Source organism: Bidens hawaiensis, unplaced genomic scaffold, assembly GCF_021521415.1.
Source record: "Bidens hawaiensis isolate Kalapana, Puna unplaced genomic scaffold, B.hawaiensis_p1.1 tig00013302_1, whole genome shotgun sequence".
NCBI classification, from domain to species: Eukaryota; Viridiplantae; Streptophyta; class Magnoliopsida; order Asterales; family Asteraceae; genus Bidens; species Bidens hawaiensis.
The window spans coordinates 83,929-144,876 of NW_027492128.1; the positions used below are offsets into that span (position 1 = coordinate 83,929).

The 60,948-nt window shown below is 35.6% G+C and overlaps 6 protein-coding genes and 2 pseudogenes across 7 annotated transcripts; 4 read left to right on the top strand and 4 right to left on the bottom strand.

Moving 5' to 3' along the window:
* Positions 1 to 1,058: 1,058 nt before the first annotated feature.
* On the bottom strand, positions 1,059 to 3,521 carry LOC143543806 (protein STAY-GREEN homolog, chloroplastic-like). The gene is made up of 4 exons (XM_077036044.1): positions 3,339 to 3,521; positions 3,070 to 3,243; positions 1,625 to 1,792; positions 1,059 to 1,533 (listed from the first exon to the last, which is right to left on the bottom strand). Exons 1-4 carry the CDS (start codon positions 3,438 to 3,440, stop codon positions 1,183 to 1,185), a joined length of 795 nt encoding a protein of 264 aa, XP_076892159.1. The 5' UTR covers positions 3,441 to 3,521; the 3' UTR covers positions 1,059 to 1,182.
* Positions 3,522 to 11,836: 8,315 nt separating this feature from the next.
* LOC143543823 (uncharacterized) lies at positions 11,837 to 12,532 on the bottom strand. The gene has a single exon (XM_077036059.1). It carries the CDS (start codon positions 12,530 to 12,532, stop codon positions 11,837 to 11,839), a length of 696 nt encoding a protein of 231 aa, XP_076892174.1.
* A 19,201-nt stretch (positions 12,533 to 31,733) lies between these two features.
* Positions 31,734 to 34,466, top strand: LOC143543825 (UDP-glycosyltransferase 92A1-like). Its single transcript, XM_077036060.1, has 2 exons — positions 31,734 to 31,759; positions 32,593 to 34,466. The coding sequence occupies exons 1-2, from the start codon at positions 31,734 to 31,736 to the stop codon at positions 34,337 to 34,339; spliced, it is 1,773 nt and encodes a 590-aa protein (XP_076892175.1). The 3' UTR covers positions 34,340 to 34,466.
* Positions 34,467 to 40,603: 6,137 nt separating this feature from the next.
* On the top strand, positions 40,604 to 42,516 carry LOC143543807 (uncharacterized). The gene is made up of 2 exons (XM_077036045.1): positions 40,604 to 41,000; positions 41,972 to 42,516. Exons 1-2 carry the CDS (start codon positions 40,654 to 40,656, stop codon positions 42,465 to 42,467), a joined length of 843 nt encoding a protein of 280 aa, XP_076892160.1. The 5' UTR covers positions 40,604 to 40,653; the 3' UTR covers positions 42,468 to 42,516.
* A 2,128-nt stretch (positions 42,517 to 44,644) lies between these two features.
* Positions 44,645 to 45,644, bottom strand: LOC143543809 (MOB kinase activator-like 1A; annotated as a pseudogene). Its single transcript, XR_013137147.1, has 5 exons — positions 45,542 to 45,644; positions 45,379 to 45,472; positions 45,169 to 45,302; positions 44,909 to 45,070; positions 44,645 to 44,831 (listed from the first exon to the last, which is right to left on the bottom strand). The product of XR_013137147.1 is annotated as an MOB kinase activator-like 1A (transcript).
* Positions 45,645 to 49,404: 3,760 nt separating this feature from the next.
* Positions 49,405 to 50,867, bottom strand: LOC143543826 (uncharacterized). Its single transcript, XM_077036061.1, has one exon. The coding sequence runs from the start codon at positions 50,818 to 50,820 to the stop codon at positions 49,405 to 49,407; it is 1,416 nt and encodes a 471-aa protein (XP_076892176.1). The 5' UTR covers positions 50,821 to 50,867.
* A 2,644-nt stretch (positions 50,868 to 53,511) lies between these two features.
* LOC143543827 (beta-amylase 8-like) lies at positions 53,512 to 56,788 on the top strand. Its single transcript, XM_077036062.1, has 10 exons — positions 53,512 to 53,844; positions 54,634 to 54,720; positions 54,798 to 54,875; positions 54,990 to 55,193; positions 55,267 to 55,461; positions 55,523 to 55,687; positions 55,786 to 56,046; positions 56,113 to 56,322; positions 56,406 to 56,616; positions 56,697 to 56,788. Exons 1-10 carry the CDS (start codon positions 53,512 to 53,514, stop codon positions 56,786 to 56,788), a joined length of 1,836 nt encoding a protein of 611 aa, XP_076892177.1.
* Positions 56,789 to 57,046: 258 nt separating this feature from the next.
* On the top strand, positions 57,047 to 58,009 carry LOC143543810 (PRA1 family protein E pseudogene; annotated as a pseudogene).
* Positions 58,010 to 60,948: the final 2,939 nt, after the last annotated feature.

Here is a 60,948-nt window from a genome sequence, read left to right on the forward strand (position 1 = left end):
ACCTTTCCCTATTGGCAAGAAACGTAGAAATCCCTTCGACTCTTCGTCATTGTTGCAGTGTGGTTGATGAGTCAGCCGAAGGTCTATTCGTCTTGTCAACTTGCTCAAATGTTATGGAAAATTATAGCTCAATGGTGCAAGGTTCCCGCTTTCTAGGATATAATCTACGAAAGCTTTCAGATTGCGCTTTCGAGCTTACGGAAATCTTTATTAAATGTCAATTCCAAATTCATTTCCATAAAAGCTCAATAGTTACTAAACGGATGCATAAATCAAAAGCCGCTTGCATTTTTTGAATCTAAGAAATCATAGAATCAAGACATTAAGGTTATGTTTGTTTTTGTTTAAAACATATGCAGGAGGCTTATGTCTGTGGGCGCGCAGACATAAGCTTCTGAAGACTGTTTGTTTTTTTTTTAAATAAGATCTACAAACTGCTTTTATGGTCTTAAAAAAGAAGCTATTGTTTAACTTCTTCACACATCTTCACACTTCTTAACATCTTACCAACACCCAATGTCCACCACCACCACCACCCACCACCACCCACCGTCCGCCACCACCATCGTCCGTCACCACCACCACCCACCACCACCGTCCACCACCACCACCCACCGTCCGCCACCACCACCGTCCGCCACGACCACCGTCTATCACCGCCACCACCCACCATCCATCACCGCCACCCACCACCCACTACCACCGTCCATCACCACCACCACCCACCCACCCATCGTCCACTACCACCACTCACCGTCCGCCACCACCACCGTCCACCGCCCATCACCAACTGTTTTACTAGTCTACAGACGTTAACTGACTTCTATCTACTGTGATATGTATGATAGGTAACTAATTTTCAGCTTATACAGACGATACCCAGTTTATAAAACAAACAGTATTATATTTTCAGATTGCAGACCTTCAGACCACATCTTCAGTTGCAAACATGAAATCAAATGAAATCAGATTGCAGACAGTTTTTGTCTTTAAAAACAAACAGCACCTTAGTAAACGAGTTTAAACAAATCCCTATATATCTCGAAGTATGTCATGTGTTTTAAGGTACGGATTTTGGACCTTGTATCAATAAAAATATACTATATACAAAGGTAAAAGTTTTTAATCTTTAATGATTATATCTATACACAGAAACCCCACCAAAAGAATATATATATATGATCAAGTTTCTTGTTGCAACCCTTGGAGAGTGGCACCACCATCAATATCATCTGGATTCTTCAAGAGATCATGAGACCAAGGGATTGAACTCATGGGTGGGAAACAACATGAACATTCTTCTACACAAGGCCTTGGTATCTCCCACTTGCTTGATTCCTCTTCACCAGTGGTGGGTCCTGGTAAAGATAACGACGTGGACAAGGGTCCCACCGCCTCCTTAAGTGGGCCCCAGCATTCCACCCTATTGAATTCTTGAATGTTCGAGTGAAAGTAAACCCAAACGGAAGCCTCTTGTAACTCTGGATAGTTCTTTAACAAATCCACGTCTCCATGAGCAAATGCCTTCAATACCTAATGAGTAAAAGAGTTTACTTTCAAGATTTGTTACTCTATATATGCTTTAATATTATTGTAAAGATTATAAGTCAAGTTAATTAGTTACCAGAGGGAGTTCTTTGGTGAAGATGAAGAACCTAAGGCGAGCACACAAGTCAAGAAGAAAATGGCCACCACTTATGTGACAATGAACATGAAGAGTCATGTTCCCTTTTACTTTCCTCCATTCGGCAACCACTTCATCTCTATATAACTTATTATACCAACCTTGTAACTGTAACACAAATATGCTACAAATTCTAAGAATACGTGTATATAGTATTTATTTCAGAACCAGATAAGTTGTTTTAACATTTTTAGAGTTTTACTATATAGCATTTAAATTGATTAGAATGCATGTGGATTTAAATAATTAGATTTGTTTTAAAACATAATATAGTATTTATTAGGTATGAAAGTGTATGATAGCATGGATAGCATGTACATCAATTACTGTCATTTTCTTATAGAAGACAATTCTACTTACCTAATTGGTTCCAAAAAAAATATCCAATAGCACATTTTTCACATTTAAAAATTTAGTAGCAAAATAATGATTTCATATCGATTCAAAAACAAATTTACCAGATTAATATCTGTCATTTACATGCTTATTTATCTGCTGAGATGAAATTGAAAATCTTGAATCTTGATGTTTAGTCCTATACATAGAAATCTAAAAGGTCTTTTGTATTTTTTTTTTAAGACCGGAGACTTTTTGTATTTATGCTACAGTAATCTTCAAATTTGGAGAGTCTCAATGTCCCACTCTGGCCAGACTATGTTGTTTTAACCGGACCCACGCTGGCGTTAGAGTTTAGCTTGGGCGTTCCTCCGAGAAACCATACCGCCAAATGCCACCACTTGACAGTTGTTATGCCACCACAATAGGAGGAAAACCCAGGTGGGCTTAGGGTTTGGATTAACAACATTTGCATAAGGCCTAGCTCAAATCATTCATTGTCAATATTCACCCAAAAGTAATGCAAGTGGGATTCGAACTTGAGTTTCAGTCTAGAACCCAAGCCTTCTACAACTAGGCCACATGTGGGATAAAAGGTCTTTGTGTAATAATAATAATTATTATTATTGCTATTATTAATTAATTTAATAATAATTAAAACTTATCACACTTATAGAGTATGTATAGATCATTCCCAAAAAAATTATATATCAAATTACATATACAGCCAATTAATACTTTACTCAAATAATAAAAGACTCTTTAGACAATCGGATCTGGAGGAACTCAAAAATTAGAGCAAGTGAAAAAGATATATAGAATTAAACAAAAAATCATAATAAAATAAAAACTTGAATAATAATAAAATTCTATGACCACAAACAGCAACATGATTGTGATGCAAGTGGTCTAACGATACAATAATCCTAATATACAAATTTTTGTGGTTAAGATTTAGTGAAGAAGATCACAATAATCCTCTGTTTCTAAATTCTAATACAGGTACTTATTAATAATAAATACAAAACAATAACCCAACAACAAATTACCTGAGAATTATTGATGGTTTGAGATATAGCAAGAGTTAACTTAGAAGTTATATCACTATGTGTAAGTGTATATGTTCTTGGAAGCTTTCCAGGATGCTTCTTCTCATCAACTCCTAGAAACAAAACCTTCAACTTCGAAGCTTCAAAGATCGACGGTCCAAATAATCTTGCAACCTTAAATTAAACAAAAACCCATAAAAAATAATTAACACCCACAAACAAATACTGCAAAAGAAATAATATTTAAAAGTTAAATATTAATTAATTACAGGAACTAGAGCTTGATTCTTCTTCAACTTTCTTCTTTTGTTGGTTAAAAAAAGATTGTTTTGATAAGGAGTTGAAGTGGGTGGTAGGATCAAAGAAGCCATGACTTTATGAATATGAATACTAATATATTGGGCCTTTGGAGATTAGTTTAATAGGATAGTGAGCACAAACAACACCAAGACCACGCAGTGGAAGGTTGAAGATTGACATAACTAATTAAGGAAGGAAGATGGCGTGTAGCGGATTGAAGCGTGGCGTTTAAAATAAGGTTGGCTAGATGTTCGGTGAAGTGACGTGTTTCATGGACCAGGATTCACCACGTTACTAAATGTGATCATGTACTAATATTTTCAGAAATTTGTGTTTTCAGTCGGCCAAGTTTATGGGATTATCACAAATGACCGCCAAATTTATATATATCTACCTATCATTGTTTAATTGTTAACACTTTTCACAATTCATCTTTTGATTAATTCTCGTAATTCTTTTTCCTTCAAAATTAAGATTTTAATTGACCATATATATAATATATGTAATAGATCAATAATTATTCACTTTTCTTTTATACTTTATTTATATTACATCTATACATTTTTATAAAAATAAATATTAACATATTATTTTACTATGTATCCCGAAATACTTGGTGAAATCCAAAAATCAACAATAAATTATGTTTGCCAAATATTGAAAAAAATATAGCTTTAAATGTTATCATTAACATATTGTACTATTTATATTGTAGAATAGTGTAAAGAAAAATAAAACTCGAATATGTTTTCTTTTTACAAAGTAATTTTTTTAATCATTAAATTATAAATACATGCTTAAAAACTGATCCATTTTTTTAAAATCAATCAATTTATCTATCATTATTACCATTATTAGTATTATTATTGTAAATTGTCATAATTTTATAAATTATAAATATATGCTTTAAATCTATCCATTATTTTTCGGTTAATTTAGTAAACTACATATACGTTAAAATGTAATGATAGTACATACCAGTCACTTTCAGACATAAACAAATTTTTATCATATTTAATTTCTTAGTTTTTTTATCAAGGATTGTTTCGGGTTTTTTGTGGAACTTAAATTTGATTTTAATAGGTCAAAAGTTGGTAAAGAGATTGTTTGGTACAAGTTAATTACTTTTAGATCAAATTTGTTACGGGTCAAAAATGAGAAATCTGAGTATTTTTAAAAGTTTGAGAATGCAAATAGATTTATCATCAAATTTGTTATGGGTTCAAAGTGTTGGCTTGAAAATGTCAAACTGGTGAAAGTTAGAATTGTAAACATGATTCGGGTTTCAAAATTATTTTCAAGGGCATTTTTGAAAATATTCAAAAGGTTTGAGACTTGGCAAATTGACTATTTTTCCTTCGACTATTAAAATTTAAGAAAAGATTTTGAACACTTTCGACATGCCACCCTCACACCTATCAATGCTTCTATTTTTTTTATCAAATTTGAAATATTTGTGTAAGCATTAACTTTTTCATCAATGGTGATTAGAACGTTGTATGAGAAGCATGTCATGCAAAACTATGCTCAAATGAAGCAAAATATTTACAAAATTGAATGGGTTAACAAGTTATTTTATATGTTGTCATTATGACAAAGTCGAGAAGCCTCCTGAAACCTAACAAAATATTTAGCTCAAAAAAACATATTTCTCGAAGAACATCCGTCGTTACAATTTAATGTTCTGTTTTCCTTCAATGGGTGGCAAATTGATAAATATATCAATAAAGGCAACACTTATTCTGTATTTAGGCTGAGTAGTTACGACTACTATTGTATGAGAAGTCTTATTCTCGAAATTGGTTAATAACCAAAATTCTTTCAATTATACATATATGACACTAAGAATGACATTTTCAATAGAAATAGCGTCCTCAGATACGTTTCTACACGTGCATTTTTTTATTAAGTTCGTTTAAACAAAATCATTTTTTGATGTAAATAAAATTAATTTATATACATATAGTATAGATAAAAACATAAATATAATACATTTTTTCATATACGTTATGTAATTATTTCCTTTATTTGTAATTTTATAATTTGGATCATCCCGTTTGTGACACGGGCTCTAAAGCTAATATATATATATATATATATATTGAGAACGGCGGCTTTGTTGTGTGTTAGGCCACCGTACTTTTTAATTTGAAGAGTCTTGTTGTCTGACTCTTATCAGACTATGTTGTATTTAATTACAAGGGCCACGTTGGCTTCAGAGTTTGGCTTGGGCGTTTCCCCGGGAAACTACACTGCCAGCTGCCACTTGACAGTCGTTGTGCCACCACAAGAGCAGAGCTCTCTGGCATAACATAAAGTGGGACGAAAACCCGGGTGGGTTCAGGATTCGAACTGACTACTTCGGAAGGCCTAGCTCAAACCTTTCATTGCTAATATCCACCCAAAATGTACAAGTGGGAATCAAATTTGAATCTCCATTAAAGAACACAAACATCCCACCACTATTATATAATATATGTTATTTTGTTTATAAAAATTATAGATACATGTGCAAACCTTTATTACAATGGAAACCCACGTGAGCCTAGAGGTGTAAATACCGGTTGATTAGATTTGGAGTATCGGTTATTAACCCTAACCAATTATTGATAAAACGTTAAAATCGGTTATTGTTAATAACTGATCACGATTCATAACCGGTTAGTGAGTGGAAAACTCCTTACTTATGTAAGTGTGTAACTAGCTCGGTTCGATTTGGTTGATAATTGGTTAACTTTATTAACCTATTGAAATTAACCTTATTAACCTATTACCCATTATTCTCTTAATTGGTTTTGGTTAACCGGTTACCATGTGAAAATCCATGATCGGTCTCTAACCTATGGTTACTATCGATTACAAACCGGTTTGTACTATAACTGTTATAAATTGGCTTTAGTTTTTATTCGGTTAACCAGATAGAATTTGCGATCCTGCAATTTTTTTTAATAATTACTTTAGTCGGGTTGATAACAATGTTGCTAGGTTTAGTTACTACCAATTTTCATGGTTCTAAATATGATGTATTACTCGCACGTTACGGCGGGAAGTCGGCCGGTATTGATTCAGTTTGTTATGATACCGTCATTCGCTAAAGTAAACGATGTATGTAACATGTCTAGTTTAGCATTTTTTAAGAATACTATAACTAAAATTTTGCATTTTGAAAAAATTAATAATTTTACTCGCACATCGAAAATTTACAAAAGCTAAAAAGTTTTGGTTCCTTCGTTGCGTATGGATCTCAATAGTAATCAAATTTCAACTAACTAGTTAAATATGTTATTACATTCATGAGAATGAAAATATAGTCTTGAGGATGAAAACCAGAACGTAGTTATATTTGAGGGACCTTTTGGCAATTACCCTTTACTCTTTGAGTCTTTTCAATAGAGTCGTGGACGCAAAGTAAGGAAACATTTATCGGTTATTGACGTTTGCACTATCCAACAGTTGGCATAATGTATGCTTCAAAGTTCAAAGGGGTCCCGTTGTTAAGGCAAAAGTAGAAGAAAAGTATCTATTCCTTTGAAGCTAACCGTTAAACTACTCAATTGGTAACAATTTCATAAATCAAACTATATAAGTATTAAGTAACTAGCTTTTATCCCTCGCATTACGAGGTTGTTTTACAATATTCGTTTCTTATATTTATATATATTTTTTTGGATTTTAATTTTATTTATTGTAAGAAAGTTACTTAGATAGGTTTAGTAGTTTGGTTTTTCTATAAAGTAAACAAGTTAAGCCCGTGTTATATTTTTGTTTCACTACATTATAAGCAAATTAAGCTCAATATAATTAGCTTCTTAATTTTTCATTTGGTTATGCAATTTATTTATGAGGATAAGATAGGAAAAGATAAATAAGCCATGTTAGTCTTAGATGCAATAATAAGTAGGCCATTTGTGCCTCCTCGAGATATTCGACTAGAGAACATATACTTTTAATCATTTGTTGGTTGTATAGGATATTCGGTGGGATGAAGGTTTTGTTGGGGAAGTTGGGAAAATGCGTACGGGATCCTTGAATTGGTATGCATTGACCATCTTCGAACCAAAATCGTGTTAAAAGGATATGATACAGTAGACGTGCATGTTATTGGATGTTGTTGCCATGCTAGTCGAGTTCAGTGCGACATACCCTAGTGGTGGTGGAGGATCCGAGTGGCACAGCATATATGCCACCTAAATTATGGCTCGGTCGGTAGTGGGGTTGTCGTCTGTGTGCAATGACCATGTGAAAGAAGGTGTAGTTTAGAGGTGCACAAATCGGGTTTTTCAAATACCGGGGTTCAGGTATGGAACCGGGTTCGAGTATGACCAGGTATTGGAGAATCGGGTATTGGCAATACCTGGGTCGGGTTCGGGTCCGGGTATTCTCTCTAAAAACCATACCCTATGCATCGGGTTCAGGTCGGGTATCGAACCAGGTATTCTAAACCGAGTATTTGAATACTCTATTTTCGGGTATTGAAAAAACCCTATTTTTGGGACTTTTTTCGGGTATAGATTGGGTTTTTTTTAAGGGGTTACAATTTTCAGGAGTATTTTTTTTTGGGTACTTTCCAGGTATTTTTCAGTATAGATCGGGTATTTGAAAAACCCGGTTTCGGGTATTAGAAAAACCCGGTTCCGGGTATGGAACCGATTCCGGTTTTTGGGTATTACCGAGTATAAATCGGGTCTGGTTCCAGGTACGGGTTTTGGTACTGAAATGCATACTCTATCCGTACCCTACGGGTAGGGTCGGGTACGAGTTCTGGTATTAAAAACGCGGGTATAAAAAAAACCGGTTCCGGGTATTTTTTCGGCTCCGGTTCCAGATTCGGGTTTTTTGTGCACCTCTAGTGTAGTTGGGTATGAGCTTGGCCAAACCAACCTAGTGTGAGTACAAACACATTGGAAGAGCCCATCAAGCCCAATGAGGGTTGGTCGTGCACTCGTGCATTATGAGGCTGAACCAGGGTTGCGCTAGTGTCCTAAGTTTAGAGTTGCGACCCCACCTCCTCGGTTGAACATGTTTGAGCCATTACGGCTACGCCCACTTGCGCATGGTAAGCACGAGCCTGTGCTTCTGGTTGAAGCAATCAAACTAGTGGTGTTGCTCTGGTTGTAGTATGATCTGGGATCCATCATACAGGGCCGTCTCTTGGGTAACCCAAATAAGGCAACGACTTTAGGCCTCCAGTTTTATAGGGCCCCAATTTAAAAGAGCGGATATATATTTTGGGATTTTGAAAGTAGATTTTTTTTTTAGAATTAGTAACTAAGTGATGAGTCATAAGTTAAGAAGGAATGCCTCATATCCATTATCCCTATATATAATCTATAATTCTTGGATATTCTCTAATGCTATACGCATAAAAAAGCCTCAAAATTTTAGATAGTTCAGACCTCCAACTAAGTTGAGCCGGCCCTGCCATCATAAGTTGGTGAACTTTGATTGATGAAAGAAGAGACGGTATCAAATTCAAATTCAGTAGGGAGGCCATGTAGTCGTTCAAGAACCAAACAAAAGGAGCTAACCGAATTGTCAACACAAGCCAATTTACCAGTGAGGTTTTTTTTTTTTTTTTTTTGGTAAATATTCATCTAAAGATGACCGGGTTGGTGAATTCCATGTTCCAATGCAGCCACTCAAGATCCTTTTTTCTTTTGTTCAACAAGTCTTGAATCTAGGATTTCATAGCGGTAGTGACAGTTTTAAAGGACATGAAACATCATCAGAAAGAGTATCGTATATCTATTATAGGACAATAGAATCCATTTCAACCCAAGTTTGTATATCTATTATAGGACAATAGAATCCATTTCAACCCAAGTTTGGTGGGTAGCTGTAGCGGAGTGCCATCAATATAAGACTCATTATAGGACTATAGAACTAATTTGAACCCAAGAGTCATAAGTCTCGTGGGTAGCTTATAGGAATTGATTTTTTTTCTCTTGTGATTGATAGAATTTTAGGAAAGAGAATAAGAACAAAAAGATAAAAAGTAACAAGATAATTTAGGGCTATGCCCTCTCTCCATACGTCACGTGAAAGCATTAACAAACTAACAAACTCAATCCTAACCGTAACAAGTCTTAGCCTCCATTACTTATATTACACCCGTACTATACTTTAGCAACTTATATTAATTTCCCATTGACCCCCTTAAGAATACCTGCATATCACTTTACCCCATAGCTCGTTCCCATCAGTAGCCGCCAATGGTGGAGTGACTGATGAAGAAACGTGGATCGGCTCACTGGTAGACGATCAACTTTCCTCGGGTATGAGTATGCTATTTCACCGATGGTTCTCCGGAGTATGAATTCTTCCACCTACAAAACGAGCAGCACCGTGAACTTACCCCTCAGAAAGGGACAGAGGGGTCCTCTTTGGGGTAACCCTCCGGTGTGAGAATAAGAGATTGTAGGAGAAGATAATAATAATCTGAGAGTGAGTAAGGAATTGGAATGTATTTTCTTGCTTACCTCCCCTTGTGGAGGTGGTGTGGTATTTATAGTGTTAGAGTTTCCAATGATTGGGCTCGGATCCCATTAGGGCCTTTTTGGCCTTCTCCTATTGCTTTGCGCCACGTGTCCTTAGGACACCTGGTGCTTTTTCATTGATTATTCTCTGACCCAGGTATTTCACCTGACCCATGTGCAATCACGTGGTAGCACATGGGTTTTGCTGAGTTGTCCACATTTCATTGGCAGCTGTCAACATCAGCATATTCTTATTCCTTAAAGGATACCTTCTAGAAGGTTGTCTGACGAGCACAATCAAGGTTGTCCTTATCCTGATTTGGATAAGGACGAGGTTGATTTTGTGCACGTGTGATATGCGCCTATCCTGAGGATGCGCGAGGTCTTCTCTTTATTCTCGCGCGCAGATGTTTCATGCGCAGATGTGATATGCGCCAGCATATGTAATATGCGCCACGCGCAGATGTGATATGCGTGAGCATATATGATGCGTGAGCATGTGATATGCGCCACGCGCAGATGCGCCACGCGTAGATGTGATATGCGTGAGCATATATGGTGCGTGAGCATGTGATACGCGTGAGCATATGTGATGCGTGAGCATATGCGATATGCGTGAGCATATGCGATATGCGCCATGCGCATAGGTTTTGGCTTTGTGCCTTCATGATATCTTGATTTCAAGCCTCTTGTCTATATCTTGTGGGTTGACCCGCCCCGCTCGATGTTAAGGCGGGTACATACCTCTTCAACTGACACCAATATGATCAAGTATCTTGTAGCCTTAATCATACAATCATTGCAGATATGCCCTGATATGGTATAGAACTTTAGTAGTTTCAAAGCAACCAGAAGAAATAGTGAATCTTCCACGGTTTAGGCAAAGAAGTATATTATAATTTTGTGAAGGTATTTTTATTTTGGCAAGTTTTAAATTACAACAAAAGGCTCACTCTAATAAGTGAAATACAACAAAAAGGGTGTGAACATGGCGTTGCAAGTAACTTGCTAGTAATGGTTTGTTTGCAATTTTGCATATAGTAATAAATTTTTTTTTTTTAAGTAGAATTTTGAAAGTATTAGATATAATTTTATTAAGAGTTAAATAGCTTATTGGATTACATCGAAACAGAAGGCAAGCGGGCAACAAGCTGCGCCGCTACTCCTTTTTGAATCGCAATCCGGACCCGGTACACAGGGTATGGTTTTTCAAGCCAATACCCGACCCGAACCCTATCCGGGTATTACAAATACCCGATTTTCCAATACCCGATCATACCCGAATCTGGTTCGATACCCGAACCCGGGTTTTTTTTAAACCCGATTTGTGCACCTCTAACAGGTCAGCCCCAACCCTTTTAAACTGGCCCAAAAGAAGCTACCAAATGCTTGGGTTTTAGTATATTGTGTCCCATCAATACAAAACTAAATTCCAATGTAGAAAGGCGACTTGCATATTTATAGTTATTTATAAATTGAATTTTTCTTTTCGTGGAAATAAATTTTCATTACATCCAATGTTGAGTATGGAGGTCAATAGAGTGGGTTGGCGGACTAGATTGTCTAAACCGGACACGTTTTATATGTGTTAGTTAAAAAATCAAGTATAAAAACGCAAACTTATAAAATCAGTTTAGCTGAATACGACCCATTTAACCCATTTGTCCAAAGTGTTAGGCTGATTGATGGGTTGCAAACTTGTAATTAAGTTGTAAACATATTTATCAGATTGGTGGTGGTAAAAGAAATTGTTTAAACAGGTTACTGGGGGTCAATCTATTTAACATGTTTAATGATTGATAAACTTCTCAACAAATTCTCTATCCTATCTTTTTCCTTTGTTTTCGTTATAATGCTCCACTCAACTTAAAGGCTACTAGTGTTTTTTTTTGAACGGCCAACAAAAATTAATATAACCGCTAGCAAGCCGCTAGGCACCAAAATACAAACACCAAATAAAATGAAAACAAATTAGCCCACCCAGTTACAAATCAAACCCGAAATTTACACCAATCTTCCCATGTAAGTCCGTACTTCTTTGCTCTATTTTTAATCCAAAGATAACCCAACACTTTTATTTCTTCCAACAAAGTTGACAATTTAATCGGTATCCCGGAGTGAACCAACTCGTTTCTTTTCTTCCACAAACACCAAATCGCAGTTAAACAAATAGCATGAAGAATCTTTGCTTTCTCCATCGGGAGAGAAGAGAAGTTGTGAAGATCCATCACATCTCTAAAACTTAATATAAGTAAAGAAGGTAAATTACACCATTGAGCAATTATACTCCACATAATTTGGGCGAGCCCACACGAGACAAATACATGTTCTACCGACTCCTCAATCTCACCACATATCGGGCAACTATCCGATAACACCGGAATGTTCCTCTTCTTTAACGCATCAAACGTAGGCAACCGACTTAGGCTTGCACGCCAAGACACAAAATTAACCTTCTTTGGGACCAATCTGTTCCATTTAAATACTTCACCCGGATCCGATAGTGAATTTTCCAATATACACCTCTTCAATCCCTTAACCGTAAAGCTACCAGTGGTGTCAAGAGACCAACAAATCATGTCCTCGCCAGCCTTTAACTTCACATTTTCACATAACTTTAGTAGACCACGAAGTTCCTCAAGTTCCTCATAACTTGTTAGATCTCCATACCCCACATATCCAACCATCTAACATGAATAATGTATCTGCCACTAAGCAATCCTTAGCCTTTTCAAGTGCAAATAATTTTGGAAAACTGGTTACCAAAGGAATTTCACCGAGCCAACAATCAAGCCAGAACCATGTCTTTCTTCCATTTCTCACCACATTTTTAAAACTCATCCTTAGGTCCACACCATAATTCTTTAGCACCGGATCAATTTTTATAATTCGACTCCATGGGCATGGGCACGACAATCTGGCCGGGATTGCTGTCCATGACCGAGATGAGTGGTGAAGAGCCCAAATAACCTTTCACCAAAGTCTACCCTTTTCATTTTTAAACCGCCACCACCACTTGGCAAGCAAAGACACATTAACATCTCGTAATCGGCAAATGCCAATGCCCCCGGACTCAACAGGTAAGACAACCTTATCCCACGCAACCCAATTTACCTTCGCCTTCTCCTCCGAGCCTCCCCAAAAAAATACCCGTCTCAATCTCTCAAGCTTATCTAAGGCACCTTCCGGAGCTTTATACATTGAAAAATAGTAAGTTGGCAAAGAGTTAAGAACCGATTTCAACACCGTAATTCACCCCCCAACCGAAAGAGTTTGAGCTTTCCAAACCGACAATCGCTTCCTAAATACTTCCACCACCGGATCCCACGCCATAATACTACCCATGTTTTTTCCTACTTGAAGACCCAAATAATTGAAAGGAATCTCACCACCTTTACATTTTAAAACCCCTGCCAACATATTCTTTTCCAACTCATTCACGTTCGTACCAAATAACCAACATTTAGATAAGTTAACCCGCAAACCCGAAACAAGATAAAAGCACCTCAGTATACGACATAAATTCCGGGCATTGAGATTGTTCCACTCTCCAAGAAACACCACATCATCAGCGTAAAGAAAGTGCGAAAGAACAGGCCCTTGTAAGCCACACTTTAACCCATGAAAAAGCCCCCTATCAATAGCTCTTTTCATCAAAGCCGTAAGTCCTTCCATAGCAATCACGAATAAAAACGGGGAAAGCGGATCCCCTTGACGTAGACCACGATAACACTGAAATTCACGGCTAGGCGACCCGTTCACTAAAACCGAAGCACGACTTGCCAACAAAATAGCCCTTGCCCAGTTCTGCCACCTTTCCGGAAAATTCATTTGAGCCAAAACTGAGTCCAGAAAGCCCCAGTTTAACGAGTCAAAAGCCTTCTCAAGATCTACTTTAAAAATCATTCCCTGTTTCTTCGACCTATTAAGCCAGGCAAGAACTTCATTAATAATTAACGGACCGTCTAAAATGCTCCGATTCGCTATAAATGCCGACTGCTCCTCGGAGATTAAACCACCTATAACCTTCTTGAGTCTGCTTACCAACACCTTTGATATCACCTTATTGACGCAGCCGATCAGACTAATTGGACGGAAATCGTGTAAAGAGCTAGGATCTTTAACCTTTGGGATTAGCATAATCAACGACGAAAGGCATCCAAAACTAAACGAATCTGAACAAAAAAACTCCTCGAATAGCTTGACAAAATCACTCTGGAGCGAGTTCCAGAATCGCTTTAAGAACTTAAAATTGAAACCATCAAGCCCCGGGGACCGCTCCCCATCGCAATCCCAAACGGCCTCCTTTATTTCAAGCAACGTAAACGGACCTATTAGCATGTTTGCCTCCTCCTCATTTAGCCCATTAAGATATGTGAAAATCACCCCCGGCCTCGAGCTAACTAGCTCAATAAATCTTTTCTCAAAAAATTCAAACGCCATTTCTTTCACCAAAAGCGGACTAGACACCCATTCCCCAACGACCAGCAACCCGTGTAACCGAATATTTAAAAATATATATAGTGAGAGTAAATTAAAATGGTGCCCATTCGCATTCTAAACATAACCACCTTGGAAATTTGTTCAAGTTCCCATCCAAATTCGCATGATTAAAATCAAAATCCAAAATTGGGGCTTTAAACTGGAATCCAAAATCGCATGTGTAAAATTGAGAAGAAAAAAAAGAGAATTTTGCTTTCGAGTTTTCCTTTCAACTGTGGTGGTAGCTTCCGTTATCGTTTCCTTGAAAATCCCAAAAAATGATGTGGATTTGACTAAATTTAGGTTATCTATTTTGTTACTCAAAGTCGTGTTATATCGTATAGTTCGCTACAAATGAATGTAATTTTTTTACCGATCGGTTTTGGCTCGATATGTTCTAACTTCACCCTTCTAACATGGCCCATTTTTCCCCCACAAACAAAATTATCTGGATCCGTAACAGATCAACCTAAAAACCGCATCACCACATGTTTATTAAAGGAGTTATTTTCACAATATATATCACGTGATATAGAAATCATCTATTTACATCGTATGTGTGAAGTCAAATCATCCAAATGGACAAACTACGTTATGTATAATACTCACTACTCAGGTCCTGTTGTTCACTGTCCTTGTCGTTCTTTTTAATTTTCGATATAAATCGCCACGCATGTCACCAATCAATGCCACGTTAACGTGTAAAATTATTAATAAAAAAGGTCATGAAATATAAAGAAATGGTGGTGGTTGCGTCTGCGTGGAAGTGTCCATGGCTTCGGTACTAGAAACGGAAAATTAATTGACGCACCGACCACGACACGAACCATTAATTCTTTCAAGGCCCATATTGATGTCAACACCTACCTCACGTTAATTTTTACTTATTTCATCGTTTTATATTATTATATCTTTAATTGTTTCTAGAAAGAATTACAATTCTTACCATTTTTATCATTTTGAATTAGCTAAATTATGAAGTAGGTTATTTTTGAAAATGAGTTTCAACTCTGTATTTTTATTTGCATTTTTACTCGGCTTTAATCCTTTACGCTATTGAATGTCAAGTTTTTTCAGTTACATATCTCATAGGGCATTTTAGTACTTTTACCCGTTAAAGGACTATTTGTATAATTAACCTAAAGTTTTGGTTTTGAACCACCTTGGGTGTGGCGTCGGGCGGTTACCGCTACTGGAGAAGTTGCAGGTCGATGATGTTACTCGAAAAGTTACAAATCGATTTGTTAGGGTTAAACGAGTGTGGGTTGTGGTGATCGATGGAGACAAATTTAGCTTTGGTGATGGTGGTTCGTTGTCTTCATCTTCATGCTAAAAGCTATGATAGTGGTGGTAATTGTATTATTTGTGGTGGCTACAATATTATATTGTAATTTTTTTTAAATTATTTAATATTTCTTTAGTTTCTTTTAATACCATTCAATTGATTTTTATAAAGAAGACCAAATAGTTATATACAATAAACATAAATAGTCCTTCAATGGGTAAAGGACTAAAACGCTCTCATGTGCAATGTCCATTAGATCGCTTAACTAAAAAACTTAACATTCATTAATGTAAAGGACTGAAACCGAGCCACAAATGCAAATAAGGGATAAAGAGTGAAACTCTTTTTCGAAAAGAACCCACTTCATAATTTAGCTAATTCAAAAGGACAAAAATTATAATTCTCTTTTATTTTTATTTTTATTTTCTCTCTATTTTATTTTTAGTGCGAGACAACAAGGAGCTATACATCAAAAAATTAATTACAGTTTAAACACTTTTAGAAATATTTCAAAACTAAAATTACATCAATGAGAAGAATTTAAGGACGGCTTTTTTACTCGGCTTAGTCCAAAGGAAAACATAGTGATTGAGAAAAGATATAAATATCAATTGAGCCGGTAGATTATACAAACTTGCATCGAAATAATTTGAAAGGTTCTATGCTAACTAGAGGTGGCAAATGGGTTGGGTTGGGTCGGGTCGAACGGGTCATGAGTCAAAACGAGTCATGGGTTAAAACGGGTTCGGATTAAAATGGGTTAGGATCAGAACGGATCAATTAAAAAAGATTTGTTTGTAAACTTTTTTGTTTCTTTTAAAGTCCAATAATGACAACATAATAAAGGCCAATAATAGTGATAGTAAAGCTGTTTAAATAACTACCAAATGTGTATAACAAACTAGGGCCCTTTTTTTTTAGGATATTGGTTTTTAGTACTCTCAAGTTTTACCTGTTGGATGATAGCATTTTCAACTTTTACTTTGTTACTCATGACTCTCAGCTTTGACCTTATTTGTCTCTAACACTCCTGAACTTAACAAACACCAACTCCGTTAGTTTTTTTGCTGACATTGCATTTTTTAACACACGTGGCATGCTTATGTGGAAATTAAATAACTCTTAAAAGAAATTAATTTTATATAATATACCACCACCCCAACAAATAAAAAGTCATATAGTGACACACACATTTAATGACATATAGCTTTTTTGCTATTAATTTAAGTTTTTAATGTCACTTTGCATATACCCTATTTACTTAGCACACACATTTAGTGTCATTTAGCATTTATGTCATTGATTTTGATATTAGTGGCACTTTACCGAAGTATCTTTCCCCCGAACGCAGTTTTCCTAAAAAGTTTAATTTCCCTCTAAAAAAACGTTAATTTTAAAACATAATTATCTTAAATTGATATCTCTCCTAAAAGAATATCGCTTTTCGTCGTTTTACTATTTTAACCCTAAATAAGTTCATTCCCTAAATCGATTCACGTCATCACCACAGGTAAGTTTCATCTAATTAGTTCTCTAATTGTTATTCAGAATTTGATGATTTTGCGAAACTTAATAAAATCCAAATCTAGATTTCGTAATTAATGTTTAGGTATCATTCGTGTTCTGTTAGGTCTGATTAGAGATTCAGATGTATATCATTGTTTACGAATTTGAAGATTCAATCAATTGGTGTTGGGTTCAACTACGATTGCTTAATTGGGGGTGTTTAAGGGTTATGCTGGGTTTGGTTACATCTAATTCCCTATTTTTTTTCTGTTTAATTGTATAGTGAAATAATCATCATAATAATATTATAAATTTTCGTCTTTTGAAATTTGAAACCCATGATTGCAAGTTTAAAACACCCATAGATTATAGCAAGTTGATTAAACGACTAAGTGTTGGCCTTACTTAGAAGAAAAAGGTGAGCAACTTAGCATTTGGAAGGAGTAAAATGTGATGGTGTCCATTGCCATCAACATGGATTGTTTTATAGGTCAATTAATATTCTTGAGTCTTCGTAGGTATATGTTCTTGCCATTAGTACATATATATGATGTATTTTGTTGTCATATAAATGTTAAGTGTGTTTTGACTAAACTACTCAAACAAGTATCATGATCAAATATAGGTGGATTGGAGATACAATCACTACTGTGATAAGATATAAATGGCGCTTATTTTTTTTATTTAGTGATGAAAGATGGAGCAGTTGTTCTGTACCCAGCGTTAACACAAAAAGATATGCCGTGAAACAAGATTCATGAAACCGGTTGATTAATAAGTTTTGTTTGAACTTTAAAGTTTGAATCTTGATTTGGTATGAGGGTGTGAAATGAGTTTTAGTTAGTTGTGTTTACATTGTACATGCTCTTGAAGCATATTGACTCATGTTTTGATGTGTTGATACATAACTGTGTAGGTGAAGACGCACCTACTGGTGATAAGCATGCTAACTTGGATGGAAGATGAAAAACCATGTTGGAAGATTGTTCGTACAAAAGATGTTACTGACGCCACTTTTAAGGATCCTGCTAAGTGAGAAGATGTGAGTTTTTTTTCCAATTAGTAACCAAACAAGGGTAGGTATGCAATTTCACCATGACTCAAATATTTGGCAGATACGCACAAACACACTGATATATCAAGAAAAGCCGAGGCTGGAAACATTTTGATAAGCTCTTAGGACACACACGAGTCTCAAGGACAGCTTTAGTGAGGTTATTTTACATTATTACCCTTGTAAAAATCTCTTCAATTATAGACTCGGGTTTTCATTTATTTATGATAACGAGTTGACACGAAAACATTTTGTCTATTTTTATTCAACTTTTGTATGGGAAAGCGATGCGTGCATTTTGTATTACTTTTGGGTAAAGTAAATTATATAAGTTGAAAGTGACCTGTTACGATCATTTTAATGTCTTTCTTTGTTTCTTTGGTTTTTTTTGTTTAATGAACGTTGGGGTGTAAACGAGCCGAGTCCCAGCCCAATTAGGCTCGAGTTTGGCTGGTTTAACTTATGAAGGCCCTAGCTCGGTTCGAGCTCTTTTTCTAAAGCTTAAGCTCGGCTCAAGAGTTATTTATTCAAAATCCGGCTAGGTCCGTTTATAATTTCATTATTTTTAGGCTTTCATCTCAAGATTGCTCTTCGAGTAGCTCGAGGTTTGAAGTCAGCAACTCATCTTTAGTAAAAGCACTAATTAATATGTGTTTCTCAATTCTCATAATAGTACTTCATGTTTCCCACAGCATACAAGTAGTGGGTGATCAACTGATGATTGTGAAGCTACTTTTATAACCATTTTAATTTTTATGTATTTTTTATATGTGTTATATGGCTAAACTGTTAATATGTGATAAGGAATTTCAGCCGAATATTACTGCTGGATGATCTCGCCATTGTGCTGTAACCAGGTTTGATCTTGATCCATCTTTGTATGTGTTTAGTTTTTTTTTTCAACCAACTGCAAATTCAAAGACTGCTTTTCGTTTAAGCCTATTGTTAGTAATACTGATTGTAACCATATGATGTATGTTATACATATTTATATATATAAATATATATATCTAACTTTGTAGTTGATGACATGTTTATTACGCTTTAGTAGTCATATTAGAGTGCCATTTGGATGCTGCAAGTTTTTTCTTGTTTTTTTCTCATGCTTTTGTACTTATTTTCTCTATCGGTGATGTAGATACATGAAAAGATGGGTGAATAAAAAGGTTGTGCTACAAATGATGTCGAAACTAAACAAATAGTATTTGAAGATGTCCTAGAAGGTTCTGACATGAAGATTGTGGAAAAGGTTCGTCTTTTATACAAATATTTGTTAGTTTGTGATTTATATATTTGATATTTAGACTAAATTTGACACTTACTAGACATTTGTTTTTAACGTTTGGAATATGTTTAGAGACTATTAAACTTTTTATATTAAAGTGATGATATTATGATTTCTACATTAACATTTTATAGTTTTCTTTTATTTTAACCTGTAAATAAAAATGATAATAATAAATCAAAATTAACATGATAAAACATTTGTAGTAGCATTTAATTTGATGTGATTTTTTGTGGCAAAAGATATTTGCCTTTAAAAGTAATATAGATATTTACCAAAAAACTTTAGCTACAGAAAACAGTGCCACAAAAGCCATATGGTGGCAAAAAAATAAAGTGCCACTAAAGGCTAAAAGAATGTGCGGCATATCCAAAAAGTGCCACTAAACGGCTTTAGTGTCAGAACTTCAAGTGACACTTTTTTTGTGTGCCACACATTCTTAGAGGGGTCTTTAGTGGCACTTTTTTCAATTTTTGTGGCACTTTTTGTATGCCACTAGATGGCGTATTTTTTGTAGTGCACCTATGACCGCCTACCATCTGCCTCCACCAACCACTATTAGCCTCCACCACCATCACTATTCAAATGTAATTCTCTCCATTCAATTTCCAATATTCAAATAATTCTTGATTCTTAAATTCAAAGCATCCTTCTCTGATTTAACACTTCGCTACCAAGTTTCTTCAACACACTCCATCATCAACCACCACCAATTCCAATTCTACATGCAGGTATGTAATTTGTGTAGCCGTAGATCTAAAATTTGTGTACTTGCAGGCGGTGGAAGAGGCCGGCAGTGGTGGAGTCCGGTAGTGGCGGAAGCAGTCGGTGGTGGAGGCTAGTGTTAGTGATGAAGCTGGTGGTGAAATTAGGGCTTTTAAGTAAGTGGTATACAAAACTAGGGATTGAACTTACGTGTTGCAGGTGGTGGTGGAGGCCGGTGGAGGTAGTAGTGGAGGTAGGTGGTGGCCGAACATAGGCGGTGGTATATATATATGGAATTAGTTTCTTTTAAGAGGTATTTAATTCCATATAAGCATGCCACTTGTGTTAAAAAATGTCACGCCAGCAAGAAAACTAACGTAGTTAGGGTCCGTTAAATTCGGGAGTGTCGGAAACAAATAAGGTCAAAGTTGAGAGTGGTAGGTACCCAAATGAAAATTGGGAGTGTTATTATCCAACGATTGAAACTTGAGAGTATTAAAAGCCAATACCTCTTTTTTTACAAACAAGTTCATAACAACCATACGCAAGCCTCGACCGATGTCCAATGTATGATATTAGTTTGTAAACTTGTTTTTTATTTCTTTTATAAAGTCCAATAATGACAACATAATAAAGGCCAATAAAGTGATAGTAACGTTGTTTAACTACCTACCTAATGTGTATAACATGCTAGGGCCCTTTTATTTTTCACTCACGATTGGGTATCCAAAATCTTGAGTACAACCCCGACACGGTTAATCACCAAAGGTTTCAAGATATGGCTAACAGTTTTTAGATTAAGTTTAGCTTTTTTATTGATAAGCATGATCTAATAATAACAAAAAAGAACAGCTAGAAACTGAAAAGTACAAAAAAAGAATATTACAATCAACCCGGGGGCAAGGAAATAAGTAATAGAAATACTAACATACTAGGATAATAACCCGTGTTACACACGGGTGGAAAACATATCAGGAAAATAATATAAAATGTAAAAAACATATTCAATTAATACAAATATTTAACATAAGTTTTTTACCAGCAAATATTACAAAAGATGTTAAACTATGTCTATAACATAAAAAGAAAAAACTTTATAAATAAATAATTCAGTAAATAAGGGATAATATAACATAAATAAACCATTATACCTGAAAAAAAATAAAAAAACACATTAGTAACAGATTTGCAATATTATTTGAAAATTAGCTTACAAATACATACCATGTTTAAACTTATATTTTCACTCGTGTAGAGTTTTCGTTCAAAAACCTTTTGAAACAAAAATGTCGTGTTTAAAAATCGTAGCTTGCATTCGATTCTCATGTCATGAAATAATAATAATAATAATAATAATAAATAATAATAAACATGTGTAGATAATTAATGAAAAGAGTAGTATAGAGAAGGAAAATATAAAACAATAAAAAAACTTACAGATTGATCCATGAGGACCATCTCCATCAAGAAGTCCTCGTTTGGAGTGTTTGTTATCCTTGACGGTCCATACTCTCAAAACTCTAACCTTAACTGTGGATGGAGATGTTTTGAGAACATCAGTTTCATCCAACATTGTAAATTTGAACCTCCACTGTAATCTGTTTTAAATCAAACAATAAAAGACTTTACTGAAATAATTCGTTTAAATATAAAATTTATAATTAACAGTTGAAGAACTTACTTTGTAAAAGCTTCAAAGGCAAAAGATTGTTTTAAATGTGAAGAATGCATCTATGAGCGGATGTTATATACTACATATGGAGATGTTTATTTTTTATAAACACCGTAAGTTCAGAAACTGTTTTAATTAAATAATAAATACAATAAATCGAATTCAATATAATGCAATATACATCCTATAAATAAAACCCTATAAATAAACCTATAAATGCAGCATATAATTTCTAATAAAAGTCCAGGGCTTGATTTTTGAAACTACCAAAAATTAGACATCTAACTATAATAAACCAATTTGATCTGTTGACTAATTTAGAAATCGTATTAATTAACCCATTTTCTTTTCTTTTATTTTATCGAAATGTTTGCCGGGGATCCAACCCCTTTAAAAAAAATTCCTGTTGTGCATTTTGTAAGATTGTTTTAATTGTTTTTTTATAAGATTGTTGTTGCAGGATGTTTTAATTAAAAATAACAATTTTTTGTAAGGTTGTGAATTTCTAGTCAATATAAAACTAATTGATCAACTATATTAAAAAATATTTTAGTTTCCAAAAATAACAGTTTATGTTATCAAAAATTAATTTTGAATATGTGGAAAATAATTTTATGGAAATGTGATGATGTGGAGTCATGTGTGAACATCCTAGATTAATGACACGTGGATAGAATTGAGTTACTTTATTATATTAGTTAGATTAGATTATAACAGTTAGGTTCCTATCCGTATATAATAAGATTTTTAAATTTTAAATTGATAGGTCATAAAAATAAATTAATATTAGTGAAACTTGGAAAAAGTGGTATTATGAACAAAAAATCACAATATCTATAATATATATAAATGAAAACCCTAAAATCCTACGTGTCGCGATGTGGTCGCTCCCCCCTTTTATGGAAGCCATCAGATTGCTTGATTTTTAAATAGAGGCCTCTCATTAATTACCAAAACCAGATAGCTCTTAAACGGGTTATAATATCTTATTAAATTAAAAATTAATCTTACCAATTATTTGATATGAAAATCCTATAAAATAGGGATATACTAAAATTTAATATCCAATTTAAAAAAGAAAAATATATTATTTATAATTAATAAACAATTTTATAGTAAAAAAACATAAGAGGGTCATGGGTCACCAAATCCAGATAGCTTTTAAACGGGTTGTAACATATCATTTATTTATGAAACCCTTTCATCATCAAACCCTAAGTATATTATTAACTTTCTTATAATAAAGAAATTTAAAATCCAAAAAAATAAATATTATAAAACAAAAAATGTAAAACAACCATTCTCAAGCCAGCAGATTGCTTTATTTGTAAATGAAGGCTTCTCATGCATTTGACCCAAATTCACGGGTAAAGGTCTCGCCAAACTTAGATAGCTCTTAAACGGGAACATCTCATTACATTAAAAATTAATCTCATCAAATATTTGATATGAAAATCCTATAAAATAGGGATATACTAAAAATTAATATCCTATTTTATTTAAAAAAAGATATCATTTATAATTAAGAAACAATTTTATAATAAATAAAATAAACAGGTAATAGGTATCACCAAACCCAGATGGCTTTTAAACCGAATTATAACATATCATTTATTTGTGAAACCATTTTATCATCAAACCTCAAGTATATTAATTATTAACTTTCTTACAATAAATTAAATTAAAATCCATATATATATATATATATATATATATATATATATATATATATATATATATATATATATATATATGCAAAACAATCCCCGTAATACGGGGGATAAAATCTAGTATAAACATAATTTTAAGTAACAAACATATTAAACATCATATCGATTAACCGATAATTTAAAAAAAATCATATCTTTAAACCCTAAATAGATTAAAACATAAATCGATTAATAGGAATAGATTAAATATCAAATCTATTAACCGTTAATGTAAAAAAATCATGAAGTTAAACCCTAAATCCAATAACAGTGAATCAATTTGATGTTGTTCTTCATAAAAATCAATTAAACACTAAAATATAAATCATACCTGATAATTGCAAACGATGAACATATTTAATGTTGTTTGGATTATGAAACCGACAAATCATGAATAACCGGTTATAGATGAGGCGAAGAATGTAACATCCTAAAATTTTAATTATAAATAAAGAAAATTATGTTTAGTGATTTCACGTTGTTAATTATTTAATGTCGAGTAAGGAGGGAGTTGGGCTTAGATTGCGTAAGATGGGTTAAATGAGAATGGGCCTCGGGTCCGTGGGCTTAGAGGGATATAAATATCCCATCCCAAACCCAATCTTTCATTTCCACCTTCTTTCTTCACACACTCAAAACACACACATTCTAACCGATCAAGATTCGAAGCCGAGACCCGAGATTTTGTTGATAGATCTGAGTTGGTAAGGTAAGAACAAATCCACCAAAGCTAATATTACTGAAAATGGTTAGGATTGGATGGGTTAACCGGACCCGAAACCCAAACTGCCCAAATCGGACCCCTAAAACGTCGATTTTAGGCCGATTTGATGGTTGGGATTTGTAGGCGCCGATCATACGATTCCGTGGGTACCAAAATCGAGTTATTTGGCTAAGAAACGAAGGATTTATGGGCAAACAGATCTGCAGCGCGATAACTTCGTCTGCAAGATTAAGTTCGCCTGATGAACTTCACCTTCAAGTGTAACTTCGCCTTCAAGCGTAACTTCGCCTAAGGTTTAACTTCGCCTGAAGCCAAGTTCGCCTAAGGTTTAACTTCGCCTGGAGCCAAGTTCGCCTAAGGTTTAACTTCGCCTGGAGCCAAGTTCGCCTAAGGTTTAACTTCGCCTGAAGCCAAGTTCGCCTAAGGTTTAACTTCGCCTGAAGCCAAGTTCGCCCGAGGTTTAACTTCGCCTGAAGTAAAGTTCGTTTAGAAAATAAATTAAAAACCTAATGGAAAATGTGTTAAGGCAGTTATCGAAAATAAAATTTTTCCAAGCTGACCTGGCAGCTTAACCCCAGCCAGGGGCTCTGCCCCTTGGACCCCGCTAGGGGCTGCCGCCCCTAGAACCCCGCTGCCAGGGGCGCTGCCCCCGGACCCCCGTTCGTTGTGGGTCATATATAGATAGAAATACAAAACGAGTAGTAGTAGTTAATTGATATGTGTAAATATTATACAGTTAGCCGAGCCCAGTTAAAGAAAGGAATTACGATCAACGGCGAGCGTAACAGGATCCAGGTGAGTTTCTAGCCCCATTCCTTGTTATGTTTTCGGGGCTGTGTGCATACTTGATGTGTTGTTAATACATTTATCCTAAGTGATAAGTGTATGCCATATGTGATATATGTGATATGTATGAATGAATGCTTGATGGTACGTGAACGATCTTCGGATATTGCACGTACTGTCAGGTTGTAACGTTATAAATATGGTAAGTATGATATGTATGTTTATGTGTATGAACGTAATAAAGTTAATAAAAGAAGGAAATGACGGTTGTATGGTTGTATGGTAACGAAGAGGGAATCGAACCCTACTAATATTCGAAAACAAGGGACCAGACCCTTATAATATCTGTGATGTTAGGGACCAGACCCTTATAATATCTGTGATGTTAGGGACCAGACCCTTACAATATCTGTGAGGATAGGGACCAGACCCTCATAATATCTGTGATGTTAGGGACCAGACCCTTATAATATCTGTGATGTTAGGGACCAGACCCTTATAATATCTGTGAGGTTATAGGGCGAAAGGCTCTTTAAAACGTATGATTATGAATGTAAGAAAGAAAGTATGTAAGTAAGAATGAAGGTATGAGTACTTATGTGTGTATGAAAGAAAGTTATGAGGTTAAGTACGTATGTATGTAATAAGGTATTGTATGATTAACTAGAACTCACTCAGCGTAGCTGACTTTTAGTATGCACGCAGGTGAGTAGGATGAGACAGCTGGCTTGAGTGGAGGACACATGGCAGAAGACTAAAGCCTGGCATCTGAAGATCTGATATGTTTTATAAGTTATGTTTTGATTTTGAAAGACAAGAGGAATGTTTTAAGACATGATTATGAATTGATATGTAATGTTTTATGAAAGTTTTATATTCCGCGTAAAGTTTTTAATTAACTCTGATATTAAGAACTGTGTTTATGAGTAAATCCAACACGAAAGTAGGGTTACCGGTGACTGGGCCTTACAAAGAATCTGATTACAAACGATGAGGAGCGTTATGATTTTTGAACGAAGCATGTGCATTTTAAAAAAGAAACGATGAACAATTTAAACCTAGTAAATTTAATAAGTTTTTTAATTATAACAATAATTAGAATAATTAATATCATAATTACATTAATAAGTTACAAAAATATAAAATCATGTTGTTTTAATATCATAATATCATTGATTAAAATTTTACTGTGAATATGTGGAAATTAGATTTATGGAAGGTTGATGAAATGGAAGCCTATGTGGACAACCTAGGTGAAGGACATGTGGACAAAATTATGTTGTTTTAATTTAGTAGTTATATTAGATGCTCGTTAAATCAATTACTATTGTTTGACTAACATTATACCAAATAAAGGAATGTTTTAAATATAATAAACTAATATTTTAATTATTATAATAGTTAGGTTCCTATCCATATATAATAAGATTTTCAAATTTTAAATTGATGGGTCATAAAAATAAATTAATATTAGTGAAACTTGAAAAAAGACGTATTAGGAACAAAAAATCACAATATATAAACATAATTTTAAGTAACAAACATATTAAACATCATGGGTCAAGTTATTCTACAAAGGGAGACAAAAATGAGAAGGATTTATAGCCACACAAAAAAAACCTTAAAAAAATTAAAAATAAATAAATAAAAAATCATAACTCCAAATTTAATAAAAAAAAATTATAAACACACAAATGTTTCCGCTGTCTTTCTCGTTCTTAAAAAAGAAAAAAAAACTCGAAAAAGACACAATGTTAAGTAAAAATGACCATTGTGTCTTTTTGTTTATCATTGTGTTTATTTTTGTCATTGATTGTGTCTTTTTATCTTAACATTGTGTCTTTTTTTCTTGATATTGTGTTATATTACTCAACATTGTATTATATTTTATTCGATATTGCGTTATATTTTGCGATTTATTGCGTCTTTTTTTAATTTTAATTGCTTGTTTTATTCGTTTTCATCATTGTGTCTTTTGTCTCTGCATTGTGTCTTTCGGAGTTTTTTTTTGTTTTGAACGAGAATGACGAGGGAAACATTTTTGGTTCTTAATTTTTTTGTTTTTTATTTATATTTTGAGTTATGCTTTTTTTTATTAATTTTTTGGAATTTTTTTTTGAGGGGTTTTTTTGTGTGGCCACAAATCTTTCTCAGACTTCTCATTTTTGTCTCACTTTGTATTTTAACTTTTCCCAAAACATCATATCGATTAACCGATAATATAAAAAAAAATCATACCTTTAAACCTAAATAGATTAAAACATAAATAAATTAATAGGAATATATTAAATATCAAATCTATTAATCGTTAGTATAAAAAATCATGCAGTTAAACCCTAAATCCAATAATAGTGAATCAAGTTAACTTTGTTCTTCACAAAAATCGATTAAACGGTAAAATATAAATCATGCCTGATAATTGCAAATGATGAACATATTTGATGTTGTTTGGATTATGAAACCGACAAATCATGAAGAACTGGTTATAGATGAGGCGAAGAATCTGGTTACAAACGACGGAGAACATTATGATTTTTGAACGAAGTATGTGCATTTTAAAGAAGAAACGATGAACAGTTTAAACCTAGTAAATTTAATAAGTTTTATAATTCTAACAATAATTAGAATAATTAATATTATAATTACTTTAATAAGTTACAAAAATATAAAAGTCAATATCATTGATTAAAATTTTAATGTGAATATGCGGAAATTAGATTTATGAAAGGTTGATGACATGGAAGCCTGTGTGGGCAACCTAGGTGAAGGACATGCGGACAAAACTGTGTTGCTTTAGTATATTAGTTAGATGTTGTTCTTCACAAAAATCGATTAAACAGTAAAATATAAATCATACCTGATAATTGCAAACGATGAACATATTTGATGTTGTTTGGATTATGAAACCGACAAATCATGAAAAACTGGTTATAGATGAGGCGAAGAATCTGGTTACAAACGATGTGAAGCGTTATGATTTTTAAACGAAGCATGTGCCTTTTAAAGAAGAAACGATGAACAATTTAAACATAGTAAATTTAATAAGTTTTTTAATTCTAACAATAACTAGAATAATTAATATCATAATTACATTAATAAGTTACAAAAATATAAAAGTCAATATCATTTACTCAAATTTTATTATGAATATGTGAAAATTAGATTTATGGAAGGTTGATGACATGAAAGCCTATGTGAACAATCTATATGAATGACATGTGGACAAAATTATATTGTTTTAATATATTAGTTAGATGCGAAAACAAGACCACTAATTTCCTCCATTCCATATCTTTGGATTTTGGCGTTTTGCTCGTCTTTACATGTAAGTTGTAACCCAGAGACTTTTACATCTTTTATAGTTTAATATCACCTGTTTCACTTTTAACTTTGGTCCCTTACGCTTTTCATCTTTTACAATTTTTTTTCATTTTATGTTTCAGTCTAAATTTTACGAGCAAACACGCCACAACGTGTGTTTGCGTGGGTCAACGTCTTTGTGCATATTTTTTTTGTTTAATGGCTCTGTCTTAGCGTGCGAGTCCTAGATCAACTTAGTTATTATTTTCTATATGTTTTACGTTTCGTGTGTGTGGTGCAACATTTTTATAATTACGTCTAGTTCCCATTCGGTTTTTCTTTTTCCATACGAGCTTTTCCGGTATTGGTGGTCGATGGCAGTAGTGTGATATTGGTGCTAATTGGCACGGTTCCTGTTAGTATTTTAGTGTAATTGGATTAACTGGTTGATCAGTTTAATCATAATAAACATTAAGCAAGTTCGGGGATGTGTGGAGTACACACTTGCTTTAGTTTACTGTGATGTTAGGGGCGAAGCCCCTAACGAACGGGGGTCCGGGGGCAGCGCCCCCGGTTGCGAGGTTCTAGGGGCGGCAGCCCCTAGCAGGGTCCAAGAAACAGCGCCCCTGGCTGGGGTTAAGCTGTCAGGTCAGCTAGGAAAAATTTTATATTCGTTAATAACGCTTCATTAAAAAATCATTAGAAATTATTTGAAGTTATTTATTAATAAATTTTAAATTTTGAATAGATAACTGCTTCCTGCCCTGGTGATATATTCGTTATTGGATTGATCGACAGACGCTCTGATTCTTCTTCATCACAAAAATTCTATATGAAATTCTTGTCTCAATTTAGAGTTTTATCCAATTAAAGCGTTTTGGAGAACCACCAAAATAACTTTTAATCTGAAAGTTATCACACGACTCTCTAAATAATCCAGATTGCTATATTGAAATCCCCAACAGTTCCTCGCCGCAAAGTGGGGATTTTCTTTAATGGTTCACGAAAGTTACTCGTCATGAAAGAGGGGATTGTGTCCGAAGACGATGGTGGTGACATTTTCGAGTTAAAGCTGATGTTTTATTTATGGAACTGTTTAAAATTCCAATCATCATATTTGATTCTAAGAAAATAAATAACCGCTAATAAAATTAATCGTGATATTATGGTATACACGTCATATGCCAAAGAATTCTATAGAATAGGAAGCCGGTTGCTTTTATGGAAAAGAAGTAAGCCAAGAAAAGAATCGCTGCGCTTGACTCTTTGGACTCGTTGTTATAGCTTTGCGTCAAAGTAAAGAGTTTAATCAAAGTCAACAATTTATTCGGACCGTCTATAACCTGTTTTCCCTTTTCCTTTTAACGCCGTGATATATGACTTCTAACTTAATTGCTAATTTTTTTTTTAAATAATCGAAGTTTTATATAATTTACTATAAAATGATTACAATAAAGTGGCAGGCAAACGGGCAACAAGCTGCGCCGCAACCCCCTTTTGAACAGCAAAGCCAATCCTGCTAAAAACGAAGCTTTGAGACCTAGAAGCTGAAGAGGTTCCGTGTACGACGCGCTGAACCCTACTCAAATATTTCACAGCCTCTGGAGCCAGAAAACCAAATGTATCAAAGGCAAATGGTAGAAAGACATGTTGATTATCAAACATAGATTCTCTTTTTTTTACCTACAAACTTTAAGTAGTATGTTATGAAAATAATTGACAACAGAGAAGAAGAATATAGAAAGCACAAAACATAATTATATAATTCATCGCATAAATAAGGTATAGTTACATAGTTACAAAGTTGGAGTGTAACCAAACACGGTGAAATAAATACGATGTATATTTTATCATTATTGTTGTAATTACGAACTGTATTCACAAGTCGATCGGTGAATATGAGAGAAACAAAACCGACAAGTTGGATCAGAGTTGGTTAAGTGTTTTAGTTAGATTATAACAAGTTTATTATACCTATTAAATTAGCAATTACTTAGTCCACGACAATCACTTGGAGTCCAAGCAAATTGGTTAGGAATCTTCGTTTCTAGTAATATGAGTCATAGCATAACAAGTTTATGTTGGTCTATATAAACCGGGTTATGGTTTACATTGTAATCAAGTATTGAGTTATATTGTCTTAGTTATTAATAAATAATTAGGAGTAGGGATGAGCAAATTCGGTATCGGTACCAAAGTTTGAGTTTCGTTATTGGTATCGTACCGTACCAATATGGCAAGGTATCGGTATTTCCCGAATTTTACTTTAAATACCGGTGCCGTCCCGGTACTGGTATTGAACTTAATATTTCGGTACCGGTACCAAGAATTTAAGATTTTCGGAATTGGGATTTTCGGTACCAGTACGGTACTGATCCCATCCCTAATTAGAAGCTATCCAATTTAGCATGTTATTGATTATCCAATTAAGGACTTGAACTGCTATTAGAGCCTTGACCAAAAACACGATCAAGAAACATAAGAACTCAACCAGTACCTATTCAAGACGATGATAGATAACTGGTTCAAGATCTTAATCAAGAACTGCATCATGATATCGATCAAGAAACTAGTTGATCAAGCAAGTGAAGATCAAGAAGCCGATCAAGAGTCCAAAATTCAAAAAACCGAACAAGATCATGTTGACTTTGACATTTTACTACCCCTTGCATTTAACTATCTTTATTCAGTTTGTTAGTTAGAATTCAGTTATTAGTTCAACTCTATGTATATATATTAGGGTTTGTACTTGTTCTTCAAGCAATGAGAATCAATTCTTTCTGAGCAAATTTACATATCAATCCAAGAACTGAAGAGCGACTGATCAAGGTGTCTTCAATTTCAAGCAGAGGTTGTAGCAAGCTAAATGAAGGGGTTGGATCAAGAACTAACAACATGGATTACCTCCAGTTGAATAAAGCTATCACAATCGATGACCAACGAATGTAATAATTCTGTATCTGACACTACGAAAGAGAACAACATGTCATCACTCTATTGTCTGATGTTGTCCTCTACGAATTGCGGGATATGGCTTACGTTGTTAAAGGTAATCTTTAATATTATTAGGTTTTGGGATATGAACGAACATTGATGCCATAAAAAAATCAAATGGTCGTCTTGCTATTATTTATGGGCGATATCTTGACAAAAGCTATTGCAATAAATCAAGTCAAGGAGATGTGACGTGGGGTTGAACACCTATCTAATTTTAGTCCAAAATTATGGGGGTGATTGTTGGTAAATCTAGGCCGTATTCACAAGTCAATAACTATTGGAGGAATCAAATTGTCAAAATAGTCATAATTGGTTAGTGTTTTTTTATATTTATAGCAAGTTCGCTATATCTTCTAATTAGCAATTACTTAGTCCACTCGTAGATGGCAATTACATGGAGTCCAAGCAAGTTAGTTAGCAGTCCTAGTTTCTAGCAATTTGAGTCATAATCTAACGAGTCTATATAAACCGAGCTATGCTTTACATCAAGTTTTTTAAGTTATATTTTCTTGGTTATTAGAAAATATTCTAGAGCTATCCGATTTAGTGTGTTCTTAACTATCCAACTGGGGACTTTATCAATATCTTTAACAAACTTGTTAAATTTTGATGCGGGAAATGACTTCGTAAATGCATTTGGTTATTGGAAAGCTATAAACACATATCCTATGTACATTGAAAGTATTGGACTATCGTGTTTATCTTGTTTAGGTGGCTCCATATAGGAGTATAGGACACACTATATCTCAAGAACAATGCATGTGTTCCAACCAATCACCACACACGAAATTTCATTATTCTTAAAGCAATTCGGGCTCACGAACCCTAATTTCATACTCCATTCACTAGGGATGCTTTGGAGATTCGAGTTCATGGTTGTCAAAAATGCATCATTTTTTAATATAAAAATAAAACAAATTTAACAAACCTAATAGCCACGAGTTGGTTTGAGATTTTTACGAGCTAAGCTCAAACTCGCGTTTTTCACTCTGTTTTAAAATATAGTCTAGCCAAGCCAGCTCGTTATTGAGCCCAACCCAAGCTTCCGTTGGCTTTGCTCCACTTGTGAACAACCCTAATCCTAAATCCCGATAACATTATCAAGCAAGAAAATTATATTTTATCCTAATAAAGTTTTTCAATTTACTAAACATTCACAACTCTTTCAGTTATAAAATTAGACAAAACGTAAACCCAACTTACCTAACAAAACATGATTAATTGATTGCGATATATTTAAAGAAAGGTCGGCAACAATAGCGTACACTCGTTGAAAACACAACATCTTCTTCTTCTTGTCTTCTTCCATCTCAAAGTCAAAAGTCAGTCCCTTGCCTTAACCAGTAAGCCACCCCCACCCCACTCCTTTATATTCACAACCAATTCCTATAAAATACACACCAATAATATCAAGAAAAGAAAGCTTGAAGCCACCACCATGGAACCAGCTGTCAGTGACATATTCGTACTACCATTCTTTGGCCAAGGCCATCTCAACCCATCAATGGAACTCTGCAGGAATATTTCATCTCATAACTTTAATGTCACGCTCATTATCCCGTCTCACCTTTCTTCATCCATCCCGTCTAACTTTTCGGACCAGTCCTTTATTCATGTGGCGGAGATCCCATTCGCACCCGCTTCCTTTCCGGACACAGCGGGTCCGTTTAGAGGGAACCCGCTAGAGCAGCAGAATAAGCAGATGGGAGAGGGTATCAAGGCGTTTTTGTTTTCGAAAACCCGACCCGTTTGTGTTGTGATCGATGTCATGATGAGCTGGAGTAAGGAGATTTTTGTGGATCAAAAGATTCCGGTTGTGTCGTTTTCAACGTCCGGTGCAGCGTCTTCCGCCTTTTCTTACGCAAGGTGGAAGGCGAAGATCGGGGATTTGAAACCCGGGGAGACGCGAGAGCTCCCCGGGTTGCCTAAAGAAATGGAAGCGACTTATGCGGACTTGTTTAAAGGTCCTACAGGAAGACCTCAGCGACCCAACCGGCCTGCTGGCGGCCCAAAAGGAAATGGTGGGCCACCAGGGGCCAGGTTCGGACCACCACGTGGGGGAAGAGGCGGTGGACGCGGTGGTGGTCCGCCTGGTCCGGATTCTAAGCCGCGTTGGGTGGATGAGGTCGACGGGTCTATCGCACTGCTTATCAACACGTGCGACAAGCTCGAGCGTTTGTTCATCGATTACCTCGCTGAACAAATCAAGCTTCCGGTTTGGGGCGTGGGGCCACTCCTTCCGGACAAGTTTTGGAAATCAGCCGGTTCGGTACTTCATGATCGGGAGATGAGATCGAACCGCAAAGCTAATTACACGGAAGATGAGGTGTTTCAGTGGCTCGAGTTGAAACCAATTGGGTCCGTGATCTATATCTCGTTTGGAAGCGAAGTGGGACCGACGATTGACGAGTACAAAGAACTAGCCAAGACACTGGAAGAATCAAACCAGCATTTCATATGGGTGATCCAGCCCGGATCGGGGAAATCAGGCATTCCCAAATCATTCTTGGGGCCGGTTCAAACCGATAGTGAAGAGGAGGAAGAAGGGTACTATCCAGAGGGTTTAGACACCAAAGTTGGGAACAGGGGTATGATCATCACTGGATGGGCCCCACAGTTGTTGATTCTGAGTCATCCCTCTACATGCGGGTTCCTGTCACACTGTGGGTGGAACTCGACTGTAGAGGCAATCGGGCGAGGGGTCCCGATCTTGGGGTGGCCTATCCGGGGTGACCAGTTTGACAATGCGAAACTGGTGGCTAGCCATCTTAAAATTGGGTTTGTGATTACGAGCGGTGTTGGTGAAGATGGGAAGCCAAGAAAGATGAACAAGGGTGATATAGCTGCTGGGGTTGAGAGACTAATGAGTGATGAAGAGGTGCATAAGGAGGCAAAGAAACTAAGTGAGGAATTTGAGAGTGGGTTTCCAGTGAGTTCAGTGAATGGTTTGGGTGCTTTTGTGGAGTTTATTAGCCAAAAAACAAACTGATGAGTTATGATGATGATGATGATATAGGAATTATGATTTATGTAATGTTTTCTTGAATCATCTTGTGAGTTTTCTATAGCAGATGATGTATTTCACTTTATAAAGTTAAGAAAGATGAAGGCTTTTTTTTTTTTTCTTTTTTTTTTGGGTATCTGGTTTGTGATTGTTTATATGCATTATGATTTATGCAAAAAGAGAATAGAAACAAGGGCAAAAAAATCTTGAATTTCAAGAAAATCAAGATCCTATATTAAGGTTTCGAGTTTAAGGTTTAAGACCACTTATAATCATTAGTTGTGTATTTTTTTTTTCATTGAACCACTGGTTTTGACCAAGCTAATTTTAGTCTAAGGTTTAAGACCCTGTTGATTTGAATCAAATTGATACATTTAACTCAATCCCATTAAACCAAACCAGCACGCTTTCGTTATATTACCAGGCTTATTTTCCAATGGATTAATTGAAACGTATAAGTGAAAATAAATTAACTCGTCAGCCTACATGAAAAGTGACTTGTTCATCAAGGAAATGCAGGGTCAGCCATCTTGCTAACCAAACATTCAAAGCATCTGCAGACTGCAATACAAGAACTTGAAAAGTTCTGAACTTTAGACTAAAAAGTAAAAACCACTTAAATATAAGCACAGCAACTAGAGGTACTTGGGCCTCATGGATTATAATATTGGTCAATGGTCAGGCCTTTTGTTTTAAATAGTAGATTTTTTTATACGAATTTACAATGTATAAATACTAAATGAGTGGGCCTTTCTTCCAATGGGCCTTGCCGGGCATGTCCTTGCTTAATCGTCCCCCACTCGTGCGGGCTCGTCTCAAAACGCGTTATAAGTGTGTTCCAGTACAAAGTCATTTTCATCGATATGTGTAGGAAGTCACAAGAAGTCGATGCATATACATCATGGGTATTACGGGAGAGCGGTATTTGCATTCATTTAGATGCACATCAATGGCACGCGTAAATGCACCATGTAATGCGTAATTTAAACCTAATATATATCTAGACACATGCACACCTTGTAAACGAGTTAAGGCGCATTTCCATTTGTAATGGATCGTATGATGAGTCTTTAAAATTGTTAAAACAAAAATAAACAGAATAAAATTCTTTACTTTATGATGTAACTTTTAATAAGAAAAATGACAAATTATATAAAGTTATTTGTGTTATGAAATGGTGGAATTATATAGCTAATAGCTTCTCTTGCTACAACTCCATCACCGTGCTTTTTTTGTCGTCGTTGCTCTAGCTTTAGATCCGTCGTCGATTGTTGTGACATATTTTCTTATTGTGTAAGCGTTCGTCAAGATTGCCCACTCCTATAATGTAAACATTTTATCTCCAGTATTGGTATAATATTAATAGTAAGGAATAAATGGAATGTAATAAGCTAGTGTTCCTTAATAATGCTTATCATAATTTACTATAAAAGTATGAATTCTCTCTCTGATTTTTTTTAGTGGTGCACAAATCGGGTTTTTAAAATACCTGGTTTTGGATATGGAACTGAGTTCGGGTATGATTAGGTATTAGGAAATCGGGTATTGACAATACCCGGGTCGGGTTCGGGTCCAGGTATTGTCTCCAAAAACCATACCCTATGCATCGGTTCGGGTCGGGTATAAAACCGGGTATTTGAATAACCTATTTCTGGGTATTGAAAAAACCCTATTTTCAGGTATTTTTCGGGATTCTTTTCGGGTATAGATTTGATTTTTTAAGGGGTTGCACTTTTTAGGGGTATTTTTGGGTATTTCAGGTATTTTCGGGTAATTTCGGATATAGATCGGGTATTTGAAAAACCCAATTTCGGGTATTGGAAAAACCTGGTTCCGGATATGGAACTGGTTTCGGTTTTTTGGGTATTACCGGTTATAAATCGGGTCCGGTTCCGGGTACGGGTTTTGGTACCGAATGTCCTATCCGTACCCTATGGGTAGGGTCGGGTACGAGTTTGGGTATTAAAAACCCGGGTATTAAAAAAACCGGGTTCAGGTATTTTTTTCGAATCCGGGTTCGGGATCTTTGTGCACCTCTATTTTTTTTCCCTTCCTTCTGAAACAGCATTTAATTTGTTATAAAACAACACGTGCCAGGGCCCAAGTATAGAACTAGAAGCCAAGAACCAAAAGAAATAGTGATACAAGAAAATTATATAGAGATCTCAAATATGGATCTATGTTGCTATAGCTTATATAGAGATCTCAAATTATTATTATTACTGTATAACAATCAAGGACTTTGGTGCCGCTAAGTCTCAATTGAGTCACTTGGCGGCACCGTATTGATCCTTGACATTTGGGTTTTTTTTTTTCGTTTTAGTTACCGTATCGTCACAAAATATAGCGGAAGCCAACCAAGAGTCAATTTTGTGTTTTTATGTTTATTTTAATTCTCGTACGGTAACGAACGTGATAGAAACCGACGAATTTGCGTAGACTCACGACCTCAAAGTCCGGGACCGACAACGCTCGGGTTTTATCAACTCCCAAGTTCACCGACCAACGCCAACCCATTGGTCTACCTCGATGTTTATATTTTTTTTCCCGTTTTTTAACTTTTGTACTGTAATTGGAACCGACCGAATTTGTGTCATGTTGCCGTCTTAATGCCTGGGACTAACAACGCTTAAGTTTTACCACCGCCCGGGTTTACCGACCAAATACACGTCGAATATTTTGGTTTTAGTTCTGGTACAATAACGCACGTAACCAAAACCAATCAAATTCGCGTCGACTTACCGACCACACACTTGGATTTTACTACCACCCAAGTTTTAACGACTTGCCTGGCGCAACGCGTCGGGTAAAACACTCATTAATATATATATTAAAAAGGAGATTGAATCATCTTCACAAATTTACTATTCAATTTACTATTTATTTTTTAAATATTTTACTAATTATTATAACCATTAAATCACTAGCCATAATTTCATAAATAAAAATAATGATTTTTATTTCCTTTATTTTACTTTTTTTTAACTAATTAAAATATTTAACAAACTATATTTTTAAACATTAAACTTGGGCGAGGGCCGGCTTTACATGTTTTATTTTCGGTTAAACAGTTTCTTAGACTTTGCTTTCATGTTTTTTTAGTTCGTCTTTAAAATGACCGAAACATTTTTCATGATTTAAAACATCTCATCGTCTCATGGTTTTATATCCGTGTTTCAACGTTTGATACCTCGCCTTTAAATATTTTTTTGCTTACTAATTTATGTTTACGAATTTGTGTTGATACCGCTGATACTAACCGAATTTGTGTAGGTTCGCAGCTATAACGTGCCTATTTTTTTTTTGTTCTACATATGATAATTTGTTGTACTTTGGCATTGACGGGGGTTTATTTGTTTTGTTTATTTTCGATTTTGTACTTGATATAGACTGATTTCGCATCGACTTGCAACAAATTTATGGTTTAACGCTTTTAGTTATGCTTTTATGTTTGATTTAACAGCCCCGTCGCAAAGTGTGGGGTCCTAAATCTCAGTATGGATTTATGTTGTAGCTATAGCGTATCATCCTCCTTGATTAATTCAACGACTTTTAAATAAGTATATTTTTAGTTATTAAATATAGTATTATTCCTCTTTTTCATAAGTTCCACACTATCGCCATTACCACAACCGTAATAAGTGACAATCACCTTCTTTTTCCTCTTTTTTTTTCAGTACTCCCACCAGAGTCAATCCCAAAGTCTACATTTGTCTAGGGTGTGGTTTAGATGTTGTGAACAGAGTAAAAAGAAATGAATTGATTTCTCCGTGTATTTGAAAATTTACTGTTTATGCCTTATATTTTTTAATATATTTTCAAAGTGGCTGTGATTGAAAGAAAAAAAAATAGTAATGACAAAGGTATAAAAAATTATTATTTAATTGAAAATGAGAGAGAAAATATATTAATTTTTAGTATAATTTTATATTCGAAGATAGAAAAGAGGATGTGAATGCTCTAATATGATAAAGAAAAGAAAAGGTAAAAGATATTTTGTTCGTGTTCTTTGGGCCAAGAAGCCATCCGAATGACCATTGTTAATGCCCGTCCGCAAATGAGAATAAGGACTTGATCTACTTATCACAAGAGTATAGGATGCTAACTTTTCCTTTGAATTGGATATTTATAGGTTAAGATACCAAAGAGACTCCTATTTAATGGTATCAAGTTGTTATATAAAGTTAATCTTTCCAAAGTCTTCTCAAAATGATGAAATAAAAGTTCCGTGATGGAAAAAAAATTGTGATTCAAGTAGTTATTCCAAAAAAGAAATTATTGGTTTGAGATATGAAACAATGTTATGTACCCTTCGTCAACAGATTTTTGTTGTATCACCTGTATGTTTTAGTTATTTGGATTTTGGAACTTTCCATTTTAGTTGGTGCAAGTAGATTCTGACTACCATATTGCACAAGCGAGACCTATCCTATAAGGTTCAGGGTCAAGCGATACTGCAGTTTGGGTTTATAGGTAACTATACTGCTATTTTGAAAAATCCTGACTTACACCTATCGTGAATTTGTTACGTGATTTATAAGAGATGGTTTAAGTAGTTAAACGCAATCTTCCTTGAATCAATCGACCATCTTTCAAACTTTGTTGCATGTCATTTTCTTTCCTTATCAAGTCCTTTTTTTGTTGTTTATTCTTTCCCTTAACCAGGTTTCAATTTTCAAACATTTTTTTTGTTGTATTATATTATATGATGTAACTAATTTACACAAAATTCTTATGCTATGTGTTATATACCATTCTCCTCATATTCTATCATTCGTCATGTCAGCGCCAGCCCGGTTTTTCCTTCATCATTATGTTACACACCATTTTCCATTGTTTGCAACAAAAAGAAATGACGGAAAAAAAAAGCTATTTGGACGAAGGGTCCAGTGACCCATGTGGCTCCTCTCATTTGCACCCGTCATGCGTGACCAGGGAAGAGGGGCACAATGTTCCAATGAGCTAACGTTGCCACATAGACCACCCTCCCTAGGCTCAATGGTGTACCAGTTAGTCTTCCATTGAGTTAATAGATAATCTATCATTAAAAAAGGTTCATGTGTATGCTAACATGCATACATCTTCTCGCTAGTTTGATTTTAAATACATATTTATTTTGTTGTTAAAAAATATATTGATAAATAAACAAATAAAAAACTAATGAAGCCTAAATGAATTTATATTGCATATAAGATTAAAATGCATGTTCGATGCCACAAGATATACATTCAAGCTAGATTGGGTCATGTGGCCGTCGTGTCGCATAAAGGAAAATAACAAAAGAAATTGAGCTGGCACAACCTCAACTCGCCACAATATTAAGAGATGCTTTTTTTTTCTAAAACAAATGCTATTTTCTTTAATAAAAATAAAAATATTTGTAAACTTTAGTATTTTGGCAGTAATTTTTTTGGTTAGCTACCGTATGAAGAGGGACAACAAGCCTAGGTGACGATAATGTGACGACAATATGACACTATAAAGGAAAGTTAAAGCACCCTCTATAAAGAACATTCTTTGGATGAAAAATGCATGCAAGGTAATCTTTCACAAGGATCTAACCCAATGGTTAATAAAATATCAGTCAAAATCATAAATCGGTAACCGTATAACCATAGCCATAATTGAACACTTTTTAATGTTTTTCTATAATTTCTTTTTGTCACTTTTCCATTATTATTATTCTTCCCAGACGGCATCTGTGCCTGATCCCACCCTTGTTCTTCTTCCATAATAATAATAATAATAATAATAATAATAATAATCACCCAATCATTCAAAATCAAATCACCCAATCTCCATTCCTGTAACCTTTTGGATCATTTCGCCATCATTATACAAGTGTCAATCATCACTCCTCTGTAAGTAATAAGTTCCTATTTTCTTTCCCAGATGTTTGACTTTTCTCAGTTGACTGTAAGCATGGTGTTCAAGAAACGAGTATGAATATTTGTTCAATAATAATAAAGCATTGATTTTTAAGTGCTTTTACATGTTTAATAATCGGATGCTTAATGGGTTTTCATTTTTAAGATCTGTATGTGTGTTTCTTGATCTCAAGTTGCCAGTTTTGACTTTTGACCTTGGTACTAGTTTGACTTTTGTTAATTCAAAAGACTAAAGTTTTCATCTTTTTGAAACAGGAATCTAGTTAATTGGTTTCAAGAAGTTTATTTTGTATTGGGTATTTCAAGAATTGATTTTTAAATCATTTTCTTGGATTATTAAACAAGCCCATATCGAATCTTGTTGGATTCTTGAAGCAGTTTCAAGAATTAGTGTGGAAAGATTAAAAAAGGATGGGATCTTTTGCTGGACATGTGGTTCCAGGGACACTGTTTCTTGTAGTTGGGGTGTGGCACATATGGTGCAGCGTGGTCCGTTATGCAGCGGATCCAGAATCGTTTCGTGTAAGAGTTTGGAACCCGGTTCCGGGGTTTAATGGGAAGTTGAAGTATTTGGAACTTTATGTTATATCAATGGGTGCTTTTATTGATATGTGTATAGAGCTTTTGTATTCGACGCATCTTAAGTTCTTTGTTAATGGCGTCTTGAACCCGCATCATATGAATGATTTTGAGCATGGTGGCATGCTATTAATGTTCTTCATTTTCGGTATCGTTGCTTTGCTCTCTGAAAAGACGAGGTTAGTTTGCGTAATTCATACGTTGTGTATACGTGTCTTTTATGTTTTATTCATTTAATTTCAAGCATCTTACTTCATAAGGATCAAAGATTTAAGTTTGGTTTTCGTCCTTGTGGTTTGAACATTTTGACCAGTCTAGTCCAAAGCTGAAACCTTAAACCTTTTGAATGTTCAGTGAACCGTTTGTGAATCGTGCAGTGGGAAGTTTGTTTATGTTATTTATTTAATAAATGAACAAACATGAACAAATTTTTTTGTTGACTTAATTAAACTAGCAAACATGAACCCATATCTCGTTTGTTCATTTATGTTTACGAACGCTCGTTTGCATTCATTCATTTAAGTTTGTTTATGTTTGTTCATTTACGTTCATGTTCGTAAGTTTACGGTTGTTTAAGTTCGTTCGTTTACATTTATTAATATGCGTTAAAATTTTTTAGGTGCGATACACATTTGTCCAGTTTTTCATAACTTTTCAAGCCTAATACATTGTGGTTCACATTTACTTTTAAGTGGTTTTAGCCCAGTTATGTTTGTTAGTTTACGTTCGTCAACCGTTCAAGTGTACCATTATCACACGAACATAGACAAACACGAACAATGTTCATTTTCTTAATGAACAATCACGAACAAGAAAACCTCGTTTGTTGAATTATCCGTGTTCGATCTTTTGTTCTGTTAAAGTTAAATGAACAAACACGAACATGCTCCGTTGTTTGTATATTACAAAGTATAGGTACTACTTATGTATATACACAAAAACAATTTATATTTGTTATATATTTTTATCACGTCTACATTAATTTATACATTTGTTAAATATTTATGTAATTTACCTCATTCAATTTTGGACTGAACTAGTTAAAATGACCAAACCACAAGGATGAAAACCGAACTTAACTCGAAAGATCAATATAGAACTCAATCTATTCTATAAAATCTTGACTTTGACTTTTTTGGTCAAACTTCAGCTTTCTTCCATTACCCGAAGGCACGTTATGCTTAATATCAGCTGCAGCATTTTGTGCAGAGTATCTTTTATTCTATTTCCACTCAACAACACACCAAGGGCTAGAAGGTCATTATCATCTGCTTCTTGTTCTACTAGTGGCACTTTGCATAATATCAGTTGTTTGTGGGGCCCTCATGCCCACAAGCTTCCCTGCTGACCTGTGCAGTGGGATTGCAATAACCCTTCAAGGGCTATGGTTTTATCAAACTGCTTTCACCCTCTACGGGCCTTCGATGCCAGCTGGATGTAAGGTTGAGGACAATGAGGTCACATGCTCGTCACATGGCCATGAGGTTCATGGGATATTGCTGGCAAATGTGCAGATGTTTGGGCTTGTTTTCTTGGTTTTTAGTGGTGTTGTCGGGTCGTATATTTTTGCGGATAGAAGATACGGGAAGCGTGAGTTTGGAGTGGTTCATATGAAGCCTCTTGATGGATTTCATGAGCAGTTATAAAGTGTTTTGTGTCAAAGTTTTGATTTTTTTTGGTAGTGAACTTGCATAACATCAGTCATCAGGTATAGCTTTGAGTTTATCGGTTGCACTTTTCCTTTATGTTAGTTACATTCTGTAATACACATTATTGCCAAATATTTGTTTTTCATGAAAAGGTAGACTCACTAGTGGAAGATCTGAACAATCTGCACATTCAACCACAATTGTTCGCCAGATATGTCATGTTCCAACCTCACACAACCAAACCATTTTTTTTACATGGGACACGGGTATGTGCCATTGGGCTACATAGTCGTAGTCCATGCATTGGATAGGCTGACTGGGGAGTTGTGAGTACTCGGCCTAGTCAGGGAGCACTTGGGAATTACACGCCAAGTACTCAGCCTAGGCGGGATTTGTCGTCCAGCACTCGGAAACTAGACAATTTTTGCAACGCGCCTTATGGCTTATGTAGGGATTTTAGTCTTCAGTTATAAATAGTGAAATAGGCAGAGGAGATAAAATTCGTTTTTGGCTTGACTCACGGGTTGCTCAATTGTCTCTTTGGTCGCACTTCCCTAATCTTTTTATCTATTAAAAAGGTGCAATCTTGTTTTAAGTTGATTGATGGTGGGTTAGGGCTTCGCTCTCTCAATGTAAATCCAAGGAGCTGGACGATCGCTTGCAGCTCCTTACAAGAGGTGGTGGTGGCCTATGGGTCCACATCCAAACCGATGGAAGTGGCCCAATGACCCATCGGGGTCTTTCTCGGTTGGCTCCATGAAGAACATTTTGTTCAAGGCCCAATACCTAGTCGCTTCCTTTGTTTCAGATTGAAATATTTGGGTTCCTATTAAAACCACCATCTTTGCTTGGAAGGCCGAAATGAATAGGATTTCTACCCTTAGGGGTCTAACTAAAATAAAGATAATGTGGTCCAAGTGGTTTGTAGATTATGTGGAGAAGAATCGAGCAAGCATCTCCTAGTCTCGTGCCATTTTGCCACTTTGATTTGGCAATTCATAAGTTTCTCCAATCTTTGCTTTCTCGGTGCGGGGCCTTCTTGCGGTGCACGAGTCTGGCGACCTTGGACATCGGAAGTAAAAGACGTTTCAAGGGATTATCCTCACTGCTTGTTGGTGTATTTGGAAATCAAGAAAAAAAGTTATCTTTGAAATCAAATCGGTGAACTTAAGTAAAACTTTGGATGACTTTAAGTCTTTGGGAACCACTCTCCTTTAATTAGTATTTCACGGCATGATTAGCGTAAGTTTTTGATGTAATTCTCGGCTTTTCTTTATTGTTTGTTTTTTGTTCCTTGCATCTCGCTAGTGGTTTAATGAAAGTTGACGTTCCAAAAAAAAAATTATAAATAGTGAAGTTCATTGACTTCAAAAGTATGCAAAACACTTTAAATGCATATGTGAGATCATTACCATAGTTGTGAAGGCCAGTGCCTTTCACCTTAATTGTGAAGGCCAGCCTTCAAGTACACATGTGAGGTTATTGACTTTAGTTGTGAGGGTCAAGTACACATAGGTGGGGTTCGTGGAGCTTAAATGATTAATGAAGATGTGAGGTTCGGTTATGAATTATGATAGGACATAGCCTTCAAGTACACATGTGAGGTTCATTGAGCACAAGTGAAAATATCAAATCAAAGGGTATTATTTTGTTTTTTAGTGTGAAAATGAAGGAATATTATTGATGCGACATGTTAAAGAAAAACGTACGTAAAAAGAGATAAGCTAACCCTATTTTAATATCAAATCAACACGTCTTTTTGTGCCTTAATGCGAAAATGAAGGAACATTACTAATGCGCCGTGTTGAAAAAAAAGCACAAGTGAAAAGAGATGAACTAACCTTGTATTGAACCTTGTTCTTGATTATGTGGTAAGTGAATGATTTGGTTGCCATATTTTGAAACATAAAATTAGACAAGCCGGCATGATTTGGTCAAATCGGCCAAACTGATACAAAAGAAAAGCTTTGTTCCAATCATTTGACAGTTTAGACCGAAATTAGAAGCATGAAAACCAAAAAGAAACCTTGCTAAGGGTCTAAGGGATTTATAACCTTGTACATTTGTCGACAAAAATAATAGTAAACGATGATCCAAACGCAGAGGACAGTTAATGGTGTTATAACTTGTTACATACGATGCACAAACAACCAAAAACAAGAGCGCACATGCAATAAATAACATTAGTTGCATTAGATAACGTCTAGCATAACTTGTAACCACAACACCTTGTTCATCTCCCGAATACAATCAAACTTATGTTATGGACATGAAAAACACAAAGGTATTTCAATAACTGACAATGGACTCTATAAGTTCATGAAGTGGGGCCAGCTCCTTCTTGTCAATCAAAGTAAACTCCTGCACACCAAAACATCAAAACATTAAAAACCTAATAAACAAGTTCTTGGTGATGAATATGATGCTAAAAAACTTACACAAGTAAACAATATGAAATGCTTGAAACAAGTGTTTAGATGGGCTTCCTCTTTAAGACTCACAATCTTCGGAAAGTGTGTGGTAAATATGAGCATATACACGAAACAAACGTTTAAATATCGTTTTCACAACGTCCCTAAAATTAGCTGGAAACGGTGCTCCTGCAAAGTAATTAAAATGTAAAAACCACCGTTTCAATTCCAAAAACGCGCACAAAACTGTTTATTACACCACGGTGTGTTATAGACAAAGTAGTTACCAAGTCTTTGAGGAAAAATGGATTCATCATCCAATTGTGATTCAATCCAATCCATTAAATACTCGACATATTTTGGAGCCGAGACTTCAATAGGTTTCTTGATTTGCACACCGTCAGCCCATCGGTACTCATATCTGTAAATTTTATTTACATTAAATTCAAGAATCATGTATTGTCATAATAAAAAGCTAGTATGTTATTGTAACATACTTTGGACCGGCGGTCATGGTTGGGCAAATCTCGGGTGTACAGAACTCGGTTAAGGTTCCATACAGAAGATTGACCTGGTTGAAGAAATCCACAGCTGCAAATGAAAAGTCAAAGTCAAAGTCAAAGTAAAGATTCAAAAGTCAAACAATAATAAGATGTTTACTGTTGACAGCAAACCATTCATTAATATCCTCTCCAGGAGGAAGCCTGACAGCTTCTCTCAAGTTTCCACTGCCCAAAGTGGCATCAATATGCTGCCTTAATTGTGCACCCTGCACAAAATGATTCAATTTTATACACAAAATTCAACATTTCAATTGCAATAATAAGATATCTTTAACCTTACTCCCTGAAGGTGCACTCTTTTTTGGACGAAAGGTCCTCTGATTCCTGCAAAATCCCAATTTGATCATTACCCATAATTTGACTTTGACTTTGACTTAAACCCCCAAATCAATCTAATTGAGGATACCCAGATGAAGAAAACCCTGAAAATTAATAAAGAAAAAGAAATTGATGTTCTTGCCTGCCAAGACCGAAGAGGCTCATAATAATAATAAGAAGAAGAAATTATTGGTGTTTGATGGAATTTGATATTTGGAGGAGAGTTTAGTGACTGTGATCGATCGCATCGAATGCCAGCTTCATGAATTGACAAGTGTTCAATCATATGTTTTAGATCTAATCTCATATTAATTGAAATAATTAGCGATAATCAAAGAAATTTCGTGCTTAAATTATTATTTTATTTTTAATGAAAACATATATATATATATAACTATAATCAAACCATATCAATTCATTTTTTAATTAAATAACTAATTATTTAAATTATGTGGATTAAAAATGTATGGGTATTTATGTCAATATAATCAAAATATTTATATTCAATGAAATAATATCCACCTTTTTTAATTAAATTAATTTATGTTCAAATAATTCCAACTATGCCACATTGACAGATAACAGTCTCAATTTCACTCTTGGCCGCTGACAGTCTAAACTAAAGGTGCATTGTTAATAACAGTCCGCGAATAACAGAAGACTAACTTTGTTAGTTACAGATCGCAGAAAAAACGTTTTTGGCTGGAAAACTTATACTTTTTGCTGGAAAACTCTACCTGAACACCACCTAAGCATCACCACCACCAACTGACTCACCACCAACCAACCATCACTACTTGAGCACCACGAACCGATTATACGATGGTTTGTAGGGTTCCAGCGACCTCAATAGGTAGGGCTTTCACTAAAAAAAAAGATTCCTACAAAGATTTTGGGACAAAAGGGTTGAGTTTTCTGGAAAAAAAATATGAGTGTTCCGGCCAAAAACGTTTTTCCGGCTACCTGTAACTAACGAAGTTAGTCCTCTGTTAGTCACAGACCGTTATAACAATGCACGTTTAGTTGGGACTGCAACCAGGCAACAGTAAACTGGGATTGTTATTTGACAATATGGCGTAATTGAGATTAACTTAAAATCAATATTCTTAAAAGTAACTTAACTCCAGCAATTTTTTTCAAACTTCAAACTGATGTTTTAGGGTTTTAGATCAGAGGGGGGAATACGAATTGATCGATGTAAAACTTACCTCGAAACGGTGCTTCAAACGGCTTGATTTTTGTTAATTGAAAGTTTAAACACCTGAATTGAAGCATCGTTTCATCATTTGGAGTATCGTTTCAAGGTAAGTTTTACATCAATTGACTCGTATCCTCATTCTGATCAAAAGCCTTAAAACGTCAATTTGAAATTTGGAAAAAAAACTTAACGGAGTTAATTCTTTTTAACGAAGATCTAATGAAAACAATTAGTACGAAATGCGAGACCGGTGGCAGCTATTTTCCGAGCTGCGGTTAGTATCAATCAACTACAAAATGTTGAATTATTAAAATCCAATTTGCCTTTTATAAATTACATATATATAGATGAAAAAAAAGAAATCACATACATGCGAATCACCGTGTATTGTGTATATGATCTTAATATAGCTTTCATATATGATATAAAGGCTTCTTACATACAAAGTGTATGAAAGAATTTGAACCCTTAGATTAGGAATTCAGTGGAAGAGAGAAAGAAATGATGTCACGTCACAGTTTCTCAAACGTGAAAATTTTGATGTGTGCACGTAATTATGTAACACATTGCGTGATTATTTAGCCTTATGCGTAATTATGATGCTGACGAGCGGCCCTAGCCCCAAGGACACGTGTCGCACACTCGCACCCTAATGACTGGACGTTTTGTATGATTAAGACCCAAATGGCTTTACACATTTTGTATGGTAAAGACCCTTTATACATTAACTAACCCCTCTATAAAACCTAAGCTAAACCAACAAAAACCCACATTGTATTTGAACTAGTTGTTTACACCCGGCGCATTACGCCGGGCTGGGCTTGTTTTGTTTTAACAAAATTTGCGATTATAAGCTCCGGATTAGGTTTGTTTTTGTTCAACAAAAATTTGTGATTATCATATATAGTCGCTGAAAATACAAACCTGAGTGCATTAGGCATGGGCAGTTGGGTTAGTCTCAAGTTAAATCAGTTTCGTTACCATAACTTAACAGTACAACCGACACTTGACTGTTCGTTTCAAACCCACAAACCCGTCTACGTAAACATAAAATGTATATTAAAAAAAGTTATTTTTTATTAGAACATATGTATATTACAAAACTGAAGATAAATTACAAAATAATTAAAATATTAACAAATCGGTCTCTTATAGTGAAAAGGTAAAATTACAGCTTACAAAATCTGGAGGGTCTTCAAAATTTCATGCTAAAGAGTGTGGAGGTTCAAGCCTCACCGGCAATAGAATAAATCCGCAAAACAAAGGAAAACAATGATGATATGATAATGAGGCTCAGAAAGAGATGATCCGGCATGGCTGCACGTATACCGATTGCCATGTGAAAGAAAATTCAAACACATGGCCATATCGGTTTCCTTGCCAAGACACCTATGAATCTCAACTTTGTTCAAATCGAAAGTCATCATCACAGTCGTATGTGGGACAGGTGCAAAGATAAATATAACTTTACAAACGCTAATAGAATCCTGATGACAACTTGGTTTAATAACTGATCTCGTTCGACAAATGCAACCTGAAATCAACATGCATAATGCCAAAAACATCAAACATCACTATATCAATACTAAGGCGACTCCTGTTGCTGAAAGCAAGTAACAAATTATACAAACACTACATTATCTATGTAGATTAAAATCGGAATGTCGGTACTACAAACTTAATTCTCCTAAACCCACCGATGCGACAGTCTAACTCATTGACAGCCACAATCGTCACCGGGAACTGTAATCGGCGACCACCACAGTAACATTAAAAATTATCAGATTCGTACCGCCAAAACCCTAACATACCGACATAGCCACCGTCACAGCTCACCGACACCAACCACGGCACAGACAACACCGACACCGGGTCATCCAGAGGCCACCAATAAAACCCACAATAACGGTTGTCTAACTCCACAGGCACCATAGAGACCACCGCCACATAGGATAGAAACAGGTTCGAGAAACCCCAAATCGAAAATCATCACCTGCACCGCCAGGAAGGGCAAGCTGATAGCAGGAACGAAACAAATAGGTGGCTACTTAATAAAGTTGTATAATCAGGTTTGTCTCCGACTGAACACCATATCGCCACCACCATGACATCACCGCCACCTAGGGTTCCACATAAGAACCCGACAACGATGATGAACATGGAGCGGCTAACATCACGGAATGGGAGAACACCGTCGACAACAATGACTCGGATCACCGTCACTTTAGCAGACCACCACCACACAATCGCCACCTAGGGTTCAGAAAGGGGACCGGTGGAAAACTGGTCCAACTGCTTTAGCAGACCACCACCACCACACAACTTTATGTTAAAAAAGCAAAATTTTCCCTAACCAAAATTGGGCGTTCGGTTAGTTAACTAACCAGCGCGCGGTTGACGATTTTATACATGCATATGACCTGCACTCAGTATTATCAACTGATTCAGGCTGCTTTTCTTAGCAATCCATCAATCACATACTTAAAGCTCAAACTATTTGGAGTGTATCCAACTCTTTGCATTCTCTTCTGAAACTCCATTGACTTATTAATATCACCTTCCTCACAGACCACTTTCAAAACCTCATTATACCATTCATTGTCCAATAACCGAAACTCCACAGCAAATAAGCTCAGTAAGAATTCCGCTTGACTAATATTCTTCTCTTTACAATAACCCGATATCAACGATCTGCAAACTGTTGCATCAGGACAGATCCCAAATTCAGTCATATCCCTCATGAAAACATCGCCCTCCGTTGTTCTGTTTAGTCTACACAAACACTCGATAATTTCTCTAAAAGTGGTCAAACTCGGATTAATATTCTTGAAAAACATCTCATCTTTTAACTCTATAGCCTCATTCACATAACTTAATCTACAAAACGAAACTATCAATTCATCATAAATTTGTAAACTTGTTTCTTCCCCATTTTTCTCTACACGTTCCAACAAACTCTTGGCTGCAAACGGTTTATCCACTCGACACAAAGCAACAACAAGATCAAGTTGGAGACTTTTTGAGACCAAGATTCCAAATCTTCGAAGCTCTATAATAAGATTCACAGCGGAAATTAACGTGCTTTCCTTTTTATACCCTTCTATAAGTACCGAACAAGTGAAACTATTAGGGGGCACTTTTTCTTTGATCATTTCATGAAGCAAAGCACGCGCTTCTCGCATCATCCCTTTGTTAACGTACCCGCATATTAACGTATTATAACAAAACACATCCGGATTCAACCTGATCTGAACCATACGGTGGAATAACTTATGGGCTTCCCTCACACTGCCTTCTTTACAAAGCCCGTTAATCAAAGACGTATGCGTGATTAAATCAGGCATCACACGTCTAATACACATAATATTATAAAGATAATGTGCATCTTTCAACCGCCCTCTTCTCACATAACTATCGATGAGCGTATTATACGTGACGATATCGGGATCAAACCCTTCCTCTTCCATTTTCTCTAAAAACCTATTCACCTTACCAACATACTCCTCACTCTTGCATACAACATGAGTTAATATATTATACGTAAACGTGTTACCACGCACACTGACCTTCCCCATTTCCTCATAAACCCCCCAACACTCATCAACCCGACCCAACTTCAAAAGCCCGTCTAACAGAAAGTTAATCGAAACAATTTTCGGAACAAAACCAAGCTTAACCATTTTCCTAAACGTAATAAACCCGTCCCGAACCAAACCCGCTTTCAGATACGCCTTAAGAAGCATATCGAACACAACCGGGTCCCAACTACAATCATTAGTACACACAACCAAATTCTCAAAAATACTAACTTTTCTACCTTTAGACTTATTAAGCTCAATCAACTCGGAAAAATGACTCATAGTGTGTGAGAATTTGTGGGAGAAAGCTAGTATATGCAAGATTATACAGTATTGGTGAACAGATGGGGTAAAGGGTGAATCTTTTTTGACCCAGTTGAAGAAATGAAGGGCTGATGATGGATCGGACTGGCAACTGAGAAGGGTTCGTGTGATTTGTTTAGGGGTTAAGTGTGGGATGAGTTGTTGGTGAAGAAGTGGGGTTTTTCTTAGTTTAAGATTAGTGCAGATGGTGTTTACTATTTGGTTGGGGTTTTCGGTGGGTGGGAGGAGATTGTAAAGTGATTTGAGGAGGGTTTGGTTGAGTGGATTTAGAGTCATGGTTGGTGATTAGGGTTTATGGTGTGAAGCAGGGGATTTACATACCTGATTAAGTGGTTTGATGGTTGAAAGTTTGTGCAATTGGAGATGGAAGAAGATGAGGAGTGGATTATGGTTAGGTTTTGGGGGTGGTGATGTCTGGTGGATTATGGTGGTCCAACGAGTTATGACGTTATGAACTAATTTCAGGTCTTAAGCAGGTGTACACCCGCTTTGCATATCAAGTTAGTAAAATCTAAGACCTGATGATTATACAAGAAGAAAACGTGATATACAAGTTGGTTGGGGTGTTCATCGAATTGAATAACGAATTTTCAAGTTAATCGAATCGAATAATCTGAATAATTTATTTTTTTGCTAGTATTAGAATAAAAGTTGCATTATTCGATTCGAATTCGTATTATATGCCACATTCGAAATTCAATTCGATTCGTATTCAAAACTCGAATTCGAATCGAATACGAACCAAATTCGAATAAATTTAATTTTATTCAAGTTCACCTATGTTAAAAAATTCAAAACCGAAATCATAATTGTAAAGACACACGAATATTAGTTTAAAGTAGATACAATACCATGTGATAGTAAATTTAAAATTAAAATATTAGTTTGTGGAGGTCCTTTTTTTGGAGACCTCCAATGGCGACTTGTTTCCTTACCCATTAAGAATGGGGGTTTGGGGTTGTATTCGGCAGTAGAGGCTTCCTCTTATGCGTTTGTGGCCTCGAGAGGCCAATCGTGGGTGCTTCAGAATCACATTTTGCGAGACAGTGGTATATGTGGGATGGATTCTGATTATTCTTGTGCTCTGGCTTGTCTTCGTGATATGATTCCAAGCTTCGATTTTAGCAGTTTCTCTAACAAATAGACCGCCCCCTCTAAAGCCCAGCATGCATTGGCGAGCACTCTTTCTAGTAAAATTGTTCACAACCTGGAGTAACACTTTAACATGACAAACAGACAAAAAACCATTTTTGAGTGTCTACAAGCATCACATGCTCAAGATTTTCTTCTTGCTATCCCTACAGATGGGTTAGGCCAGCATATGTCTCCAATTGAGTATCGTAGTATCCTTAAATATCGCCTTATGATTCCTCTATTTCCGGTTGATGAGATATGTCCTGTTTGTCGTAAAGCGTGTTTAGACTCATATGGGGAGCACGCGGTGCACTGTAAAGAGCTCCCGGGGTTCAAGTACCGACACGATCTGGTTAGGGATGTGCTCTTTGATATATTCAGGCGAGCTGGAATTTCTGTTAAGAAAGAAGCACCTGTGAATTTCCTGACTGACCCGTCGGAGGGAAGATCATCTCTTCGACCGGCTGACATTTTGGTGTTTGGATGGATAGGAGGGAAACACGTGTGTGTGGATTTAACAGGGGTTTCTCCTTTGGTGGACTTAGAGAGTAGTGGTTTCGCGGTCGATCAAGCCGCATTAAAAGCTGCCTCAGGTAATGTGGCAAAACATGAAAAGGCGTGCCTTGACAACCAACATGTATTTATTCCTTTTGCTTTTGACACTTTTGGTTTCCTCACGCCTGAAGCTGTGGGGCTACTTACCCGTGTTCAGCGGTTCATGCATAGTAATGTTATGACTCCAAGATCAGCAAATATAGTTTTTAAAAGATTGGGTTTTGCGATTCAAAATGGGGTAGCGGCGCAGCTTGTTGCCCGCTTGCCTTCTGTTTCGATATAATCCAATAAACAATTTATATTGACATTAGAAGGAAAGTAAAGATTTGGGATTAAAAAAAATATACAAATAGCATGGGATAATAAATAATAATATGTGTTACTGGGTTTGTATATTTTGCAATTGACATTTATTATTTATGGATTTGACCCAAACAATATATATATATGTGTGTGTGTGTGTGTGTGTGTGTGTGTATGTGAATTCAAATTTTGAATCAAATCGAATAATAAATCGTAAATTCGTATTCCATTACTATACTCGAATACGAATCAAATCGAATTTCAAATGTTTCGAATTCAAATCAAATTTTGAACACCCCTAAGAGTCGACTCAGTTACATAATGATATTTGAGCCATTGAATTTACACTTATTTAATACGTCGACTTATAATCCGGTATCAACCGTATCATAGAACAACAACAACATACATACCCAGTAAAAATTTCACCAATAGCAAGTTATTATTAGAGTTTGGGAAGGGTGAGACGTAACAAACCATATCTCTATCCTAAAAAATAAAGAGATTGATTTCAAAGAGACCGTGCTCGAAATAATTCCGTATCATAGACAAATTAAGAAACCGAAAACTTAAAAAAAAAAAAAGAAAAAAAGAAATCCACAATCATGGGTTTGTAATGTCAGGCAATTATGTGACAGTGTAGATGTTGGGCCAAAAATGAACACCACCAATCCCGACGGCAGCCCCCAAGCCGACCACTCCCAACCACAGCACCGTCGCCCACGCGGCTTCGCCGCGGCGGTCTCCACTGTCACCACCAACACCAATCCAAGAGGCAGCAGAAAGGAAAGAGAACGAACGAAACTCCGAGAACGCCACCGCCGAGCCATAACCAGCCGTATCCTCGCCGGCCTACGCCAGTACGGCAACTTCCCTCTCCCTGCTCGCGCCGACATCAACGACGTCTTAGCCGCCCTCGCCCGCCACGCCGGCTGGACCGTCCAACCCGACGGCTCCACGTCCCGACAGTCCACGTCATCTTCCAAATTAGTAAGATGGATTTTAATTATCCAAATTTTGACTTATTGACCAATAGTCCATATTTAGTTATTTACCGTTTGACCAGTTTCACTTTTTTTAAATATCAAATATAAACTGTAAAATCTGTGATAATTATCCTTCTCAGCAATGAAAATGAGCATTCCGCTGGAAATTTGGTTATGATCGTTTATTTAATAATAGAACGAACATGATGATTAAGGAATTTTGTTCGATTAACTAAACGAACGAGCACGAACAAGGCCATGCTCGTTCAGCTGTGTTCGTGAACGTTTGATGATGTTTACATTTACATCTAATTATGTTCGTTAATGTTTGTTTGTTTATGCTTGTTTATCACATGACTTTTCTAATCTTTATCATATAATTTAAGATAAATTATTAACTGTAAAACAAAAATCTATGTATGTATTATGTGATTAATTTATATGTAAATTCACATATCAATATGAATGTTAACAAAAACACCAATACAAACGTGGCAGACGGACCGAACAGTTAACACTGACCATTCTCGATTAGCCAAATCAAATAAAACACTGCTTGTCCAGTAAAAAGCTTAACGGATGAACATGAACAAGGCCTTGTTCGATTCGGTGCATTTACAGCCCTATTTAGAAGTGTCATTGGTTAAACACTTAAACTTTAAGTATAGATTATTATAGGCAATGGGCCAAAGTTGGAATTATTAAAATTCAATTCGCGTTACATTTTTTATTCACTCCAATTCTATTTCAAGTTTCATGATCAACAGCAAAACATCATTTGATTTCTCAACAGGCAGTCTATCCTGGAAGATCAGTAGAAATTGCATCACCTGCTTCTCTTGATCGTATCAATTCACACGATTGTCTGGAGACTTATCAGGTTTATATTGTTCAATTTGCTCATCAAAATTAGTATTCATACCAAACTATCTTTGACCCTGCATTTGACCATTGCAGCTTATACAAGAACATAATGTTGATCATGGATTTAACTTAACAGAGACTGCATATGTACCTGTTTACATAGTGCTTGGAGTAAGCGATCCATTATTATTATATGTTCTGTAATATTGATATGTATATTTTATATATATATTAATATATGCATGGTTCATGCTACATTTGTAATGTATGTTATTGAATATGCAGACTGACTTGATCAACAAGTTCTGCCAGTTAATCGACCGGGATGCTGTTAGAAAAGAGCTAAGGCTTCTTAAATCTCTACACGTAGACGGTGTATTTGTTGACTGTTGGTGGGGTGTTGTCGAATCCTCGGGCCCGCAACAATATTGTTGGTCTGGATACCGGGAATTGTTCAACATTGTTCATGAATTTGAGCTCAAATTACAGGTATCAAAGTTTTAATCAGGCGAATAGAATTTTAAAACATATGTAATAAGAATTTTATTTTGTAATTGTTAAGGTTGGCATCGCGTTTCACGAGTATGTCGGGAATGATTCTGGGGGGATACCGATTCCCCTCCCGCAATGGGTTCTTGATATCGGTAATGAAAATAAAGATATTTTCTTTACCGACCGTGAAGGAAGAAGAAACACCGAGTGCTTATCATGGGGTATTGATAAAGAGCGAGTACTAAAAGGAAGAACCGGTGCTGAGGTATTATTATTGTTACCTTCTAATTATTTACCCTTATTATCTTAATATCTTCATTTAACAGGTATATTATGACGTTATGAGAAGCTTCAGAACCGAGTTTGATGATATGTTTATCGAAGGTCTTATTACTAGTGTCGAAATAGGATTAGGACCTTCGGGGGAGCTGAAATATCCGTCTTTTCCCGAAAAAATGGGATGGATTTATCCTGGTATTGGTGAGTTCCAGGTATTATGATTTTAATTATTATCCATAATTCCATATTAATTCTTCTAGTCTCAACTTAATATTTATATGACATGATGGGAATTTTTTTCTTTTTGCAGTGTTATGATAAATATATGCAACAGAACTTACATAAAACTTCAAATCAACGCGGCTACACTCTTTGGGCACGAGGACCCGAAAATGCTGGTAACTATAATTCCCAACCACAAGAAACCGGTTTCTTTTGTGAACAAGGTGATTATGACAGTTATTATGGCCGGTTTTTCCTAAACTGGTATGCTCGGTTTTTAATAAATCATGCCGATGTTATTCTCTCTCTTGCGACGCTAGTGTTCGAGGAAATACAAATAGTTGTTAAGGTAATTACTTTTATAGTTTTATATTTGATATAATATGTTGAAGAGTTTAAACTTTTCTTTAGGCAGATTCCATCTGTTTATTGGTGGTATAATTCTACAAGCCACGCAGCCGAGCTGACAGCTGGATATTATAATCCGGGTAACCGAGACGGGTACTCTGCACTCTATGAGGTTTTGAAGAAATACTCGATTACTGTTAAGTTTATCTGCTCAGGGATTCATCTTTCTAGTGACGGAAATGAAGCACTTGCTGATCCGGAAGGGTTGACTTGGCAGGTTACATTACATATTTACATAACCTTTTTTAATAAACTCGGTTTAAGTATAACTTTTAGATCTTATTAGTCATCATGTCACAGGTACTGAATTCTGCCTGGGATAAAGGCTTGACTTTAGCCGGTCAAAATGCATTATTATATAACGATAAAGAAGCGTTCATGAGATTAGCCGAGACTGCAAAGCCGGTCAACGATCCAGATCATCGTCACTTTGCATTTTTCACTTTTCAACCGTCATCTGAACGAACAATATGTTTCTCGGCGCTCGACCGCTTCATTGGATGCATGCACGGTAATATCTTATACTCAAAAACCCGTGTATAAATTCGTTTTCTTTTTCACATATTGTGATCTTGGATTTACGAACCGTAGAATTACTTAATGTTTCCAGGAGAAAATGCGAGGACAGACATATGATGAAATGGAAGGTGGTTTTGTTGGAGAAGATGATACTTAATTGTTAGCCATTTTTTAAACTTAAAAAGATTATTTATTTATATAAGTATATAACTTTATACTAATTATTTTATAAGCTTCCGGTATTTCAGAGGTTATGTAATCATTATATACTTGTATTTTGTTATATACGAGTTTGCGACAATTTGGTTTTGAATAGAATTTATATTGACACGCATATAACTCACGATAATAGACAGATTGGTTTTGAATATATAATATTATTATTATTGAGTTGATTCAAAAGTGAGCCTGACATTTGTTCGTTGATCAATGAAAAGTTGACGGATTCATAGGCAATTTCCTAATTTACTTCACCAAACATAAGACTTTACTAAATTTGATGGATTGAGTTTGAGTTGTGTTTTGCAATGATTCCATGTTAATTTCTCCAAATAATCCAAACTAGGATTTCAAATCATTTCTCTGTTCCAGATCAAACAATGTCAAAGAAATCAACCTCCGGTTATGGCACGCTCCTGACCAGCACCACCACCGCCGACATGCTGCCACCGTCAACCCCGAATAATCTGATCGCACGAGCCCGGTACCACACGGAGGACTTTATCTCTAGGCGCCGGTCATGGCGGGAATGTTTCGATTACACCGCGGCTAGTTGGCCACAAAGCTATAGTGACGCCACGCGTCGGATCAGACAGAATCTTAACTACTTTCGGGTGAATTACGTGATGGTGATCCTTTTAATACTGTTTCTGAGTCTTATTTATCAACCGGTTTCAATGATCACGTTTTTGATCGTGTTCGTCGGTTGGTTTTTCCTTTATTTTTTCCGTGACCCGCGTAGTCCGGTTGTGATTTTAAACTATGTGTTTGATGACCGGGTTGTGTTAATGGCTTTGAGTTTGTTAACGGTATTTGCATTGGCGTGTACTGATGTGGGAGTGATATTGTTGGCGGCTATTGGTATCGGGGCGGGTGTGGTGGTGGTCCACGCGGCGATAAGGAGTACGGATGACTTGTATTTGGATGAACAAGATGTTGGTGATGGTGGTTTGGTTTCTGTTGTTGGTGACAAGTAGTTTATGTGAGCAGATGATAGTTTAAATTCATGAAATCAAATTGTGGGAAAGTCACAAGGGGGTGTTAGTGTTGTTATTTTCATAAGGTTTCAATTTTGTTGTATAGGTTGGTAAGGATCTCAATTTCTCATTTGGTGCATTTGATATTGTTTTGTTGGGTTTATTGCTATTTATTGAAGCTTGAAGGTCCATTTTTCAAGTGTCAAGTTAGGTTTTAATAAAACAAGTTTCTATACTCCCGCGTTGCGGCACGCAAGTATATTAGCGCGTTAGCTGATGGTGGATACATGGTTGTTTTTTTAGTACGCGACACTCGATTAAAATCTATAAGAAAACTACACAATTAGAATCGCTTTATTCAAAGTTTCCAACTAAATTTTATTATATACACTTTTAGTTGCTTAGTAGAAGTTTAAATATTTATACCTATATGGATTGTTACCTCACCCGAGGATTGTATGTTCTTGTTGATTGCACGCTGTCAAGAAGACAGAAACGGAAGTCCACCCCGTCGACTCGACATATGGCGAACGTACAGCGGGACAGTGAACGGACAATTACTTGATTGCATGAACGACGAAGAGAAAGTAAGAAGGCGGTGGAAAAGTGGGCAGGCAAAAACATTAATGACATGTCTGAGCGTGGAAAAATGAGTTGTATATATATAATAATAATAATCCGTCACTATTTTGTAGTCCAAATTTGATACTTTGAACAATAGTACATTTGCTAAGAGGAGGTTAAAATTTGATACTTTGATGAATAGTAAATTTAGTAAGAGGATGAGAATATGGTTTTTAATATATATAACGGTTAACTACTTTTAAAGTAAACTTTACGAAGTAACAAAAATATATAACTTTCAATTTTAGCCCGCTAGCCTGTTTACCAGTTGTGTGCCTTCTCTGAGTTATTTAATTTGAAGCGTGTCGCTTTTTTTATTGATATCTTTAGCGCGAATAAACATATGGGTTAAGCCCAACAAAATGGGCGGGTGGGGTGAGTTCGGGTCATAGAACAAAATGGGCTTTGCCAGACCAAAATGAGTTGGAATAAAAAAACTGATCCTTTTAAAAAAAACAACTTGATTGGGACTAAAGCAGACCCTAAATAAAACGGAGTCGGATTGAAACGGGTCATTTTAGAAGAAGGTAATAAAATTGGTTCATCCTCTATATCTTCTTGTGGTGGCTTGTGGCAGCAGTGTGACAACTATGAGGTGGTACTGGAGGCAGAGGCGGCTATGGTGTCAACTACAATGAGTAGAAGGTGCATATAGGCAAAGGCAATGGTGCCACGCCCATTTGGATCCTTTTAAGTCAACGAACTTATAATACTTTCTCGTTTTGACTAATTTAAGTTGACCTAAACGAACCAATCGATTAATTTGAGCTAAACCAATTGAACTCATGCAAATTATTTTTCTCAAATAAATTCATTCTTAGAATTGAGTCATAATTGCTACCTATAAACTATGGGAGGTGCAAAGGATATGAATTTCAATCAGTTCATCCAAATCCACCAATCCACATACAATGACTAATGTAGAACACAGATAATGTTCCTTTTTGTTTAGTTATATTAATCCATCATATAATTCAATAAGCAAAAGGTTGTTTTGCAACAAACTAAGCAATAAAATGGTCTGCATTACAAAACTTGTTGACCAAACCTACTATAAAGAATGGCATTAACCATGTTGCTTGTTTAACTTCAACATGAAGGCACTTCACCATGGAGGTTCACAAATGAGCATCTGACAGCTCTGCAAAATCAAGGATCATACTGGATGCCAGCAAATCATTGGAAGACAGATTATATATGCAACAGCAACTAACTATGTATCATCAGAACATGAATGAACAAATAATCCTAGGACAACAATCATATGACTTAACTTTACCACATGAACAAACAATCATAGGACAACAGCAACTTCCATCAAATTTAAGGATGTATCAAAGTTTAAATCACTTGTAGCATGCTTACACACTAAATACAAGATTCTAGAATCCGCTAATCATGTTTTCATAGGTCGTATTTTTGTAGCTGAGATATGGGATAGGATTGCCGTGTGGTGCTATTTGGATCCTATTTTTGTGTTTGAAGTTCGGGATATTCTTGTGTTAGCGAAAGGATTAAAGAAGCCAAACTCGACAAAAGGGTGGCTCATTGTATAGTGGTTACGGCCTTATGGAGTATGTGGAATGCAAGAAATGAGAAGATTTTTCAGGATAAAGAGGCCAAAGCTTTCGAGGTGGTGTCCAAGATTAAATCTTGTTCGTATTTTTGGATTCGAAATAGGTCTAGATTTAAATCTATAGAATGGAGCGATTGGTGTAAATATCCTTTTGGGTTGATGCAACTTGGTTTTCCTTGCGACCCTCGTTTTGAGGACTTGCAGGTCGTTTGTGTTGAATGAAGCTTATTTTTTCAAAAAAAAAAAAAAACATCTAAGGCATATATTATATAACTTATTTTGGGAACATTGGTTGAAGAATCCAATTCCAATTGCTGCCATTTCAAGCTATCAACAGTGCGCACAGATTCTTCAAGTTTTTCACCACAATACCAATAATAGAAACATAATCTAAATCAACAAAAACAACTTTCAGCTCTAATATTATAGCAAACCAATACTCTATATATCAATTAAACCAAATAATAATATACACATGTAGTCACATGAATGCACATAGTTAGCTAAGGTTAATTCAAAATTAGAAGAAAGAAACCAAGAAACAGAACCAATCCTTTGATATAATTAATAGATTGTTAGTGATCAAAATGCATCCAAATCAAGTGTTTCAAAACTCAAAATCTATATATTATTATTATTATTATTATTATTATTATTATTATTATTATTATTATAGGATTATTCCCCAATAATCTATATCAGTAATCCTATTGGCTAATTTCTTAATAAAACATAATAATAGCAAACAAACAAATCTCACTCATAGCAAAAGCTACTCGCAGATCTTTCCTCTGTTAAGCAGAGAGACTGCTTCGGTAAGACTCGCACAGAATAACAAAAGCAGATATTTTTCTTGGCATATTAAAATTAAATAACAGAATGCAATATATTTCACAAAACATCAATAAAATAAACCTTTTGGTGAAGC

Bases quoted from the DNA above. Each gene is read 5' to 3' on its own strand.
- LOC143543807 (XM_077036045.1), top strand. From the start codon at position 40,654: ATGGGATCTTTTGCTGGACATGTGGTTCCAGGGACACTGTTTCTTGTA. The intron at 41,001-41,971 runs GTTAGTTTGCGT...GTCAAACTTCAG, and splicing joins TTGCTCTCTGAAAAGACGAG to CTTTCTTCCATTACCCGAAG.
- LOC143543806 (XM_077036044.1), bottom strand. From the start codon at position 3,440: ATGGCTTCTTTGATCCTACCACCCACTTCAACTCCTTATCAAAACAAT. The intron at 3,244-3,338 runs GTAATTAATTAA...GTTTAATTTAAG, and splicing joins AGAATCAAGCTCTAGTTCCT to GTTGCAAGATTATTTGGACC. The intron at 1,534-1,624 runs GTAACTAATTAA...TTTACTCATTAG, and splicing joins TCACCAAAGAACTCCCTCTG to GTATTGAAGGCATTTGCTCA.
- LOC143543823 (XM_077036059.1), bottom strand. From the start codon at position 12,532: ATGGTTGGATATGTGGGGTATGGAGATCTAACAAGTTATGAGGAACTT.
- LOC143543825 (XM_077036060.1), top strand. From the start codon at position 31,734: ATGGCAATTACATGGAGTCCAAGCAA. The intron at 31,760-32,592 runs GTTAGTTAGCAG...ATATATTTAAAG, and splicing joins ATTACATGGAGTCCAAGCAA to AAAGGTCGGCAACAATAGCG.
- LOC143543827 (XM_077036062.1), top strand. From the start codon at position 53,512: ATGAACACCACCAATCCCGACGGCAGCCCCCAAGCCGACCACTCCCAA. The intron at 54,876-54,989 runs GTAAGCGATCCA...TTGAATATGCAG, and splicing joins CTGTTTACATAGTGCTTGGA to ACTGACTTGATCAACAAGTT. The intron at 56,617-56,696 runs GTAATATCTTAT...TACGAACCGTAG, and splicing joins CTTCATTGGATGCATGCACG to AATTACTTAATGTTTCCAGG.
- LOC143543826 (XM_077036061.1), bottom strand. From the start codon at position 50,820: ATGAGTCATTTTTCCGAGTTGATTGAGCTTAATAAGTCTAAAGGTAGA.